The sequence below is a fragment of the Serinus canaria genome, chromosome 2 (genome assembly GCF_022539315.1).
Source record: "Serinus canaria isolate serCan28SL12 chromosome 2, serCan2020, whole genome shotgun sequence".
Lineage (NCBI taxonomy): Eukaryota > Metazoa > Chordata > Aves > Passeriformes > Fringillidae > Serinus > Serinus canaria.
In genome coordinates, this window is record NC_066315.1 from 93989210 (window position 1) to 94060987 (window position 71778).

The 71778-nt window shown below is 43.3% G+C and overlaps 2 protein-coding genes across 4 annotated transcripts; one reads left to right on the plus strand and one right to left on the minus strand.

Annotated features, from left to right (window-relative positions):
* Positions 1–2451: 2451 nt before the first annotated feature.
* On the minus strand, positions 2452–17830 carry CNDP2 (carnosine dipeptidase 2). 3 transcript variants are annotated; one of them, XM_009101656.4, is made up of 12 exons: positions 17707–17830; positions 15012–15108; positions 13907–14050; positions 11294–11456; positions 9663–9751; positions 8547–8747; positions 7704–7788; positions 7006–7166; positions 4946–5110; positions 4289–4430; positions 3559–3706; positions 2452–3137 (listed from the first exon to the last, which is right to left on the minus strand). In XM_009101656.4, the coding sequence occupies exons 2-12, from the start codon at positions 15069–15071 to the stop codon at positions 3068–3070; spliced, it is 1428 nt and encodes a 475-aa protein (XP_009099904.1). In that variant the 5' UTR covers positions 15072–15108; positions 17707–17830; the 3' UTR covers positions 2452–3067. The 3 variants fall into 3 exon arrangements, with proteins under 3 accessions (XP_009099904.1, XP_018763807.1, XP_050827367.1); XM_018908262.3 differs by having other exon boundaries at positions 15012–15128; positions 17707–17792; XM_050971410.1 differs by lacking the exon at positions 17707–17830 and adding an exon at positions 17167–17331.
* Positions 17831–30962: 13132 nt separating this feature from the next.
* Positions 30963–48356, plus strand: DIPK1C (divergent protein kinase domain 1C). Its single transcript, XM_030227213.2, has 4 exons — positions 30963–31145; positions 36025–36702; positions 40140–40304; positions 41940–48356. The coding sequence occupies exons 1-4, from the start codon at positions 30963–30965 to the stop codon at positions 42153–42155; spliced, it is 1242 nt and encodes a 413-aa protein (XP_030083073.1). The 3' UTR covers positions 42156–48356.
* Positions 48357–71778: the final 23422 nt, after the last annotated feature.

A 71778-nucleotide genomic window follows, 5' to 3' on the forward strand; every position in this document is an offset into this window, starting at 1 on the left:
CAGCATTCAGGGCCTGTCATAACCTAACCTGATGATGTAAAATGGTATGATCAAGCCAGCAAGGGACTAGAATCAAAATTACCTACTAAACTTTCCTGGGTAGCCTAAGCAGATTCTCTGAAAAGTGATTTAAAGGCCCTGCATAACTTTATTAATTATCAGGAAGGCAATTTATTCAGATGGACACCTCATAATGTAAATGCATATATAACATGTGAATCTATTATATTTTCATTGACTGAGACCAGATAACACTGAAAAAGTGGTAATGCTTTTCAGCTAATAGTTTAACATGAGCAAACTGGAATGCTTTATCTACATTAGCTCTATGTTATCTCCACTCTCCACACTGCTTCAAGGTCAAGATCACAGAGCTGAAGCTCTTCAAGTTTTGATTTAGTTAGTGCATACAAACTCATTATGGTAAACCAAAGTCTCTTTTGCAAGTTAAAAACAGTTTCAAATTAGGAAACATTGCACCGGGTGAGTTTAAAATGTATGGCATCATAGTTGAGAATCAGGGCTCTGTTTTAATGTTCATGCTCATGTTTCCCAGAAAAGAAAAATATAAAGAAAAATCCCATTTTCAATGGCACTTAGGACTTATTTAGGCGTAATAGCTTGTAATAACTCTAGCTGCTCTTTTAAGTGCATATTCCATATCAAGATACATTGCCATGGATTTTGCTAAAACACAAGCAATCTAGTGAGCAATGAGGGCACAAGTCCACACTCTCAGTTTTGCAGTAGATGCACCCTGAGAAAAATTAGCTGTAAAATCCATGTTGTAGATCTTTCTCTGTTCTTGGAGTGGGAGAACTGGAAGTGCCAGCAAACTAGACTTGCTGACAGCCACATGCCACTGATTAAGGGATGTCCCAGTTTCAAATTCAACAGGTAAAGCAATGTTCTGTGTGGGAAGTGCCAAGTGGCTCTGCACACACAGCAGACAGCGGCATCAGGCTCTGGGGTCACTGATGCATTTTGGTTTTCATCATCAGCTCACAATCTCTGTCATGTCAGATACTTCTGTGCTGTACAACAACTTGTGCTGAGCAAACTCTTAACACCATGCACAAGCATTCATGGATGCCAGGTCTGAAGCACACAGGCCACAGAAATAAGCTGGCACCACTAGTCCCCTTCTGCCTGCCTTGTTCATTGAGTACTACTGTTCACGTACTACTGCTTTTGTGGTCACCTTCTGCAGGGACAAGAGAAGTTACAGCTAAAGCAAGCCCCATTGTAGCAAGCTAACAAATACTGATGATTTCTGAATTTTAAATTATTCATCTAAACAAATCTTAAGTCCCATTCAATCTCAATAAGTACTGACTACTTTAGCAACCTACTCCTGTGGGCTTAAATAGGCCCCTGCAGGTTGCTCAGGCCAAAGACCCATTGTAATGTCTTTTTTTGGTTTGGGCCTCCTTCACAACTCTGCCATGCTGTACTTACTCAGCAAGTACAGGATCTGATAGTGTCTGCAGTGCAGAGCTTGAGCAATAAATTGATTCTCAAGAAACCTGTTACAAATGCAACAGGACAACTACACATGGTTTCTGAACATAGTTCACGATCAAATTAATTAACATTTACCCCCCACTGTTTGTGTTCAGTGCTCACAAGAACTGACACAGGATGGTCTGACCCTACTCCAGCTCCAAATGCAAGAGTAATGGTACCATATTATCTCCAGCCATCAATTTCACTGACAAACCAAAAAAACCAAAACAAGTCTTCAGTGACAACAGAAGACTCCCTAGCCCAAGAGCTCTCCACCATTAAGTCTCCAGATCAAGCAACAGTGAAAACCAGGTAGAGAAGATTTTCCCACCTTCTACCCCTCAAAGGGGGAATCATCCCATGCTGCTGACCTGTGTCAGGACACAGCACTGTACCATGTTTTCAGAGAAAACATGGTACAGTGAAACACTTACCTACTTTAGGCTGCCCACTGCTGATCAGGTCATTCAGAAACAGGGAGCCCAAACAAGTTCAGATAGCAATCATTTAAGAGGTTTGTTTTTTCCTGGAGTTTTTTTACATAATATCAGAAGTATTTGAGTTTAAGGTATCCCATAATACCTTTGAAGTTGGATGTCAGTAGTAGTTGCAACTAGTGATCTCTCTGTTTATGCCTACAAATTCCATTCACTCCCTTGCAGTATTATCAGTTATGCTACAGTGTGATGACCTGGTTTACAGAGCCAAAAAGAAACATTTTGAGCTCAGTTTCTCACAAGAGAGCTGGAGTTTGCAACATCAGCTTCAAGTCAACAAATTCTTAGAGCCAGAGCCCAGGAATAAAAATTTGGATTCCCACAAGGTATAGCCTGTGCAGCCATATTGCTCATCTGCCTTTATAGCCACAGAAGTGCCCCTCCCAAGCTCCCAAAGTTGCTTTTCCACCCAAGCCATTATTTAAACCTTAGAGACCAAGAGCCAAACTACAGCATGATTATTTATTATTCTTTTTTGGTAGTACAAAGGCAGCTTTACAAAAATGGCCAGTAGTCACTACCACAGTGAAATTTGTTACAACTTGATTCCCTGTAAATTGAAACCTGCAGGCAGGCATCAACTGTAAGAGACAAACTGCTCTTCCAAATCACTCAGCAAAGACAGATGTCTCAGTACAGCTTGAGCACATTCCAGTGTTGCCCCATGATCTTGATTACTTGTTTCCAGGACATACCCAGGAATAAGAACTTTAAATTGGCTGGAAGTTCTGCCACTGCACTACTTCAACTGCTGAGAGTAAATCACTCCTCTTCATTTACAGGAAAAGTGGATGAATACAGCAAACCGAAGTGATAGAGGGATGAAGATGCAGTTCAGGACTGCTGACCAGTTAAGGATTACTCTGTTCATATAAAGTAAGCATTTAGAGAAGTATTTTTGGTGTATCATGTTCTTTGTCAAGTGGAACTGCCCCTTTCCCTCTCCCCATCAAAGCAGTGGAGTGTTGGTAGAAAAGAGGAGCCACATAAGACTTGGTAATTGATGACATTCTGCAAGAAAATTCAGACTTCTGATCCATAAACCAGAAGGTGGTGTATCTAACTTAGTCCTTCAGCTGGGAAACTTCATAGAGGTATGCACCAAGCATCTTCACCCCCTGGATGTAGTTGTACCTGCAAAGAAGACAGTTTCCTTTAGCAGAGTCTTCACTGAGCCTTATTTCTAGCAGATGTCTATTTGCAAAGCCCACACATCAGTCCTATGCACATGACAGACTTTATGGGAATTGCTGCTGCAGGCAACAGGCACTACCTGCCCAAACCCCTACATCCTCCCTGGCAAGACAGAAACACCACCCCTTGGGGAGAGGGTAACCAAGCTTAGAGACCAAAATATAAAACCTACTTCTGGTTTCAAGAGTAACAATGTAAAAATCAAAATTCAGCTACAAACTAGTTATCCAACCAGTCTTTCTCTCCTGGGGAGGATGGCACTCTGCCATCCAGAGAATTAAACAAAAGCAAGAGCTCAATTCTTGGTGTTTTTCATAATACATGCCAAGACACTCCAGCACAGGAATAGATATTCTCTTACCTATTTAGTTTTTCATTTTGAGAGTGAGCACCATCATCTGCAGCTCCAACAGGAAGCAGCATGACATTCTTGCCTGTGGCTTCTTGAAAAGTAAGGGTAACAGGAATGCTTCCTCCCTCCCTTGTCAGGTCTGGTTCAACTCCAAACACTAGAAAAGCAACACTGTGGTCAGTTTGAAGTCTATTTTTTCCCACAAACCCTCACTTAAGCCATCATGTACCCATCTGTACCAGGTGCTGGCCAAATCAGCCAGACTACAAAAGCCACAAAACTGTGGATCTTCTCCCCACAGACGTAGCACTGGAATATTGTCACTGTAAGAGTTCAGTTACACACTAACAATTCATCTGAAGGCCTGTCTGTACTCCAACACAAGCTGCCCAATGCAGTCTGGCTAAACTGATTAAGAGGGGTGCTGTGACCAAACTTCATTGAATTTGGCTTAGCAGATGATCTGAACCAACAGTCTCATCCTTATGCAAAAGCAACACCACATCAACAAACTTGTCCCAGAACAGCATAAATGAATTCGATATGCAGTATCTTTCCTTCCTGTACCTCAGATTTCTGTTTAAAGTTGCACATGACATGCTCCCTCAGTGAGCCAAAGTTATTAAACATGAGGGCAGAACACTTTAAATTCAGCAAACATGACCTCCTCAGTGCTTCTTGAGGTGCTGGAACAAGAGACTTTTAATCCTACCAGTGCCAAGTGAAAAAACCCACTGACCTGTCTTCATGGCCCTCCTACCAGCCATGTAGTGGGGGTGGTTGAAGTCTGACACCCAGGGTTTTCCACCGTGGCCTAAGTACACTTTGAATTTGTTGGGACTCCGCAGCTCTGCAAACTTTTTGTTCAAGTAGTCTTCAACCTGCAAGAAAGATTGAATGATCTTATCTACTGCTGGCATTTGTATGAGCACTGGCAAAGTTCATATTCTAAAAGCATCTTAGGGACTTGCAGATCACTACAACTGTGCAGCAATACTTTTCCTATTGCTCTTACTTTGAAGTACTCCAATGATTCTCTGCTCTGAACCAGAATATATTTTTTAGGCAAATTAACAGCGTATTGTAGAACAATTAGGTAGTATGTCAAACACTGCTGCTCTTGATTATGCATTTCTGGCAGTCCAAGTGCCTTACAGTTAGGTTAGCATTTATTCCTAAGCCCTTTTGAGTTCAGAGAAACGGAGTAACCAGACCACTACAGTCCACTGAGGCACCACAAGATTCCCTCAGTTATATCGTGTTGAGGAGCAGTACGGAGAAGATAGTGGGAAATTAACAGAACTGCTTTAGAAAACAGAAAATCTCTTCTCCCAAGGCAAGGTGAACAGAAGTTTAGAGACACTTGTTTGGTTAGCAGCAATCCACCTCAACATACATTCTTTGTGACTTCTTCAGGAGTCATGTTTGGCACAAGCCTGATTGAGAACTTGCCAATCACTTTCCTAGGAATCACAGTCTTGGCACCAGAGGCTGAGAAGGCTCCTTCAATTCCATGGAGAGACAAGGATGGGTATCTCCACCTGTGCATAAGGATCTCTCTCTGCAGAAGCAAAGAGAAAGATACAAGGTTACATGAAGTTTGTCAGAGTTCCCTAAATGAATGATTTCTTCAACCTAATAAAGAACTGGCAAGAAACAGTGCTTTTTCCCATGCAGAAATGCAGTTCATTGAAGATCACTCAGAAGCTGTTACTCCCATTAAGCACACGTTTTGATAACACAGCTGGGTTCTTGGCACCTTAAGAGACTCAGCAGTTCTAGTCTAGCTCTCTCCTAGCTCTGTGGAACTTAGGGAACATGACCAGTCTGATTCTGATAAGAACACAAGCAGCATTTACAAGGTGCTGAAGCACAGTTTGTAAGGAACATTGAAAGCTTTAATTCCCACTGCCTCAGGACAGGCAGGTGCCTTCATTACCAAGACACTGCTTAAGTTCACATTTTCTAAAAGTCTCACCACTGCTCAAATTGAGGCTTACTGTATGTTTTTCTTTATATCATATGCTGTATTAAAAATCCTGAACTCCAGGTTGATTAAACTGACCACCACTGCCTTCCAGGCACACTTCCTGCATTTCCTCTCTGTTGAGCACAGCTGTTAAATACATTGGATCCTGAATTAGTGCAGTTGTTGAGTTGCCCTGAGCAGACACAGGTGCAGTGTCTCCAGCATGAGTTTCACTGCAAAAATGCAGGAGACTCTGAAATTTTGTGTCCTTTTATGTTAACAAGTTGGTTGCTCCCCAGGTACAACTTGCTTACAATCTTCTCTCAAAGCCAATGTAGCTGTCACAGTTCGAATCTCTCAAACACATTTGCTTCTCATCTGGAAATTACAGTCATCTCTCCCTAGCCCTAGAGCCCTTCTTCTTGCAGGTATGCAGCTTAGAAGTCCCTTAGCTGGAATTTCAGTTGAGCCAAGACCGCACAGCTTCAATTCAGTATCACAAAGAACATCTTGCCAGCTTCTCCTTATATCCAAGCTATAATTCATCCATTACTTTAAAGGACAAGACTAAGCAAGGAAGCCTGTGTGCTCCCTGATAAAAACCTGAGCATGTAAAGACAAGGTTGAGGATTGTTACTTACTCCTATTTGAGTTAAGTTTGAAGTCTCCTGACAGTACTAGGACAGAAGACAGACCTGCACATGTAAACTTGCCTTTTGCAACACCTATGTCTGCTTTTTATGACAGGAGATGTATTTACATCTAGGGTTTTAAAATTAGTATGTAATACCTTTATCTTGGAGGATTCAATGCTGTTAAAAGCATTCATCTGGAGAGCTCCCAGGATGAAGATTTAACTTTAGACATGAGTTTATTGAGCTTGAGATTGTTCAAAGATTTGGGCTGCCTAGTTCATGATTACAAAACAGTCCTGGTTTGCCAGGTCTAGGAACATGTTCAGCATGTCAGCCATGAATTCAGCAAAGCTGGGTTTCAAGTTCTTTTCTCACCTAAGGAGCAATCATCTCTGAGCAACTGCTTTATTTCTGATAACCCACTGAACTTCCTACAGATGTAGAAAATCAGATGTTTTGTGTAGATTGTCACCTGACCTCTGGAAAACTGCCAACATTCTTATCTAGCATTAAGAGAACAGCATTAAAGTTCAGTACAAGTTTCAAATACTATTTATACAGAGTAAGGAGCAAATTTAAAGTTGTCAAGACTACTTGAGTTAAACATGGGATAACCTAGAGTAAGTTTTCAAGCACCTAACACTATCAGTTCCTCTGCAACTTGGTAAGTATGCAGTCAACCATACAGTAAGCAAAATTATCTTCAAGGCATTCTCACCATTTTGAAGACATCAGATGAATCCTCTGCCTAATAAATTACTTAACACACACACATCCAAAGAAGCTTGTTTTTGGTCTTCTACTAATACAGACAGCTTGATCTAGACAGGGCAGAGGGGAAGTGCAGCACACCTTTGCATCATGCAGAAGTCTTGTTGCTCCTACATCTTTTGCATATTCTGTCAGGTCAAAATCAATCTTCTCATATAATGCCAGCTCCTCATCAGTAACAGGTGCCACCGCTTCATTAACACCTGGGATGAGGATTTTTCCCTTCTTGTCTACAAGAGAACCTGTAAACAAGAAGCACCTAACATCAGTATTCAACCAGAAGATACAAGATGTCATTGCTGGGAACACTTTCCTTGGGAAACTGAAGTCTGGGCCTTCTGAAAACTCTGTAAATGCAATGAAATTTAGACTTCTATTTTGCAGAGCATGCACCACTGAGCATGGAAGACACTTAAAAGAATTTGCCTGTATCCAAAATGTACACTTGCTTGCTACTCTATTTAATTCTACTGCTACATTTCACTGTCTGTCTGAAGGTAGGATTCCCAAAGAGTTCAATATCACACCCACAGCAGAATTTGAGAAGACAGCTGATCTAATTAACATGCAAATTTGCAGCAAGGTTTTAGGGAAAGCCAAGAGTAACCAGACAACTTCTTGGCAAGACCTTCACCATGTTTCTGCATCTAAGGCAGTAGCTTTGCATACCTGGCAAACACCATTTCACTGGTCACTGCTTTGCTACTGCAAACTCAGTCATGCTTGGATGGTTTTTGTTCCCATTTTAAATGCATTCAGTGAAACCTGTGTTTTCTTACCCATTAGAGCAATGAGATCTGTCATGGCCTCATGGACCGAACCACCATAAACTCCGGAGTGAAGGTCTTTGTCACAACATTCCACCTGATTGAAGTGAATGAAGATTCAGCACCAAGATTTTGCCATGTAGGGAGGAGACTAGAACAGCCAAAGCCCAGCTAGAACTTGATCTGGCCAAGGGTCAAGGAGTGTCCCCATCATTTGCTCAAAGCAGAGGGTAGTACAGTGTCAGGGGATGAGAAAAAGGCAGAGGTATTTAATGTCTTCTTTGCCTCAGTCTTCAATATCAAGATCAGTTGTCCTCAGGATGCCCTGCTTCCTGAGCTGGAAGTTGATCATGGGGAGATGAGGGAAGCCCATAATCCATGAGGAGATGGTTAATGACCTCCTGGTCAATTAGCCACCCAAAAGTCTATGGGCCCAGATGGGATCTACCCCACCCCAAAGTATTGAGGAACTGGTAAAAACTTGTCAAACCACTCTCAATCATCTACCAGCAGTTCTGGTTAATTGGAGATATTCCAGCTGACTGGAAAGCACAAATGTGACACCCATCTATAAGAAGGATGTATGTGGATGAAGATATCTATGCTATGAGACAATCTTTCAGTGGAAGGATTGCTGGTTTATCTTGCTTCACACATCTGAAAGTTATCCCACCCACCCATGTATCAGACAGAATAGCAAGAGAAGAATGTTCAATCAAGAAAAAACACTCCACATAAGTAGCCTGTTTCATCTTTTTTGAAAAGAGCTACTGGCATGAAAAGGTTTGCACTACCACTCTTCTCCTGTGGAAAATTCAGTTTAATAATAGATTTGCCGTGTATTTCAGCACTTACCTCTATGAAGTAGTAGCAGATACCTCTCAAACCATACGTAATACAAGGCTTCTTCTTGCCTAGCCAGTAGTTGTCAGAAATGCAAACATAATCCACATCTTTAAAGAAAGCATCTCGCTGGGCAAAAATCAGTTCATCAAGGCCTTCAGATCCTGATTCTTCCATACCCTCTAGGCAAAACCTAATATTTACTGGAAACTCCTTTGAAATGAAAAACAAGAACAGATTAGGCATGTGAAAACACTTGACTCCTTCAGTGATCTGTAATTTTCATCTGTCACATTCAAAGCAGAAAAATGGACACAGCTAAAATAACTCCAGTGGAATGACAGTGGAATTTGTTAATTATATACAAACTGGTTTAAAGTTTGGATTGTGCTTATGTTGAGGGCACTTACACCACCCTTCATTTGATGGAATTCAAACTCTTCAAAAAAGTATTAAAAACTTGTCCCCAGACCCTGTAAGCATGGGAACACAGCAGAAATCTGTTGCCAAAGTTAGCCACCAGGCTAGGAAAACTAACATAAACCACAGGAATTGCATGCCACAGTAGGAACAGAGCTACCCTGTCTATCCAGTCTAGCATATTCTATACACCTAGACAACAACTGAGAACTGGTTATACCTCTCAAAAGCAATAGGAACTTGTCTTGCAAGATTAAGCAAACACCCTGAGCTATTTGTGATTGCACATTTTCTTTAACAGAAATAAGCAAAGCTCCCAGTTTTAGTGTTACTAAGTTAACCTCCTCCTAGAGCTCAGCGGCAGTGAGACATTAAGCCTTGATAAAGGCCAAAGTAATTTGACACCGTTACATGATAGTCATCTCTTTTGATTATTCCTCCTGCTCCACATGCTTGCATATGTATTTTCCTTCCTACATATTTCATTTAAGGAAAATTGTTAGAAGGGCAACATAAGCATCTATAGGACTAACTCGTCAGCAAGTCAACTTAACCCTGCTAGGAAATCAGGAAATTTACAGGACTATTGCATCATTCCTCCAATCAGCTGAATAAGCAGGCTTCCCTCACAAGGGTTTGTGGCTTGGATAACATTTATTGCTAGACTCAGCTGTGTGTGAAAAAACAGAATATGTTTTGGGCACACACCTGGTTAGTTTGTTGATAAGCCTCCAAGGCATTCAGCCAGGCAAGCACTGGACCTTTGTCATCTGTTGATCCTCTCCCATACAACTTTCCTGTAGAAGCAAGATACAAAGTAACCGGTGAGAAAAAAAATAGTATGAAGTTCCATCTCTTGCCTAGATAAGAACATTTGGTTTTGGGTAACATTTTTAAGCCTGCTTATATTAAAAAATTTCATTTCTGATCCTTCAAAGTAGCAGTTTTACATCCTACTTCACATACCTTTTCAAGTGGGATAGATACAGGACTGCAATAGTTCTCCCACTTAGAGAGCTTCCCTACCTCTTCCCCAGCTACTCCCTCAATAGGAGTTTATTATAAGCCAGGAAAAGACATAGCTGCTCTATTCTTCACAATAATATAGTTTTCTACAAACACTTCAGTGTACAGAAGCAAGTTTTCTGCTTTTAACAGAAATCTATCAAGTCTTCAGTTCAATAATTTCTTGTTTGAAGAGTAAAAATTCAGTAGCTAGTGACAAATCACTTCTCTGGATTCTCCAGATAAAAGTGGATCTCCCTAGAAAGGAATTTAGTCAAAGATGAGTTTTACAGGCCACAGGGAATTCCAAGAAAATGTAGTACATGGGATCATAGCAGAGGCAGCTATCAGTGCAACTCAGAGCTGTGGCTACAATCCCTCAGCACTCCATGTAACCAGTGACAGAACAGGCCAGACAGCTTGCAAAGGTAAAGAGCCATTGGTGAATGTCTCCTGCATGGCCAGGCTCCACAGAGACAAGCCACAGCCACAGCAATTTTAGGTCTTCCTAGGAGATGAGATAACTCATTTCAGTAACTTGGACTCTGCTGCCTATGAATAAGTGCCCAAGCAGAAGTACTAGTTGCACAGATAGTTCTTTTTCTGGCAATCATTAATGCTTATGGAACAAGAGTGGTTAATGTCCTTCTATTGATATGACCTTAAACACTGAGAAAGTGAAACAAAGAAGAAGCTGTTGGTAGCACCAGCTTTTAATAGAAAAGGAAGGTTTAAGTCTTGACTGCTGGCAATGTTGTTTCAACAGGAGATACAGCACCACATCTTCATCCCCATTTATGGGAGAGGGACAAATTTTGGGGCACTACCTCTGCAAAAGAGGTTCTGTAGTACACATAGTAGAGCAGTTAAACACAAAGCAACCCAGAGAGGCTGCTGTGCCACTCCTGTCTCCAGGCATAAAGAAGTTGTGTTGTGTATTTTTTCTCAGTAATGGTTCAAAATTCCTATAGTCTGACATGACTTTACAGGCTTCAAGCTGTGAACAAGAAATTAGTTCTAAAAAGCTCTCTGGCAGCAAGCCGACACCATGGAAGGCAGCAGTTAAGATTGTGCTGTAGCTACAAGGAAGAAAACATGCAAATTACAGCCTAGACTATTAGAAAAGGAAACAACCTGAAGAGCAGGTGAGATTTTGCAGCTAGACTTTTTTACCATTTCCCCACCTGCACATTTTTACCTCAACAGTATTAAACACCCATACCAGTTCTTAATCTTCTTCCCTCTTTCAATCAATGGCCCAGCTTTGGAACAATTGAGGAATACCACACTTGTTACAGAAGTGTTCATCAGTTTGTGACGTCTACTGCTCTTACCATCTCTTTCTACCAGAGTGAAGGGCTCACTGTCCCAGCCATCCTCTAGTGCTGCTGGCTGAACATCCAGGTGACCATATACACACACAGTCTTTTTGCGTGGATCTGTGCCCAGTGTTCCCAGAACAATTGGCGGTAGGGGGATCTCTGATCCATCAGGCAGCTAGAAATAGGAAGGCAGAAGTTATTAAAATGTGGAATGTCAGAGTTTTAATCAGATACATGAATTACCTTAATATTATGGAGGTTATGAGAATAGAGGCACAGACAGCTAAACAAAACTAATCTACTTAAGCCAGTTGCCAGAAGCAGGGTGCCAAAGAAGGCCGGGTGGCATCATGCCAGTTAGTTTCCTGACAAGCCTCAGTAACAGTCAAAATGGTCCAAGCCACTAAGAACTGTTAGCTTTAACATCAGATTTTAGCAGAGCAAGCTGACTGCATGCCAAACTGCTACATCCAATGCTGACCTAAGCATAAGTGATAAACTCCATTCAATATTGCTTGTCACTGCACTTTCATCTTGTCCACAGCACAGTTCTCTGGACAAAAATTTCCTGACAGTGCTAAGGCTGGATGTAACATGTGCCTACACCCATATAAGATCAGCCTAACAGAGATATTTCTCTGTACCAGCCTACATTGTTACACTAAGGGCAGGGTAGTGCTGATGAACTCAGTTCAGGAGTTCAAGAGTTGAATTTAGCTTAATCCATTGGAATACCCCATAAGCAATTATCACAAGCTATTCCCAGTCAGCAAGTATTTCCCTTCCGGTGAACATGTACTTCTACCCACTGTTCAGCAGATGCAAGATCAGCTTTGACTTTTTGCTTATATGGGTCCCAAGGTCCAGATTTTTATCAACAGGTTACATGGTCCTTGGCCAGCTGCAGCTCTACATGATTAAAGCCCTAGTGCAAGAATTTACAGTAATCAACAAATTCCTCTGCAGCAGTAAAGCAACTTTGATCTGACAAGTTCTGTTGCTTTACATTGTCCCTCACAGATATAGCAGCAACATAATACATCAACTAGCTCTCTCTATACTTAATATAAAACAGAACACTGAAGGTAACTCTTGCAGATGGATTAAAGTTACCTAACAAAAATATTATGTACAAAACTCTAAAATCAGTTCTTGCTACCTAAAAGTTCCAGTGATGACAAGAACAACTTTGTCTCTGAATTAACTGAAATGCTTTTGATGGGGTTTTAGGCTGCAGGCAGTAGCAGAGCTAGAATTAACCTACAGATTCCCTCCCAAGTCAGCTGTTTTCCTGCTGGAACCTGTAGCTACAGACAAGTGTAATTCAGTTGCCCAAAGCAAAAACTTAGAAGGTGCCCATAAACACACCAAGATCTCACTCAGCAGATCTCACTCAGCAGTTTTTCACACCAATTAGAAGGACAATCTCCTAAAACTAGTAAACATTCCAGTACAAGGTTTTTAATACCACTATCCAAACCCTAGTCTAACAATTTTGGTATGGGTCTTGCTCTGAGGCAGGTAGTGACTAGGCACATCAGAGGAGGAGCATACCAAGTGGATATTTCCCTAGGATGAGATTATCATTATCGTTCTTATAGACACAGGGGAAGAAAAGCAGTCTGGACAGCTAAAAATGAGGAGAGAAGTCATTCTTTCAATGATACTTTTGTATCTAGTAAGGGAGCATTGCAATCCTGTGACAAATGTAACACTTCTGAAAGAGTCCACAAGTCCTTTGGCTGATTTACTGAAACTTCAGTCAGTATCTTTATAGTCTATGGGTCTAAGGACCAATAGCAGCCTGTTGTTTAAATGTCTAACATTTTTGTTTGCAGGTGCTCTACTCACGTTCAGTTCAAGAAGTATTTAAAACACATTTAATACAGTCCAAAATTTAATTCAATATCTTTAATTGGGTCCCAAGGGTTACTATAAACAAAGGTTTTTAACAGAACATTCAGACTGTGTGGCAGCAAAGACATTATCCTACACCCCAAAAGGCTACTGCTTTTCCAGGCCACTGCCCACAGGACCTTTGGTGATCCCGACCCAGAAGCCCACCAGGCACCAAGGAATTAGTGACCCACAAAGATAACACAAATAGCTCAAAGCCTATGCCATGCTATGCTGCACACACAGCTTCGCCTTCCTGCCTGTATTGTGCTGTGCATATCCCTGGACTGCAGGATAAACTGAGTCACTCACTGTAACCTGAAGGCAACTCCCACTGGGCACTGGGGATTACATCACCTGTATGTCCTTGACTTAATCTAAAAGTGCATCAAGACATTCTCACACAAAATCCCTTCTGTCAGTGGAACTGAACAGCTTGAATAAATAAAATTGAAAAAATCTCCATGCATGGGATCTGCAGAGTATGTTGGATGCTGGTTGGATGCCTGCTAGATGCTGCACAGCTTGGAGATTCCAGTATCTGCAGGGACATAAGAATGTCCATATTATCATCTTTCTTTACAGTGATAAGTCCAATAAACAGCCTTTCAATGGAGTCTAGGTGCCTTTCATACTGGGAACACAAGAAACCAGCACTTCCTCATGCAAAGCATCTTGTGTTCAAAAGAGATTGTTTCCTACTAAGCTGCCATGGAGATGCTCACATACCTTTTGTTTCCCAATATCCATAAGTTTGGTTGTGCCTCCCAGTCGCTCAATCTCCTTGGCAGCAACCTCCATCATGCGCTTGATTTCTCCCCTCTTCTCTGGCCATGCTGACACGCTCTGGATTGCCACCCACTCTGCCAGGCGCTGCAGAGATGGAAGAGTTACAGGATCTACTGCACAACAGGCACCATGCAAATACCACCACACTTCGCAGTTCAACAAACACTGGTTTAAGTCAAGCTCAAATTGAGGCAAATCAGCTCTGTCCTCCGCTCAAAGAAGAACTTTTAACCAATAATATTACTCTCAAAAAGCTCTCTAAAACCTCACTCGCCTACAGCTGTCCCTTCTGTTTAGCACGAAATCTATAGACACATCTTAAGAGTAAGCTTAAGAGTATAACATCTTGTGCCAATGGTGCCCTTTTAGCTGTTCTTAAAGTATTCAGAGGCAGCTAAAGTCTTTTGGACCTCTCAAAAAAGCCACTTTAGCTTTTTCTCCCTGCATGAGCTCAGCAACAACAACTGGCAGAAATCAAGCTGAACATTTGGCACAGCTCGTGCCTGAGTTCAGCCCGAGTGCTGTACCACTGATTCCTTCATGGATGAAAGGGATTACAATACAATCTATAACTAAACAGCAGGTCAAGCAGCAAAGTGCCTCTTTGGAGAGGGCAACCTCTCCCTCTTTACCCCAGCATAAATTGTTTTATACAAGAAAGATTTGTTCCAGCCTCATTTGTAATATATTTCATCTCCCATCTCCAAAGGGAAGAAACTATAAACCTAGTTTGGCATTCACAAACCAGTGTCAGCTCCCTGTACCTCTAAATAGGTCACCATTGCACTATACACTAATAGATCATTTCCTAATAAATTTACCATGGACATTAGGGTTTTTAAATGGAGCTATGCCTAAATTTAAGAAAGTTTTCTGGTCTGACTCAAACACCTCACACTTGCTGCCTTCTCTCCCCTCTCTCTCATTACTTGACATTATTACTAGGCATATCATATAGATGTAACAACAAGCTTGAAGCTGACCACCTAACTTCTAAGATCCCATAGCTACCCATGCTGCAGGGAAAAACTCAACAAAAACTTACCTGAACATAGAGGTCCTGGTGTTCATCAATGTATTTAAAGAGGGTTTCCAGAGCAGACATTTTTGGACTAGTTTTCAGAACAGTGTTGCTGAAGATTCTGTGACAAAAATAATTTAGCTTTTACAGGGTTAAGAAGTAACAGTTAGTATCAAGAGCCACAGGAGACTTTCACCTTTCAGCTTCTAATGCCATACACCAAGCTGTACTAATATAAAACTTGAGGCCTCCCCCTTTCCTGAAATCACCACAGTGAAGTGGCTAACAAAAGCATATTTAAATTTCAACACCACTCTTTATACCTCTCCCCTCAAAATAACTTTCAACATTGAACTGAGCAGTCTTGTTTCTAGAGATACTTCAATGAAATCATACACTTTATTTTACTGCAGACTTACAGGTAAAATGTTACCTAAGTAAAATGCAACTTCAAAGAGTAGATTTCATTATCAGCTCAACTAATAGCATGCCATAGGCTTGAATACTGGTAGCCAGGTCCAAGAAAGCACCACACTCTGTGCTCTGCAGAGGAGGTTAAAAACAAGCAGCTGGAAAACTGTGCTTTCTTCAGTCTTAAGTCTCAGCCTGCCACTCCGATTTCACAAAAAAAGGTCAGAATGAAGCCACAGACACAAAGGCCAGCCCCAGCAGGTCATGAGCAAGTTGTCAGCAACTACTTCAGTGCTATCACTTCCTTCTTTTGTTTTTATTTCAACTGAAGTTCACGTGAGAAAACCCAAGACTCCTTTTCAGTTTACTAGCTTCCTTACCTGAAATCAAAACTGAAAAGAAATACTGCCCACTAAAGCAACAAAGCAAACAAGTGTAAGCTTAACTCTCAAGTTAGAGCTAAAGATACTGCACCTCATCTAAACCAGGAAAACAATGAGCTTTACAAATCCCAGAATGGCTAAGGTTGAAAGGGACACTGGAGGTCAGCTGGTCTAAGATGTGGCCCTACAACACATTACTCAAGATAGTGTCCAGGAGCTTTTTGAGTAACTCCAGAGTAGGCTCCCTGAAATGAGCCTCTGGAATCCAAGTGCCTGGACTTGGAGGAAAACCTCCAGTGCCCATGTAATAGAAGCATGTCCAGCAGCTCCAGCCACTGTGATTCAGTATTTTGTTGAGTCAGCTCTATGCCAGATCCTTTAAGCCTTTCTTCTGCTTCTACACAGTAGTCACAAGACAGTTGTTAAAACATCTGACTGCTTGTCTTAGGATTTCTTGAGCAGCTGACTACTCTACATATCTGAAACAAGTCCTTTTCAGCTGCAAGTTGTCCCACACAACATACTGCAATACAAGCACCACCCCAAATTTTCTTTAAGCAAGGTTGTACTAGCACAGATACTGGTGTTTGACATCGAAAAATCCTTTTCCCTACCAGAGATAGCATCGATTTAATTTAGAGCATCCATCAGGTTTTAATTTGGATAATTACTTTTAAACACCAATTAGAACATCCCCAAATCACCAGACAGGTAAGCATTCCCTTTAATAGTCATGGAAGCTGAACACCTTCAGAAGGACTACATATTCATAACCAAGTTAAAGCAATGCTTCTCACTGAAGCTGGGGCTCTCTAATGAAGCTACCCTCCTCATACACAGAGCTCGGGCAGGATTCATGTGGAGTTTTTCAGGAAACCAGCACACAGGCATCAGTCCAGGGTATCTGACCCTCCCTTTCATTCAACTGGTTTCTAGAGCAATCAGAGGTCCAGCTCCACAGCACAGACAAAATACATGGAGGCTGACTTTCTGTCCAACACAAACAAGATCTGAACTACTTGTAAAGGCAGGAACTACTTTAAATATTACCTCAACCATAGTTAAATAGTTCTGAAATCACAAGGCCATTGAATCACACAAGTCACACTGAAGAGCTGCAAAGAAGCATGCTCCCGAAAGCTTCAAACTACAGAAACTAAGTATCGGCTACTACACAGCAAAAGGCTGGACCTTACTTCGCCCTTCATCTGCAAAACCAGGGTTTGAACTTCCTGTAAGTCCTTCAGAATGGAGAGCTAAACCCTTCCTACCCATGCAGAAGAGGCTCTACAGATTTATCTTTTCGCAGGACTACAGAAGTTGACCCTTGAAATAAAACAACCCAAGGGACTATCATTGCACCATTACAGCTTTGCCCTCCTTACCCACAAACAACATTAACATCCCAGAGGAGAGCACTGAACCAAGAGAGTTCTACAGCCACCATGGAGCACCCTGCTCACGTCGCAGGCCCAGCACTTCGGGCCGAGGCTGACTTGAAGGTTAAAAGCAGGTTTCTTTACAGCGTTTTGCAGCACCGGGACGAGCTCCCCGCAGCCCCCAGGTCGGTGACAGCCTCGGGACGGGAGGAAAGGAGGCAGGCGCACGGCAGGCTTCCTAAGGACTCCGCGGGGGAAAGGCTCACGGGGAGCGGGAGTGACAGAGAGGAAGCGGGCAGAAGCGGAGAGGTCGGAGCAGCTTCTCTCCGGGGACAGCCATGGTGCCGCCGCGCCCCAAGGCCGAACAGACGCTCCCCACAGCGGGACACGGAGCAAGGCCTGGCCCGCCGGCGGCGCCGCGCACCCGGCATTCCCGGCTCCTCCCCCCGGGCCGCTCAGGGGCTGGGAGAGACCCGGCCACGTACGCCGGTGCCGCCACACGACAAGACCAAGGGACGTGGTCCCCCCACCCCTCCCGACACTCACCCACTGCGCCCACGCAACCCCGGCTTTCACTTGGCGTAAAGAAAACACCTCCCCCTCCCACGGCGCTTTAAATACCCCCGTGATAGCCCCCGCCCCGCGACACGCGCCGCGCCGCGCCTGCCAATCCGCGGGCAATGGACTCCTTGGGGGCGGGGCTTCAGCCGAAAAGGGGCGGGGCCTCATCCCGGGGCCGCAGCCTGCCGGGGGCGGCCCTTTGGGGCGGGGCCGGAGTATAACAGGGGTGTAATAAAGGGGAGTATAATATATGGGCGAATATAGCATGGGGTCCGGGACAGCGACCAGTCTGGACAGCTGAATTATTCCAGCCGAAGCTGGGAGTATCCTTATGATCTTCCTACATTTGTGGTTTAGACAGATGTGGTTTAGACAGGTTCCTAGAATCAGAATTAATTATAGAATGTCTTGCATTGGAATGAATCCACAAGGATCGTCAAAGTCCAACTTCTGGCCCGGCACAGGACATTCCCAAAAATCACACCTATGCCTGAGAGCACTGTCAAAACGCTTCTTGAACCCTGTCAGGCTGGTGCTGGGACCACTTCCCTGCAAAGACTGTTCCAGTGTCCAATCCCAGGGTGAAGAACCTTTTCCTAATATCCAACCTAAACCTCCCCAACACAACTCCAAACCCTGAGGTTCTATCACTGGTCACCACAGAGAAGAGACCAGTGCCTGCCCCTCCTCTTCCCCTCACGAGGAAGTTGTAACAGCACTGATGTCTCCCTTCAGTCTCCTCTTCTCCAGGCTGAGCAGACCAAGTGACCTCAGCAGCTGTTCATACAAGGTTCATACAAGGTTCCACTCAAGGCCCTTCACCATCTTCATTGCCCTCCTCTGGACACTCTCTAAGGGCTTAATGTCATTTTTATATTGTGGCACCCAAAACTGCCCCCAGCACCCGAGGTGAGGCTGCCCCAGTGCAGAGCAGAGCAGGACAATCCCCTCCCTTGCCCGGCTGGCAATGCTGTCCCTGATGGCCCCAGGACACACCTGGCCCTCCTGGCTGCCAGGCACTGCTCAGTTTCAACTTGCCATCAACCAGAACCCCCAGGTCCCTTTCTGTGGCTCTGCTTTCCAGCATCTCACTCCCTGGCCTGTACGTACAACCGGGATGAAGTTACATAGCTGGGAGCTCAAGAGCTGGAAACAAGTGAGAAACAGTGGGGTGTTCTGGATGGTCTGTGAGCTGCCATGGGGGAGAGCTGCATAATTTGGGAACTTGGCTGGTGGTGCTGTGTGGGGTAAGCTAAGTGCTAGGGCCTTGCACGAGGCAGGGGCAGCTGTAGGCCGTGCTGAGCAGGAGATTCACAGGGTGATGCCAGCCTTGGTTTGTCCCCAGGGATTTATCTGGAGCTGGAGCTGGGGCTGCCCTGCTGCCCCCCAGATACCTGGCTCCTGGCTGGGGATGGGATGGGATGGGATGGGATGGGATGGGATGGGATGGGATGGGATGGGATGGGATGGGATGGGATGGGATGGGATGGGATGGGATGGGATGGGATGGGATGGGATGGGATGGGATGGGATGGGATGGGATGGGCCCTGGCTTCCAGGCTCTGCCCTGGCAGGCCCCCATGGGGAGCTCCTGCCACTCTTGGCATGCCAGACTCTAAGGAACCCCTGACACCAGGACGCCTGGCGCTGTTCTGTGTTGGTGAGAGAACAGATGGCAAAATGTACCCAAAATGGACAAATAGAACTTGGAGTAAAGGGAGTAAAGTTTCTATTTACACTTAATGTTAGGAAAAATCTTGCCTGGAAGCAATAGGGGAAAAAAGATAAAAAAATTTAAAAATTAACAAAAGGAAAGAGAAACTGCTTCTAAAAAGCAGTTTGTTGTATTTATGAAGGGCATTAAGTGACATGACACAGGATGATTTCTGGTGACCTATTTTATTCTCATGTTCCTATATGGAAGTAATCTTTGGTACTTTTTTCCCACATCCTTAAAAAAATTCACAAACCAAAATAAGAATCAAGGACACGAGCTGACAAAAGAAAGGCATTAAAGAAGCATTTGTTGTGTAGCAAGTATTGTGCACTGTACTATCACAGTTTTCTGCAAGCCTGTATTGATCTAAATCCACAAAGGATTATGTGAAGAACAAACACAAAACCCACTCAGTAAGTTACCTGAGGGAAAACAACAACTTTTTCTGAAAGATAACAGGCCCAATTACCAGCTTTGAGAGCCTTGTAAATTGTCTTTATGGAAACACAGTTTTGTTTTACAAGGCTGTTAATTTGGAGGTGAAAATAACATATACATACATAAAAACCCTTTGGGAATAGAGGAGAAAGGAGGGATGGGAAAAGACACATTTATCAGAAATGGTTTAGGGACAGGGGATGACAAAGCAAAGTATAAAGAAAATATAAGGATGCTCAGCATTCTCGGGTCCTGACATAGATGTCTAAACATCTAAGCTGCTCTATTTCTTTTTTTAATATGTTGTCTGTGAAATAGTTTGGTTCTAAAGAAATAATTTGTAGGTACTTGAGCCATTGCTTTTAATCACAGGGATGTAGCATGTATGAGTCATCTGAAGCAGCAGCAGCAGAGTAAGTGAGGAGCCTGAAACATAAGCACTGGTCTGGGAGAGGACAATTGTGTGAATCAGCTTTTTGGATGGCTGTGGACTGAGAGCTACAGGGCTGTGGGAGGCCAGCAGAAATGACATTAATAGTGTGGCTGTCCTTTCTGAAAAATTCCATGCAAAATGATGAAAAGGGACAAAAAGTTTCTATGGACACTACAGTACTCATGCAAAACTCACTCCCATTTCTTTTGAAATTAATTTCAGGTGGCAGTCATGTCCCTGTTTGCAGGTTTATGCCATCTAAAAATTTCACATTACTCTTTTTCTTTTTGTATTTTCTCTTGTATGAGATAAAGTCACAGCATCTACTTTAGTGCACTTCTGAGCATCATTGAAAGCTGAAATTAATTGTCTTCAGCCTCTTTATTGTATCTTGCTATTTCGTGCTCTGTCTTCCCCTTTCCCCTTTATTTTGTATGTTTCTGCTTAGATGATTGACAAGCCAAACTTTGTTAGCATTGGTTGCTATATAAACCATACAACCATACATTCATAAACTGCTAGACTGAAAGGAAAGATTGTAAATATGGATGTGCAGAACAGTGCAGCTTTGTTGGATTTCTTTGCTTTCCTGCAAACAATAGTTTTTGTGCTAGTGACAGCAAATTTAAAGAAGGATGTTTAAGGAAGTCCTCACTGGTTGCATTAATCCCTTCTAAACTGTGTCCTATTTACATCACATCCATGTGCACGTGCCTATGTGGACATTTTGACTCCATTAACATTGCTTACCTTAAGTAAACCCACTTCTGCTGGGTTAGGTTTTGTTGACTAAAGGCAAACAGAGCTGCTTATCCCTGGAAATTGCATTGCCACTGGCATTCCAGCAACATTAGCTTTGCCTGTTTTTACTCCTGGCTTTTCAAAACCAGGTGGCCTCAAAGCCCAGACTCATTTAGAGCATTATCACTAAACCAAAACAAATCAAAGTATCATTTACTGTTCACTCAGTACTTTGGCCTCAGAGGTAACCCTGCCCTGGCCTCCAAAAAAAGCAGGGCTGTTCATGTGACATACTGTAATTGCAGAGTGCTGAACACTTGGGTGTGTTCATGCCCTTCCTGATCTACATATGCATGTGTGCCATGCAGTAATTAATGAGCTTGAGCCTCACAAGCTTCTTCCAACCAAATAATTTTTTAATAGATGATTAATCAAAATATAGGGCAGATTACATTGAACCTAGCCTTAACTATGTAGAAAATGTGGATGTTTACATGGGAGAGCCCAGTGTGGGGTGTCTATGTACCCGAGTCCCTGGTCAGAACCCAGTTAGAATGCTCCATGGCACTTCATTGGACTCTGCACTCAGCTTTTGCTGTTGAGAAATGTGCACACAGAGGAATACTGCAGCTGAGACAAGAACTGAATCAAAATCTTGAATCCTGGTCCTGTGATCCTTCTTCCTATCCTTGCATAATGGAGCACTAATGTGAAATAAAACCTTTGTGGCCGAGAAGCCCAAGTAAGAATACATGCTCAAGGACCCCCATCCCTCCCTCTGCTCCTTCCCTTCCTCAACCATTTACTGACTGCTCCTTTTATCATTTTCTGTGTCCTCTTACTATGCTGAACCTGACAAGTGGAGGACTTCTGTTCCCTGTGGCTCCATCCAGTCCAGCTCAGAACAGAGACATCTGCACTGTCTTGCATGAGCCCCCACAGTGCTGTGCCACTGTGGAGCAGGCAGACACACAGGTGGCTGTGTGCTGCTGTGCTAGATTGACTCTCTGGCTCAGCTGCCACAAGCAGGAGGAGCTAATTTGCCCTGCAGTTGTGGGTTGGATACTCAGGAGGCCCAGCATGCTCACAGAACTTCTCCTTCCTCACCAATCCCTACAAACCTCTTCCTGTCCCCAGCCTCCTGGCTCAGTGGTTGACACATCAAACATTTCTGCATCTCTGGTAGCTCCTGTATCAATAAGGTTGTAACTTTTCTCATAAAAATCAGCTTGCTGCAATTATAGATCCTCCAGTGTCTTAACAAAGTACCAAAACATCCTGGATTACTCAGCCTTCAGCTGTCACTAGTTGCTTAACTAAGTCACTTCAGGACACCATAGATCTTGAAGTCTTTAATCCTAGGCACTAGATTTGTCTGCAAACCATGACAGCATAAAGTAGAATACAAGGGTCTTGCTGTGTACTGCTGGATTTGCTTCTTTTTTCCTGGCTTTATATAAGGTATTTTTGCCCTTCTCCAGAAGTGCTATTTTATTGAGTCTGTTCACTATATTGCAACCTGTGTTTTCCATGTCCTTTTCTCAGGATGCACCAGTGACATGTTGGCAATGTCACTGTCAGAAACATCAGAACTAACCTGTCTAGAGGGCTGGAGAGACTCCCTCAAAATTAGAGAGAGTGTCAGAGAGCCGAGCAAGGAAAAAACCCAACCCTCTCCCCTCTTCTAAATTCAATGTGCAAATTGCCCAGACATCAATGTGCTTTTGGCAGCACTCTCCCCACTACATTGCCCTAACATTGTCCAGGAACAGGCAGTCTATTATGGGAATCTTGTGCTCAGAGAGGGCAAGTACTGTTCCCACTTCTGGTTTTGAGGCACTGATTAATGAATGATGTGAGAGGCTGTCAGTAAATTGCTCTTTTCCAGCACCTCACAGGACTGGCTTGCAAACTGCAGATCCAACATATCTTAGAAATTATTGAATGTGCATGCCAAAGATTTCTTGTTTGCTGAAGTGTTAGTCCAGCAGTGCCAGTGCTCCAAAAGGAGTAAAAAACATACCTACATCCCTTTGTTCATTGTCTATTCCTCTGCCTGAGGGACTAAAGCACTCTGTGCTTCTCCCTGCTTCTGCTGGCACTCTGCATTGATATAACAAGTCAATGGCTCAAATGGGAATGGTGAGATGTGTGTCATGTAAAAGGCACGTGTAAAGGACAGGCAGGCAAGGAGTCAATAACCCAGCTAGATGTGCTCTGACTGCAAATGAGAACCACAGCCCTTGGGCACTGCTTCAGTCCAGCACTTTTCTTTGGAAAGACCAAAAAGCCCAAATGCAAAAACATTCACCCGTTTTCTGCTTAATCTCAGCTATCCTGGATTTTCATCCCAGTGTTTTATCCCAGCTCCATTCCCAGTTTATCCATGCTGAAAGTGCATGGAATGTGCCATATTTGTGAGTAAATGTCATTTTCAATTTCTCCTTGAATATATTTTGGAGTGTTGAGAGACTTTATTTCAATCTTTTTTAAGTGTTGATTTGTCAGTGTGAAAGAGAAATATTAAAGAGGTTTGGCCAGCAATGCATGCTCTTCACAATAAAATGGAGCCTAAGTGCTTCCTCAGCTGGAATATTACTCCAGAAATGCAGCTCTACAGGGCTGCTTTTGGTATCTCCTGTGGTTTCAGTGTGGTTCCATTCCCCCTCCTTTGGTGGATCTCCTCTCTTCAAGGACTGAGGATCACATCCAGAACATTGCAATCCCTGTTTTTCATTTTGGGAGACCTGCTATGAGTCCTTTTGCTAAGAACATGTGTGTGTATACCTGTACAGCATGGACTGAAAGCACAATTTTGTTCTGTGCAGGAAACAGGAGCTGCAAAACCAGTGAATTTTAAATGTTGTCCAATAATGGCATCTCTGCATATTCCTCCTTTTAAGTTCCTTTGTATAAATCAAAAGCAAAGCCACTGATTCTGGACCAGAATTAAGGACTCTATTGTTTTTGTTTTAGTTTTTTTTTTCTTCCCAAGAAGAATGCTGTTGCTAGAAGTGGGGGAGAGGGACTCCTTCTAAAACACACAAAGTCTTCTGAGGAGAGAGGTGACTGACAGATGATGCTGCTGGTAGACAACAGCTATGAAGGACTGAAAAGGTAAATCATTGAAGAATAAGGAGAAAAATAGGGGGAATAGAATGGGATTGTACTGAAGACAAGTGACTGAAAACAGAAGATAGTGCCTGTGGAAGAAGCTACAGAAATCTTTTTCTGAGGCTTCTCAGTCACCAAGTATTCTGCTCAAAGCAGGAGGCAGCCCCATGGCACTCCTTGATTGTAATATTGGCTGTTGATGCCTCGGTAGCAGTGAGGCCCCAGAAACAAGCCTGGCCACCAGAACCACTCAGGTTCTTGGAGGATGCTTGCATGTAACAGGAGGAACATTGTACAACAGTGGCACTGCTGCTGCTCAGGCAGCTGGGCAGGATCCCACACTCAGATTTCTTGCTTGGGAGTAACACAGGGGATTCACTTGTACTAAGGGATGCTTAACCTTGATAGAGTTGTGAGCTGTTTGTTTGTGGTAAGCAATACAGGAATTGAATAGTCTACTCTTTCCTAAACAAATGTCATACAACACTGGGTGCATGCAAACTAACAATTTATTGCCTAAAGAAAAGCTAATTACTTGGAAAGTCTGATAGAAAATTGGATTTCACTAATGGATCATTTTGCAGTTTGCTTCATGCCCAACTATTCATCATTTGCAAAGAAACTGCAGCAAACAGCTTAAGGAAATAATTGAAAGTAATTAAGTTTTACAGAATTGATACTGAAAATCATCCATGATCTTCCTAAGCCCTCATTTTTTTCCTACTTCAGATATGGATTTTTAGAAGACAAATCAAAATTAGACATACTCATATGTATATACATCATGATCTATTGTATGTGATGACCCCATTTAATTTGATTTTTAAACATGCAGTTAAGCCAAACAGCCCTTAAGCCAAACCAACAAAGCCAAAGAATCAGAAAAATGCTATAAATTAAGATTTGCTTATGTGAATGGAGAAAAGCAGTACAGATTCTCCCTGGAAAGTCTGTTTCCAGTTTACAAAACCTTTCACATGCAGTATCATAAGTATCCACTTGGTGGTTACTTGTGCCAACAATTAGATGCTTTTTTCCATCTCCAGTAATCAGTTTTCTTTCCATTTCTCTTCTAATAACAAACAGCATGCAGACCTCTAAATGCATTTTACAATTCATGGCATAACAAGACATAAACTTGTGGACTTTGGGTATCCTAGGTCACTCTTGTCAGTAGAAACTAATTTAAAATCAGGTGCAAATTCCTAATATAAACCCATTTCAGAGTCTGCAGCCATAGAACTGGATTGAATTTATCTGTATGACAACATGATATCCCTTCTGGTAGTATCAGCTGTCAAAATATCCTTTTAATGCGTTGAAATAGTAAGTCTGGTCATTTGACTAGAAAAGATGACACTTAACTTTTTCTCTTTTGAGCTACCACATATCTAAATGATCACAGCCCCATGAATGCCATCTGTTTATTATGTATAATATTCTGCCCATTTAAATTACTTTAAACCATTCATGTAAATAACAGCCCAATGCCAGACAGAATTAGCTTATTAGATGGTGGGGTGTTTCTTTCTATACAACCCTAGTGCAATTTCTAAGTATTTCTGGAATTGTTTCAGACACTCATAAAGAGAGGCTACAAAGAGCCAGATTCACTACTGGCATAGTGAGATCACTTGGCCTGAACTTGATGCAAAGCCTGGAAAACAATCTAAGCATTTTCCCTTCTTTGTTCACCCTTTCACACACTGTGCACGGACACACAACATATCACACAGCAGCAAATTCCACTGGAGAGCATCCTCTTAGGCTTGGAAAATTGCTCTCAAGCCACTGACTCCAATCCCAGGCAAAGAAAATTCCACTTATAATTCCTCTCTCAAATTTATTAGGCTTCATCTTACAGTTTATTTTCCTTTTGGTGACTGGTAGCATAAACAGGCAAAGAATGTAGCAGAGAAGCATCAGGCAATATTGTATCAGGCACTATTTGGGATATGTGGACAAAAATTCCAGAATATTTTTTACATCTTAACTTTCCCATCTCATTTGAAGAATTACAAGTAAGACACAATCTGCTACAGTGATTGCCAAGGTATCTTACTGGCTTCTTCAGGCAATACTGTTTCCAAATGAGAGGGAAAATTTGGCAAGTGGTTAATATAGAGATTAATTCAAAGAGGATATATGAGAAGAGCAAGACAATTAAACTCTGCTGTGCGAAATCTAGATAGTGATAAAAGGGAAAGAGAAAGTTGTTGCTTTCCTGGGCAACTGTGCCTAAGAAATATTTCAAAAATTAAAAAGCAAACAGGAGAAAATATATTATAATTATTTTATTCTATTTATACACGGGAAAGCTTTTTCTGTCTAAACACCCACCTTTGTTTAAATCAGTGAATTATACCAGGCTTTCCCCTTGCCCACAAAGCTGTACTCTGTATTTATACTATGCCATTTTTCTGCCTCTGGTTCTCAATGTGACCCAAAAAACTCACTGCTCACTGGTGCCATAAAACTTCTGTGAGTAGTTTGCTACATACTCTTCTTGATTAATGATATAAATGAGAAAATACATTTGGATTCCTCTGGTAGACTCAGTACTCTGCAGGGGAATTTCACTGCCTAAAGGGCATGTTCAAACCTATGTCTAACCTTGCAAGGTTTCTCAGCAGCAGCTTTGCCAAAGGAAATCAAAAAGAAATATTTGTGTGTTAAAATGTATTTTCAAAGTTGATTTGAACAGCCCTTAAAAGGTTTCTTGACCTCCAAGAAGGAAAATAGAAGATTTACATGCCTTGTGAAAGATTAGCAGACACGTACCCTATTCCATAGACAGCCAATGACAGAAGGTGATAAAATCAATCAAAGAGAACAATAAGTCCTAATGAACCAGTTTTACATTTCATCAACTTGAGTGCCAAGGTAGTTCTTAAGGACTGATTTAGTTTCTTTCTTCATGAAGAATTCAGTAATTAGGAAAAGAAGGTCTAACAGCATAATACAACTTGAGCCTGCAATGCAGTTTGTGTCTGAAGGTGGTGAGAAACATGAGGGCTCAGCAGTTCCTTGGGCTGAGCATTCCTCATGGCCCTGGTCTGAGGAGCTGCTGAGCCCCTGCAGAGGCACACAGCATGGGAAGATGCCATGCCAGGCTCCTATTTGGCTGTGCCAAGGCATCTCCTGGATACTAAAGCCTCTGATTATTCCACATCTGAACTGCCACAGTGATGTGCATTTTTGTGATGTGCCCAATACAGTGACAAAGAGGAGGCCAACTTGATGCTGACATCATGCTCTAAGCACTAATTCAAAGATTAATTGGGTAGGAACTAATTTAGTTAGTCCTGGATTATTTTTACTGCCCCTGATGTTGCTTGCTTTAATTCAACTTTTCCTAATTGATTTCCATCAAGTTTAATTCTCAGTCAAAATAAGAATAGGAATAGAGCTTCCTTTGGGAACACAGGAATGCAACGTGAAACCACAGTCTAATATATATGGAAAGCAAAGGTTCTCTAATGCAGAGGTTGTTTAAAAGAAAAATCGCTATAGTACATAGGGACACACACACACACACACATATATATATATAAAATTATGTTATTCTTAACCTTGAAGCTTAGGGAAATCTGAAATTAGACCTGAATTATACAGTTAGCAATAGGTTGTTATTAAAGGCTAAACCACTTGGTCCTGAACCACCTAGGCTTTCTGGGTCCATTCTTGACCTGTTCTGTAGCTCTCTATGTTCATGTATGCTAGAAGGTATGTGTACACACACACATACATATTTACCAGACTTGTGCAGCTTTTCCCACCCACTAAAGTCAGTGAGATATTTAAAAATTCAGAGCCTGAAGAACTAGATACAACCCCTTCCCCCACCTGAATGCTATACTGGAATCTTTTGGGAAGACAGTGCTTTATTCCCTGCAAATGTTTCCTGTGGGATTTACCATAAAATGAAACTGGTAAACTACCCAGTATAAGTGTCATACAACTTGCATTTGCTTCATTAAGCTCCGTTCATCTTGTACTTTTATTTTTTTATTAAAACTAATAAAGAAATATTAAAATTACATTAAAACCTGTTATTATTTTCTTTGTTTATTTCTTCATATTTGGTAATTTCAAAGCATCAGACACCTGCATGGTAAAGTTACAGTTGCTCTTACTACGTGTAGCAGCTGTTTCCAAACCAAAGAGGAGGATGTGGGCTCCTTACAGACCCTGAAATCCAGTGAATTTTAGCTGGTGTCTTGGGATGAAATGAAAAGTGCAGCCAGACACCCTACTGAGGCTGCCTGCCTGACCCAGCTGCTGATGGAGCAGTGGCAGCATATGGTTGGGGTGGAAACAGGGACAGGACTGCTTCTTCCAGCAACCATTTCCATTAAGATCACCTAATCTGTAACATCTCATTGCATCTTTAAGGTGCAGACATTTGATACAGTTCTGCCTCCAGCACCCTGGAGTGCCCAGTCCTGCAATGTGCATCCCTGCACCAGCCTGGAGGCAACTTCAGGGCTTGCTGACCTCTCTGAAAATAATCTCGGCAAGAAACTGCTTTACATTTCTCCGCCCTGTTAGCAAGTTGAGAAAGCTCTCCTGGGCAGCAAGGAGTGTCTTTCACTGGAAAAAGGGACTGGACTAGGCAGGCAAGACAAAGAGGAAAACAGGGAGGTGGCAGCGGAGGAGAAGGAAGGAAGGAACATCCTTTTATTTTTCAGCAGCAATTAGAGAAGGTCAGCTGTGACACCTGGTCTGAAATCTCCATATTTTGTTCCTGGCTTAAAGTCAGGTGTAATTGGATTTGTTTTCAGAGCTGTTGTTGAAACACCAACGACACGTATACAGAATTTCACAGACATTTAATAAAGCTGCATAATATCCTTTGGGGATTGCTGACACACAGAGAGGTCAGGATCCACACTTTAAAATACATGTGTGTTTGGTAGTGTCTAAACTATTACCCAGACAGCTTAGGACCAAGCAGTAGGATGTATGCTTGACTTTCCCCCACCACCTGCATCCCTCTACCATGTGGGATATATCTTGGGATTGTTCCAGACATCAGTATGGTGGATCTGCAGTTTTATCTCCTAGGTGGCAGCAGTTGCTGATGAAGGTTGGCTGTGTTCAAGCCTAGCTGGTACTCCTACAGAGGAATGGCTGAGCAAAATTCCTCCTTGTCCACTTATTGTCCTAGAAATTTCTGAAGAACACCCCAAGCTGGCCAGAGACAGCTTCTGAAAACATTTCCTATCAGACTGAGAAACAGGATTAAAATCTTTTAGTTCCTAGCTGCCTGCTTGGTCTTTGCTGCTTGCCACAGACAGACTGTATCACCAGTGCCTCAAAAGTAAGCCTCTCAGTAAAAGGAACAGGGGAAAGAAAAAAGAAAATTTGAAAAGGTAGCCTCAGCAGGTGAAGAAATGAGATGGTGGAGAAATCAGGCAAAACATACTGACAGAGGATGTGGCTAATGATAATGATTCTGCTTCTGAGACTTTGGAGATGAAAGCAATTTTGCTCTCCCTCCCCACTGACAGTCTCTAGGAAGGAAATCTGGAATATGTCCAGAAATATTTTTCTCTTTCTTTTTCTTTTCTGCCAAAGTCTGCCATCTACTTAGAAGCTCCGTTTCAAGCCCTGCTCTACTAGGTAGAGAACTGCACTGATCATGTAAAAGGTGTGGATAACAGCTGCACCTGTGTTCTTCCCTTGCTGTTCTGAGAAAAAATTTGATCATATCAATAGAGACATCTTTCTTTTTACAGACTTATCAAGGAAGCATTTCTCACTAAGTTAGACATGATGCTAAGAACATATATCACTGAACTGAGCTCTCTGAACAGAGACAGTGAACATCTGCACCTGGAGTGAGGAAAGGATGTCAGGACCTTCCTTGCCGCACGGGAACAAACATCTGAGTCTTTGACCTCTCAGAAAGGTTAACGAGGTCAAATAGAGGCTGTCCGGTGGAGCTGACCACACAATAACAAGGACACAGCTACAGGGCGACAACAAGAGGGCAGGGAGGCAATCTGTCGACCCCAGCATCCTGGCACCCAGTACACCCTGCCTCTTTTGGCAAAGTATCCCCAGTGGCCGCTCGGCTGGCGTTGTCCGCCGGCCGCCGAGGGAGGCAGGACCCGGGGACGCTGGCAGGGGCCAGCCTGCACCCCGCCACGGGGGCTGGGGGAGCTGCTGGGGAGCCAAGGGGCGACCCACCGGGGGGGCACTGGGGGCTGCGTTACTGAAAGGGCGTCTGAGTCTCTTCTCTCTCTTCCTCCGTGAGCTCCGGGAGGATAAAACGGAGAAGTTACTCCAGAATAAATGACAACTTTTTATTCCTTTTCCCATTTGTCGGGACACGAAGCTTTCACCAGAGAGACCTGTCCGTCTCCAGGCTGCCTCTTTTAAAGTACCGAGCAGCCGCCTGGATGGCAAAGGGTTCCCAGAGCAGCATTCATCACCCTTCAAACTCCTTTTATTCTCGGGTGAGAAACTCGCAGAGGAGAGGCGGGGGGCGCGGGCAGCAGCCGCCAAGTGGCTGCAGGGGCCGCTTGGCACAGGGGAGCGCAGACAAAAGCCGGCGGAACTACGTGGTTTAAATTCAAAAGGGGCGCTCCGGGCTCCGCCAGGGCAGCCCCGGCCCGGGCAGGGGGCGGGAGCGGGCCGGGGCAGCCCGGCGGGGGCGGCGGGCGCCGGGCGCCGGCGGGAGTGGGACGGGCGTGCGGGGGGCGCAGCGCGGCTCCCCCGGCCCCGCCGCCGCTCGCTCGCTCGGGGCCGCCGCGGCTGAAGCGGCCGCCCCAGCGCAGCCCCGGCGCGGCGATGAGGGGCATCCCGGGCTTAAAGCGACTGCGGCTCAAAATCTGGCGGCGATGCGCCCTGCTGCTGCTCCTCCTCTGGGCTGCCTGCTGGGTGGTGGTGAGCGCTGCGCTGTTCCTCCTCCACAGGAGCGTCTTCTCCGAGAGCTGCACGGACGAGAAAAGCCAGCGGATCCTGGCCAGGCTGGTACGTGCCCCGGCGGGACGCGGGGCATCTCCCCAGGGCTGCCCGGCGGGACGAGGGGCTGGCGGTCGGTCCGTCGGGGCTGCTCTCGGGGCGCCCTGCCCGGCTCCGGCCGCCGGAGGTGCCGCATCGCCGGCGCCCCCGGTGCGCACGGGCGGGCGGCTGCCTCCCTCCCTACCAGCCTCCCAACCTCCTTCCCTCCCTCTCTGCCTCTCTGCCTCCTTCCCTACCTCTCTGCCTCCCTACCTCCTTCCCTCCCTCCTTGCCTCCCTTCCCGGGGCTTGGTCAGGTGCAGGCGGCGGACCGGCTCCCGGGCGTGGGATGCGGGTGCGCTGCCTAAGCCGAACGCTCCGAAGAGGAGGAAAGCTTTCCTCCGTGTGGTGGGAGTTTTTGCTTGTTTTTAGCCGAGAAGCTGATATTCAAAAGTCGTCTTTCAGAAGTGTCAGGCAGCTTGTATCGCTTCCTTTATGGTCTCGCGGGGGCTGTGTAAGACGTGGTTAAAATTCAAGAAAGGATTTGCGAATATTCAATAAGGTTTCTCTTAAAAACAATAATGAACAGATTAAGGATTGTGTAGGAAACACTTTATGAAGAGGAGCAGCGTGGGTTAATGCTTTTAGTTCAATTTTGTTTCTTAGTCAGGGTATCTGTAGTGCCAGTGGTTAGGTGGGAAAGGAGGAATCCTAGTGGGAATTAAACAATCTATCACTGCAAGCAAGCAAAAACTGATCATAGATTTTCCTTAATTCTGTATAATAAAGGAATATCAAGTGTAGGCAGTGGTCCTGACAACATGTGTTTAATGGCAGGGAGTTCCAGTTTCAGTACCTCAGGAACCAGATGGAAGTAGGGCTGAGCTCAGGTTTGCAGCTGAAGGAATGATTCCTGCCTCATCCTTATGTGTTCGGGAAGAGCACTGAGATATGGAGGTGCACGGAGCTGCCAAGCTCAGGGAGGTCCAGGTCCTTGCCGTCGCAGTCACCAATAAACAGATGGACAGAGACTTGTTGCTGTTCTTCAGTTTGGAAAGCGTCAGACAAGGCTTCAAAAGCCCAGGGATCAGATTTCAGTCGCAGGCTTGGAGAGTTGTCTCTATCACTGAGACAGCTCAGGTTCAGACCCTCCTTCCAGAAGAACCGTAGCTGAGATCGCTGGGCTTGTCTGTGCGTAGGTGAATGAATCATCAGTAGTATCGTGAAGGTTTGTAAGCAACAGTTTTCCCAGATGAAGTTAGAAAGGGCTTGTTCTTCTAGTGGAATAATTAGGAAATGAGCTTGTCTTCATCTGCCCCAAAATAAGTTTTTCTACATCTTCTGAACAAAGCATGAGTTTCACAGTTACAGAAAGTGCAACTGATCCGTGAAACAAATAACCTGATAGCTTGAGTCTCACACCTTCCATTAAGCAAAAATCAACTTAGAAAAACTATTTTACTAGTTATCTCTCAGTAGGAGATTAGATATTTTAAGGAAGTGAGTGCAAATGCCCTTTCAGGTGGCATTTTTGAAGGTTTTATTTCCTTATTCTGAGTAAGATATACATCTATGCAGATGTGTACTGCACTGAGAAGGCTAAAATAGCACTGGGCAATTTGCAGAGACCAACTTTTACTCTCAGAAATAACTATCCCCTTGCTCTTTCCTAATGCCAGTCTCATCTTCATTCACACTGAACACACTAAGCCGTAGCAATCAATTTCTGTTCCCTCTGGAGAAATCAATTAATTTTGGTGCCTTCCAAACCTGGCTGTGTATTGCATTTACACAGAACTAGTAGCTAACTAGGCAAAACATCAGTTTCAGGGCACTGATGGTGGTACAGTGAGTTATTTAAATTTATTTAAATCCTTAGCAAGGTTTACATTAATTTAAGCTTTCACATTCATTTAAACTTGATAAGTCCACTGAAGACATTAAAAATTATGCAGCCAATTTTAATAAGATACATATGAATGAGTCCAAGCTGTGCTTGTGTGTGCATTTTTGTGTAGTACAGCTGCTTCTTTGTAAGGCTTTTGGCTTAGTAGCACTTTCATATTTTAGTTTTAAGTATTTGGCACTGAAAGAAGAATCCATGGCTTTCAAAGGTCAGTCACTAGGTCGATTTAAAACTGTCTCATCAAGAGATCTCAAACTTCAGTCATTAAGACAGGGATGGCAGTTAGGTTCGAGGACCATTCCTGAAATATTTCTCTGGGGAGCTGATTCTTCCTTTTATCAGCAGGATGATGGACAATCTTGTATAGTGAAGTTGGAAGTTAGTGGAAAGCTTCCTGTGTAAATAATAAATGGTCCATTGTGTCATGGCAGGGTAATCTGTATTACCTGGTTAAATGCTTTCAGTCCACCAAATTTGTGTTTTAATACTATAAATGACAAGCTAGTACACTGGGGAGCACAACAGTACAAGCCATGCCAATATGATGGAAGACTGTCCTGTAAAACTGTGTTTAGAATGGATGTAAGCATCAAATAATTGCTACAAGATGAACTACCAGTGCAAACTATGCCTAAAAGGCTGATGGGAAATGGTTCAATCTTCTTGATTGCTTCCTTGAGGAAGTCTTTTTGAAAGCCTTGCTTGCCTTTGTGACCAGCTGAGAATGCACTTCTGGAAGGCTGATCTGTGTTTCATCACTGTGAGACCATGAGCTCTTTGGTCAAGTCCTCTTTCAAAAATCCCAGTTTGCAAAACACTGCACAAGTTCATTGTAAGAAGAATATGATTCCAACACTGTTTGTCAGATACTAGGTTAATAATCAAATATTTATAGCATCTACTGAAAAAACAGCAGAAAAGTCCTAAATAGTAAGCAGGTTCCAAAAGGACCTGTCTCTTCTGCCTGTGAAATCTGAGTCTGCTTTTTCCACAATGACTTTTTTTCATTAATGCCATTAAGAATGATGTGGTGTCAACACAGGAAAATAAGCTGTGCCTTGACATGTTTGGCTACAGGTCATGGTCATGTGTTCTGTAAGTCCATGCATGTGAACCCTCTAAGAGTGAACCACAATAAAATTGTCCACAGGGGCAGGCATGCACCCATGTGAACCCAATTACATGACTAAGTCCTATCTTCTCTTATTGTACCAGAAGAGAATTAGATTGTGGCCCTTCAATAGAGTTTTAAATGTGCTTATACTTACAATCCAAAGAAACCCCAAAAAATGCCTTCTGTTTGTAATTTTCTTTCTAAAATTGCTTAGAGCTCCAGATGGTAAGAACCGCTAACCTACTTTTGTTGAGAAAACTACATTTCCTACTTAAAAAGGTGGAGTAAAATTGTTTTACAATAGTAGGAGTAAATTTTCAAAAGCAAGATCATTGATCTGCATGCTCTGTAGTCTGAAGATCTAAGTCTGAGTGAGTCTCAGAAGTCTGAGTGAGTCTCTTTAGTCATCCTGATGTGGATGAGGATGCAGATGTGTGTGTCCATGCATGGACTCAGTGTCCAGTCACTCATGCAAGAATTTGCCTACCTGACACTCCTTGCTGCCACCTAATGTTCCCACTTGGGCTGTGAGACATCAGAATATAAATAAATTTTATTTCTCACTGAACTGCCCTCAGTGAGCTGTTTCTGTCCACTGATCACCATTTTTGGATTTTGGACTTAATCCTCCACCCATTCCCCCGTGTGTTGTTTAAGGCTGCGCTCTAAATGTTGCTTGGCATCAGCACATATTCCTCTGATGTACACACCTCAGGGACTGTCCCAAGAAAATACATTGCTTGGATCCTATGATCATGTCCCTCTTGTAACAGCCAGTCACAAATGAGGTGGGGCTCAGGCAGCCACCACATCTTCTGCACGTGCAGGGGGGACCTGCCAGTTTGTTTAAATGAAGGTTCAAATGCCAGAAAGCAATGGAGGTGGATGACACTGTCAAGCTGCCTCACAGATGTTTGGCTTTCTACACCATCCCCTCTATTCCCCTTTCACCAGAGACTTCTGATCCTCTCCTCTACTGAGCAACCCAAAGCAGTCCCTACAGCTGCACTTCTGAATGACCACAGCAATACATCAACTGCCTCCACTTTTGGAAATGATATTATGGAAATTATTCTGGCTTGAGAGAAGAACTGGTGAGGGAATCCTTGCAGTTCTTGCACTAATTTGCATTGACCACTTAACTATTAAGCAGCAGTTCCCTTGTTTCCAAAGACTGATTTATTTCCAGTTAATAAAAGATTAAGTATTGAAGCAATTAATATTAAAATGTCACTTCTGATAGCTGCATATAAAACTGGAGAGTCATTGTGTTCTGCAGCATTTGCATACTCAAAAATTCTGAAATTTCTTGGTCCAAAACTCATCTAATGCAACCTCTGTGTTTCTTGGTGATACAGGAGGAGGTTACCACAGCTTCCTTCAGAGTATGTTGAGTGCAAGGCTGCAACATGCAGAGCTGTGGAATGTCCCAGAAAGGCAGCTACACATGGATTTTCCTTTAGTTTTAGTGGCAATGTCTAAGTTATGCTGCCCTGAACCTACCAGAGAAGTGCTGCATTACTGTGTGCCTAAAGCGTTACAACCCATAGTCATACACAGCACAGCCCAAGTGTTTAAAGTTTGTCCCACTGAACTCATGCGTGTAAAAAGTTTCAGATTAACAGGTCATCCAGTCCCTTTCCTTGCCCCTGAAAAGCCTGCCCTTTACCATCCCCATAATCCCTGTTTTGAAGGAAAACTCCCCTGGTAATAGATCCCTCTAGACTTCTGAAAACACACTGAATGACCCAATGATTGCAGGTGTGTGTTTGCAGTTTCATGACTGCTGCAATCCTCTCAAGCTTAGGACAGTTGCTCATTATTTGTCTTTCTTCTGCATGGTCCGTAGGGGTATGGTTCTGCTATGAATATTCTGCTCTTTCACTCCAGTGCCTCGACTACAGCAGTGGAGCCCTGACTGGGGACCTCTGTGAAGACCTGTGTGTGGCACAGAAGCTGGTGTACAAACACTGCCTTTACTATGACAGAGGTAAGAAGGTCATTCAGGCTGATTGGAGAGGCCAGCCCATCATACTGAAATCTAAAAAAGAAAGCTTTTCAAGCTACCAGCACCTCAGTATGCTAGAGGAGGTGGAAACACAGGATATCCCTGAAACAGAGCTTCTGCTTATGGTAGCTTTGGAGGTCAAAAATGCCCTGGGGCTAGAACTGTCTAACAATACCATGGGGCCCCTGTGGACAAGGAAGAAGGGACCACGTTGGAAAGCACAGGTGGCCAGCATGTGGTCCTTGCTCCAGCAGGAAGAATATATCTACTTCAGTTTGCTGCAGGACTTCAGCAAACATGTGCTACGAATTATTGGCTCTTGTGGACACTTTTATGCTGTGGAGTATCTCACAGCTGGACATGCCTGGCACAAAACTCTTTTTCCTTTGGAAAACGTGATGGGCCCCTCCCTTAGTGGACACAGAAGCAGGGTGAGAGCCATCATTGACATTGCACTCAGCTTTCTGGACATGGTGCAGCATTTTGATAACGATTTCTCTCACCGCCTTCACCTGTGCGACATCAAGCCAGAAAACTTCGCTATCAGGCACGATCTCACGGTAAGTTAGGCCTTTGGGGTGGCGTTCCAGGAACTTGAGGTCAAATTCTAGTCTGAAGGTGACTGTGTAAAAATGCCACTTCCCTCCTTGAACAGCCTTTGGATAAGTTTTTGCAAAGCCAATGAATTTACAAGCATCGAGGGAGATTCTCTGCTGCTTTTCCTCTTTGTAATGTGTACAGCCACATTTCTGGAGTGCTAAATCCTGCTGCTTATTTTGAAAACTCCTTGCTCGTTTCTGTTTTGTTTCGCTTCTTCAAAGGCACCGGTGCAAGGATGTGGTGGGGGATGCCTCTTGGAGACAAGGGGATTTCAAAAGCTCTAAATGAAGCTGCAATTTGAGTCATATTTCTGGTAGTGATGCTGAAATGGAAAAACTGTATGAATTTGAAAGCTAAGGCCGAATTCACGATCTGACACAAGGGGAACTCCCCACATCCAAACACACATATTTGTGCCTTGATGGTCAGCTTATCTGGTCTGGAAACTATGCAAGGACAGCAACGTGAAGCTCCCTACTACTGTCACTCTTTGACTTCTAATGGTGCAGCTGTAACTCGGACCTCATTGCTATCTATATTTCCTAAGTAGTAGTGCAGCTCACATTCGTTCTCTGGGCAGAAATTCCTCTGGTTTTGGTTGGAATTTTGTCTACAGATTGGAAGTACCAATCTGCAGTGAGTGTTTGAACTAGGTCCCCAATTTGCAGCGTCATCAGTGGAGTTTCTGCACTCTGAGTGAATATAAAGCATTTTCAGGGACTTTAGAGACTATTTTTAGTACTTACTGAGTGTTAATGTAACACTTGTATCTTCAGAGTACTAGACAAACACTACCTAAACATACAGCCATTAAGAGCAATTAGAGTGTTTCCCCTTCACCTTCCCTCCCCTCCCACTGTTTATTCAGGTGCAATGCAGCAGCTGAGCAGGGAATGGGTGAGGAGCTACAGCAAGAAACTGAAGCAAGCCGTACCACTGTTTAGGCAAAGCAGGAATTCCTCAAAGCAGGCTATGCCCATCTTCCTCAGTTACTCAGGGCTGTGGCTGTCTGTGGCTGAGCACAGACCAGAGCATCTGTTTCACAACCTACTTACAGGCAAATAGATTCCATTTAGGGAAAGGGGATGAATACCCAATGTGTCTTCTCTTATAAGTCCTGTTGGTTTGGTTTGCTTTGCCAGGATCTTCCAGTGACCAACCACTTCCAGAATGGAAACACAGCAATGCAGCCTCTTTTTTGTCTCTCCTGTTTGTTTCAAGCAACTTTTTCACTTACTGGTTTCTTGTATAGGATAATAAAAACCTCACAACTGTACCACTATTCCTCATTTAAATAATGAGGTTTCTAATGCCCAAAGAAATGTGCTTGGAATGCAATAGCTTTTCTTTGTGGATTATTTTCATGTGGTGGGGATAAGCCTCCAGTCTTCATGAGCTCTCCTGCAGCACAGAGAGGAGCTGTCTGGTAGATCATCCAGGAGAAATTTAAGCTGCCGTGGAGCCACATAAGGTACAGAGTTAGAAGGAGGTTTGGGTGAATGCACAGTGCTCTGGGAAAGCTTCCTCTTTTACCAATACTTCAGAGAAAACTGAAAAATTGCAGCACGTTAAGCATGACTTTAAATCAGGTCATGAGCCAAGTTGGGTCCTTCCTATATTTCCTTAGGTACTTTTTTCATCAGCTATGATCATAGCAAAGCCCACCAAAACATAGCTGTTTATGGGCAGAGTGTCAGCCAGATGTGTCTTCACAGGGTCTAGCTGGATGCCCACACATTTTTGTGAAAGAATTTCAGTGAAACCACTGAATCCTTTGGAGCCACATATTTGGGAACCAGGGCTGCTTTTCCTAGTGGAACAATGGATAGGATTGTCAAACATGCTGGCAAAGACCCTCCTGGGAGGTGGAACACTGATGCTGGGACTGGGGAAACCCTGCTCTACTCTCACTGTCACTTCTCCAGAGAACTGAACAGCAAAACCATAGAGAGCTTTAGGAAGTAAAGAACAAAAAAAAAATTGCCTTTCCAAACATGTAAAATTCCTTAGGCTACATCATCATTATAGAGCTCTCCAAAATGCTTAAAAATACTTATGTTTTTAAGATATGCCCCTCATCTCTGTAAGATTTTTCCCTATGGAAAAAGGAGTAGAACAAAATGAAGATTAGACTATGTTCTTTATTTTGCCTGTGGAAGGTTTATTTGGCCTTCTACCAAACCAGACATCTTTAGTTCCTGGGGTTGATCCAGTTGCTGTTCCAGTCACACAGTTCATCTTCTCCTGTTACTTGGGAGGTCGAATCTGAAAAATAAAACTACCATTTGAGCCCGAGTAACTCTGCTTTGCCCAGGTCCCAGACATTTTCCTCTAGGAAAACGTGTGTCATATGCTGAGAGAGAACATCCCTGATCCTGACTGTCAAGTGTGAAATGCAGCTGTGAACATTTGCTGGCTGCACATCCATGATGTTGGAGACTGGCTTCCTTCCCTCTGGTTACCCACAGCTTGGCTCACATCAGGCAGCTGCCATCCCTGTATTGGATTTCTTTCTTTCCCTCTTTATTGCTGTGATTTCTTTAAGTGAAGCATTCAGGGGTGGAGTGGCACTGGCAGAAACTGAGCCCACAGCCCTTGGCTTGCAGAGAGGTCTCACCCCCAGCACGGGGGAGTGGTTTTGCCAACACTTTGTGCTGTGTATGCACTGCTCTGAGAGCCTCCTGCCAGGGGAGGAAAGGGACTGACCCCTTGCACTCAGGTGTTTTCTGCTGTGACCAGCTGCTGGCTGGACTCTGTTACAGAACGTATTTCTGGACTATAAGAACAAGAACTGTGCACAATAAATGTGTCAAACCATAGCAAAGAAGACTGCACAAAGTCAGACCCAGCTTTCAGCAACGTCAGGGATCTCCTCCTACAGCTGAACAGAATCAAACTCACAGAATGCAAGGACAGGTTTGCAGGAGCTGTACCAGGTGCAGCTATCCTTGCACATCCCACTGCTCCTCTCCACACTGGCAAAGTCAGAATGCTGAGTTCTAAATGACACTGTCTGGCCCATGGGTAATTGGGCACCATCATGTAATTGAGGGGTTGAGGTGCCATCTGCATGTGCTGCACCAGCAAGTAAATCCATCTTCAGACTGGATAGGTCCACTTTAAGGTGAATCAGTCCAATTCACCCCAGGGATGCGTATTGTTCACAAATAATTTTTCCATTCCTGGTGTCATGAACATTGGCTGTTTTTGTTTAAAAAGTGGTGTTTATAAGGTTAGTGTGGCTCAGTTAAGTGAAATAAAGCCCCTGTGATCCCAGTTCCCCTGCAGCAGATGCTCTCAGCACATCATTTCCCAAAGCCGGCATCAAAGAATGCCTGCTCAGCCCTGTCCCGGAGGCTGTGCCATGCCAGATCTGATGGGATGTTTTGATTCACAGGTGGTAGCCATTGATGTGGATATGGCCTTTTTTGAACCCAAAATGAAGGACATCCTGGAACAGAAGTGCACAGGAGACGAAGATTGCAATTTCTTTGATTGCTTTTCAAAATGCAATCTGAAAATCAGAAAATGTGGAGCACAGAGAGCCAATAACAACTTGCAAGTGAGTAGACACAGCTGTTTTATGCATCCATTCCTTTTAAAAGCACACTGACTATAAAATGCACTGTATGTACAAGGAGAATCTGAAATGAAGAAAATCAGGTTTTTAAGTATGTCCACATAAATGTCCTGTTCAGAAATCTTGTCTTGGGGCACATAAACAGATCTTTATATTCTCTCTATATAGTGTTTATTTGCCATGATTTTCTGTAGGTGTTAGTTTAGTGTCACAGACAGGACAGCTGAGTAAGCAGGGGATTAGTGCTCCTCTCTCCACTGATGGTAAAGTCACATTCTTGAGTTGCACTTCAAATCCTGTGTTCATTTCTGGGCCCCTCACTTCAACAGAGACATTGAGGTGCTGGACAATGTCCAGAGAAGGGCAATGCAGTGATGAAGGGTCTGGAGCACAAGTCTTGCAAGGAGTGGCTGAGGGAGCTGGAGATGTTTAGGCTTGATAAAAGGCAGCTCAGAGACATCTTATTGCTCTTGGTAACTACCTGAAAGGAGGATGCAGGATGCAGTTGGCCTCTTCTCCCAAGGAATAGGTGGTAGGAAACACAAAATGACACCAAGTTGAACCAGGAAGGGTTTAGGTTGAATATGAGGAAAAATTCCTGAAAGAATGGTCAAGCATTGGAACAGGGAAATGGTGAAATCACTGTCCCTGGAAGTGTTCAAAAAACTTGTAGATGTGGCACCTGGGACATGATTTAGTGATAGACTTGGCAGTGCTGCATTGACACTTGGACTCAATGATCTTAAAAGTCTTTTCCAACCTTAGTGATGCTGTGATTCTGTGGAAGCTGAGGCTGTCCAGGTGTAAGCAGTGGTTGTGATTCTCCACTCTACAGATGCAGTGTGTGGATGTACTGGACAGGGGTGTCCATGGGGTTCTTGGCTTTGGATGAGGTGTCTTACAGCTCACCCAGTTTGTGTTGGCGGGAGGCACTGGTGAAACAGAAAGGCTTGGGGGGCGTAGCTTGTTGGCCTTTTGCCTGCTTCTCCCACCCCTTCACCACTCATTATGCAGCATCATAGGATTATTTAGGTTGGAAAACACCTTTAAGATCATCAACACCTTTAAGATCATCATCATCATTAACCCAACACTGCCAGGTCCACCAACAGATCATAACTCTAGTGCCACATGTACACATCTTTTAAATATTCCAGGGACAGTGACTCATCTAATTCCCCGGGCAGCTTGTTCCAGTGCTTGACAACCATTTCAGTAAAGAAATTTTGCCTAATATCCAATCTAAACCTCCCCTAGCACAGCTTGAGGCCATTTCCCCTTATACTGCTTGTTACCTGGGGGCAGAGGCTGATCCTCACCTGGCTCCAACCTCCTTTCAGGTACTTATAGAGGGCTATAAGGTCCTCCCTCAGCATCCTCTTTCCTAGACTAAACAACCCCAGCTCCCCCAGCCACCCATAAGATGTGTGAAGTTCAGGAGAAGCCTGAGAAGGGCTAGAGTATGGATTTTATGGATGCTCCTTTCCTATACCTCCCTCTTTGAATGGCTAAAGGCACTTTGGGTTCAGATGACATTTTGCTACAGTCCCAGGGAAGCAGCAGGGCATTAGTCCTAGCTCCTGAGACACAATGATCTGCTCTTTTTCCTTTCCCCAGGTCATTTGTGACAAAATATTCCGTCGCTGGTTTTCCCCAAATCTCAGAGGAGCGCTGGTTTCCCTGCCCCTGCAGCTGCAGCTGCAGAAAGCCGTGCAGGAGTGTGCTCAGCCGGGGCACACGGGTGCCACGGGGCACCAGAGGGCTCTGAAATCCCTCTCCGAGCTGTACCACCTGCTGCGGGTCACCCAGCGAGAGCTGCAAGGGCCAGAGTAGACACACAGGGCAGAACTGCAAAGGCCACCCCCCTGTCTCTCTGCCATCCCTCCAAACCCTGGATTTTACAGCACAGAGATTGCTCTTCTGCTATACAAATGAAGTTCATAGCTGCAGGTGCAGCACATCCTGGTAATATCCTCTAAAATGTAACACTGCTTTGCAATGCTTGGATTCTGTTCTGGCTTATGCTCCTGAGGGAGCACTACCCCTCTCCATCAGCATACAGCACATCCTTCTGAGCTGCAGTCACTGCTCAGATAGCATCTGTCTGGGTGTGGTGCTCAGAGGATGCACTGACAGAAGAAAAGTGTAAGTGCAGCAAAACTTGATCAATAATTAAAAGAATGGGGGGGGTGAATAAGTACGTGGTGTTTGTTTTAGTTTCTCTGTCAAATGAGGTGGGTTTTTACAGTAGACACAGAGCATTTTGTGTGAGGAAAAAAAAGGAGGGGCTCACAAGCAGGGAAAAAAAGCAGCTCTTTCCTGTCACACAGGGAAAGAGCTGCTTTTGTGCAAAGCAATCCTTTCTGATGTCCCCAAATGCATTTCCTCTGGGCCATCACATTACCTGGGCCACTGCTAACTCTTTTGGGGAAAAATTATATAAAGGTACTTTTGACTTTTCTAGAGCAAAATAATTATACCCCTGCTGAGTTCCCATGTGGGTACTCATATTCTGTAGTGAAGAGGTATGAATAATGCTACTGGATTTTCCCATGTGAACAAGCCCTCAGGCACTTGTACATCAGAGCATTTGTTAAGAAGCTCTCCTTTGCCAGAGAGCAGAATTGCCCAGGAATGTCAACAATCTGTCCTTTGCACAGAACAATATCCAGATGCAGAGTTTTCTTCTGCAGTATTTTTTTAATGAAGAAAAGGAATTTTTTTGGTACAAATTCATTATCTTGCAATTAGTTATGTAAATAAAAATCTCTATATTAACTTAAAAAGATTAACTTTGCCTTTCAATTGTGCAGAGCTGTGGCTGGAGAAACAAAATTGGGTTAAGGAGACACTACAAGTGCATAAGTCCAATACCAGCAACATCCCCATGATCTGGTTTTGGCATGAGGACATTACAAACCCCACAAACAGGAATCCCAGCACCTATGGCAGCCCTCAGTTGGAGGAATCAATTTTCACACTGATGATACTGGTTTGTGGATGTAACACCACTTAATCTGCTCCATCTTTATGTCACTTAGCCTTATGACAGCTGTGAAGCCTGTGAGCACTAATTAGACATAAACTTTCCATTTCTGGTGTGGTTCTTTAAAGTAAAGCTAAAAACTGCCTGTGACCAGAAAAATGGGAGCTCTTAAGGAGACCTAGACCCCTTAAAACCTAGCTCAAATTTTCAGCCTGGTGCTAGTGTGTTTTTATATACATTTCTTTCAATAAGCTATCATATTTTTAAAAATCATGCACGCCCTCAAGAAACTCATAGGAAGAACAAGGTCAGATGCCTTGCCTGGGGCTGGACAAGCTGCTGGCTAAGCTGGAGCTCCAGCTTAGCAGATCCTGAATGGTAAAGTTGCTCTCAGTCAACACTTCTCCTTTAACCAGGAAAGCAAAGAATGCTTCAATACTTAAGGATCATTCTTTGCAAAAGCAGGAAGGCAAAGCAGAATAAGAAGAAACACGAATTCCAGAACAAACCCTGTTACAGAATCATGAAATAGATGGAGAAAATAATTAAGGACAGAATCAGATTGTGGCAAAGGAGTGAGGACAGGTAAAGTATCAGTTAGAGAGAAGACAAGAAAAGATAGATGGAGGGAAAATGGAAAAAAAAAGAAGTGAAAATATGTCAGCCTTTGTACAAAGATGATTTATGATGCAAGATTCAATAAAGTGACATTTAGTCTGAGGAAGAAGATGCTGTAGATAAACATGATAACTTTCTTCAAAAACTGAAAGAAGTTGATAAAAAGAGAAGAGGAGAGACCTGCCCTGTCCAGATTGCCTTGGTGGATATGACCAGCAATGAGCTTAAACTGTAGCAAGGAAGAAAACAGGTAAGACATTTGCTACAGGCTTCCTGATAGAAAGAGGCTGAAGATATGACACAAATCATCTGGGAAATCTTAATATTTCACAAATTGTGGTTTTTAACTACAGGCAAGAGTGAGTGCCAGTCAGGAATTATGTACAAGAAGTTAAGTTGGTGATGCTACCTTGAGGTAACCTTTACCTCCAAGTCATGTGATTATGTTATCACCCATTTGTGCTTTTGTGAAACAAGTCAATTTTTGTGCTCCTTCACAACAAATCCCTCCTTCTTGATCCTTGCTAGGTCAGGAGGGACTCAGTATAAATCCCAAATGCTGATACATCTTCACACATGAAGATGCTCCTGTTTCCCTGGTCCCATTCTTTCCTCCTTCCCAAGCTCAGAGGGCACCTTCAGGGAAAAGCAGGCATCACACAGACCCTTGGTGCTTTTCAGCAGAGTCAGGCTCCCCCCATGGCAGGGATCCCCTTTCCTATTTCCAGATTTGCATTTCAGACAGGGTGGGATATTTCAGTTGGGTGGGATATTCCACTTTAAAAACAGGTAGAAAAAACATAGTGAAATGAAAACTGGTGGCAGCCAAACACTGGTGGAATGTGACTCTGCTCAGAAAATCCTTTTTCCTTGGCAGGATATAGGAAGGGAAGCTGCCTTTGACAGATTTCTCCAAACCCTTCAGGGCCTGGCTGCAGCCACCTCCACCTGGCAGGGACCTCCTTCCCCCACACCACACTTTCCCAGGACATTAGGTTTCACTTCTTTTCAGGATACAGAGAAACCTCAGAAACCTCTTAAGATCAACACAATTAGGTTATTTGTCCTTGGCTGGGCTGTGAGATTACATATCACTGATGCAGCCAGCTCCAGGCAGGCTTTGGTGCACACCTTCAAGGAGACAAGGAGAATCTGACAGGCTCTGTGAACACAGGGCTTGATTCTTCACAGCCCCCTACGTGCTTTGCAAACTCACTAAATCCTGGGAAATAGGAGAAAAAGCACTACCAGTGAAGCAAATGAAATATTGTAATTTAATTAGTACAGGTAGCAATGACCAAAACAGGAATAAAACAGTAGTTGTGCCTTTATGTCCCTGGGACAGAAAGAAAAAGTTAAGGCACTGGTTTAGTTCCCATTTACTTTAAGGAGACAAGTGCAAACTGCTGTAATTTGAGCCTGTATGGTTTTGCAACCACATTTTTGGTGAAAATATAATTTTTTTTTTTTTTGGATGGAAAAATCTATACAGGTGTTTGGCATGAAGACCCAGGACTGGTGCTGCTTTCTGACAAAGCCCCTTTCATGCTGCCCTGGCAGCACTGCCCACCACTCTCTGGTAGTTAGTGCACCATAGCTTTACAAAGACTCTGTAAGATTCTCCCCACTGCTCATCCCCTCCCTATAAAAGATGACTTACACAGGTTCACTGACAGCAATGGTTGCACTGGCAACAGCCACTTTAGCCCAAGATGTCTGTTCCCATTCAATTGATCTCAGCCTCATCCCTTTGCTCTGTGAGTCTGTTCCCATATCCTTTTTGCCCTATAAAAGTGGCATTACCTCCTGATTAATTTCTACCACTTGCTGAATTAGTGCCTTAGTCAGCAACTTCTACCCCATATTTATGGCTCCCTGTGAAACAGGAATGGCATTAAGTCATTGTTTATTCATTCTTTGCATCTCAGTTAGCAGCATGTGCTTCAACTCTGCAATAATCCAAATACACTGTCTGCTCCCACATTTTACAAGAGGTGAGTCCAGTTGGAAATCTGCTTCATCTTTAGGAAATCTTTAGAAAAGATAAATTCAACCCAATGCTCAAGATTTTCACAGAACTACTTCTGATTTTCTCCAACTGGCATTTTATGCTCTGCAAAAGACATCTGCAAACAATAGTCCTGCACTAGGATGATACAAAACAGAGCAGAACTCCTTGCTCCTAAGGGTTTATGTGGTCCCCCTTGTGTTTCTAGGTTGGCTCAATGGTGACTAGCCCAGAAAAGCAGGTCATTGCTGTAGCCAGAGTCATTCTTACAGATACTACTGCTCCCTAATGTGACTTCCCAGGCTCCCCTTTCACTGAGAGCATTCAGATGCATTGCTCACCACAAGAGATAGCAACAGATATTTGGGACTGGGAGAGAAGAAAGAAAAGGGTTTGATTTTTTTTTCTTTTAATTAGAAACATTGGCTGAGCAGCACATTTCCTAAAGGTGAAAAATGGGATCACATACTTGAAGAGGTTAGGGACTCCTCACTGATAATCTTTTTCCTTTGTTATAAAATGAGACCCAAGCTGGCCTATTTATTTTGGTGAAGATAAAAACAAAACAAAACAAACCTGCAAAACAAAACAAGACAAAACAAACCCCAAAACCAAACAAAAAAAAAAACCCAAACTAAACAAAAAAATTAAAGAAGCCATGTACCAGATTGCCTGTCTTTCAGCAAATCATATTGTCATGTGTAATGGTCAGGAAGGTGATAAATTGCAGCTTTTAATGAGTTTCTGGCTGTAACATGGGAGCCTTGTAGTTATCATGCCAGTCTACGCATCTGGACAGCCAACTATAAAACAACCAAGAATCCACTGTATCAGCAGCTGTGAACAGCCAGATTGGCTGATTTGGCAGATGCCCTCTGCAGCCTAGTACAAATGAAAAATGAAATCCCTTTGTCTAGGCCACCTGTAATCAGTCCACACAATAAGCAGAGTCACTCTGCAGGAGCCTCAGTCGCTGCCGCTTTCTTGGATCCTCAGTGAAATCAGGAGAAAGGCTACTGGGCTTTCAGTAGCAAAAAAGACAGCAATGCAGAGCAAGGGAAAGAGTGAGATGCTTGGAAAAATTAAAATCCAGGACAATTGAACTCAGAACCAAAGAGATAAGCGACTCCTTACCGAAAAATCATAGAAAGTCAATGAATTGATTGTGAAAAAAATCCCAACATTTCCATTGTTACTTTCCATTACTTTAAAATAAAAAAGTGCAGTAGCACAGGAGATATAGTCCAGCCATGACCAAAGCCATTTGTTGTATGTGTCTAAGGATCTGTCAAATAGACTGTGAAGTTGTGTAATGACATCTGCAGCCTAAAGGCTAGACAGACGAAGATCACTTGGAAAAAGCTTTTAGAACTACTATTTACATAAATGCATAAAACTGCCCTACTTAGCAATAAACAATGTCAGCCAAAAAAAGGGAAAGGAGTGTTTTCTCACTTGAAGTGTCATTATGTCTATAAATTAAAATATGGCAAAATGCTGAAATCCCTGAAAGGCTGCAATTCATAATCCTGTGGGTAAAGTTTTGATCCTGCAATCTTGGGCTCCAGAGCAGCAGAGTGACTGCTGAGCTCCTTTAAACACCGCAATTCTTGGTGCCTTCTGCAGTGTGCTCTGAGCTCCTTCTCCTGTAAACTGGAGGGGTTTTTTCCTACACTACAAAATGTGCCTAAGTGATGTTGGCAGCCAGAAGGATGTGTGTATGATCCAGTGCATAATCACTTCCACAAGCATCTGCTGCTAGTGCTTTCAAGTTACATGTAATCCAAGCTGGAGACTATTGTGAATACCTCTCATTTTCCCTTGCTGGTTCCTTAGCAGTTTGCTTCTAGCTAGTTAGAAACAGAATCCCCCATCCTGCTTAAATTGGTTATAATCTCTCCAAGATTCATGCTAGAGCGGGAAAAGAACCAACTGCCTTGAGTTCAGGATGGGTTCATTCTCTTAAAGGTGCGACATGCAAAGCTGCAGGAAAGAGCAGAGGTCAGTTTTATTTCCAAAGAGGAAGTTAAATAAGAGGAGCTGAAAACAATAGATCTTTCAACCAATTTCCCATGTACATTAATGAGCTAACATTCCTCTCCATTTGCATAATTCAAAGCCCTCTGCTCCTTTCCAATTCAAAAGAAAATTTAAAAAGCACAATGTGTTTACTACTCCGAATTTCACAGATATGGTAATTACTTCTTTCTCATTTCTGTCAGAGATTTTAGGTTGTATCTTTGCCCTTAGAAAATTTATTTTTTTTCCCTTATCCCAAGAAAGGGGATAGCTGGGAAAAGGCAAGGGGGTGGGGTTTTTTGGTTTGTTTTTTTTTTTTTCCTCTTGTACAAGGGTTATTAAAAACCAATCTAATTTTGCAGGGAGTTAATCTGTGACTAAATATTTATTATATGAATCAGGGCCTATTTAATGGAATCAAATGTCTAACAATAGCTAAATAAATATCCAAGTGATTACTCCTGTGTTCAGAATTTCTTTTTAATGTAATGATACCAGTATTTGTCTATCTGATTCTAGATTATATATGCTCATGTAAGTGCTTTGCCAAACGTCTGTCCAGATGTGCACACACACGGATTCAGCCTGCATCTGACTCTTGGCAAAACTGTGGCCAGAGCATGGAAGAACAAACCCATCCCTTGGAATGTTATAGCCCTGGTCTTTCTTTTAGTCTTTGTATTCTATTTCTTGTGGAGTAAAGGCAGTGTGCACACAGATACTCAGGCATTCTTTTGTTGAGCTATAACTTCATGTCACAAATGCTCAGTGGGCAGACCACAGATGCCTGGGGTTTTATTTTTCATATTATATTTTATATAAATTGGAGAAATGCAAGGGTAATTAGCATGAATGAGCATCATACAGTGCACAGAAATAATGAAAAATTAATAGAATGCCTAATCAAATTCTGTGGTTTTACCCATTGATTTCACTGAGCTTTTTTAAGTAATTAAAGAGTTACATTTTTTGGATCAGATTCCAGTCTCCAACTCTTAGAAAATATTGGATAAACAGTGTTATATTAGCCAAAGCAATATCACTGGAGAAGCATTAGATAATGCAAGTATACTGCCTGAACTTCCATTGCCATTTCAATAGATATGTTTCACAAGTGAAAAAATGAAGCCAAGAGCTGGACAGGACAGTGATAAGCTCCACTGAAAAGCCTGGAAATGGACTATGCAGGGACAGTTCTTCAGTTCCACCTCATTCATTTTGCATCCATCTTCCCCCAAATATGAAGTCACGTGTGATACTGGCATGTTTGGAGGCTCAGGCTGGATTTACACCAGCATAATTCCGTGGCATTTAAGTGTGTGCTCCTGATTCATGTCAGCTGGAGAGCGAGGGCTCCTTGCACTTTAAATGGGCAGAGGTAGGAGTAAAATGAGCAATAAACTCATTTAATTACAGTGAGAATGTAGATGTTTAACCACAGCCCAGTGCTTTTTTGCTTTCCATAGTGGGAATCTCTGTGGAAACACCCACACATGGCTACATGCACTCAGACACAATCCAGGGATCTCCCTCAAGAATTGTGGCACAGCCCATTGGTATCCCTCCATACACACTGGCTCACCCATGATGGCTGGCTCTGAGCCTGGGCTCTGCTCTCACTGCAGGCTCCTCTCTGAGTGCTCAGGCAGGGCAAGGATCTTGGGGATGCAGCTCAGGAGAATTCTTCTCTCCTGCACCTGGAAAATGAGCAGATAGATCAGATTGCCCTGCTGGCTGAAGGCTGAATCTCAGCCCCTCTCTGACAGCCCTGACCATTAGGCAATGAGGTGCAAGTGTTCACTCTCCCAGTCCTTGAGGGAAAGCTCACTGGGAAATGAAACTACTTCTTGTCCGATCGGCTGTGTGTCTCTGTCGGACATGCGTGGGGTGGCTCGCGTGGGACGGTTCGCAGGCAGCCCGCGATGAACAGACGAGTCTGGACTCCTCTATAGTTCGGTCTTCAGGTTGTTTATTAAAGCTTATCTCTAAGGTTTTTGTTCTGCCCAGCCGAGATCTGACCAGCAAAGCAGCCACAAGCACTCTCTGCCCCTTTTGGGCGGTCGTACATTCTTATACTGATAATTGCGTAGGTGATATTTACAATTTTTCCCCAATGCCCATCACCTTTATTAAACAGTGCACCTTTAGTATGAACCAATCTAAAATGCACACATCACAGAGAAGATGGATGACAAGAAGAAGGAGAAAAGCCACGAGGTCGGGCCTGAATCCTCCATCTTGCCTCCATTAGACCCCCCTGTACCAAAATCTTAAAACCTATATTCTATTCTATAAAAACACCTGCCCTACACCATTCAAACCTCTGAAACTTCCATATCCTCATGCTTTGATAGCACGACCCTTGAAGGGTCAAAATCAAGCCACCAGGTGCCTCTTGGCTACATTCCAGGACTTCTGAGCCCCCCAAGGGGTCTCCCTGGGACTCAGAGCATCCGAGGTGATGCGCTGAGTTCCCACATCTCCCCCCTCTCTTTGCACAAAAAGCACTTGTCTGGTAACTTGACTCATTGCACGTCGTACACACAGAAGAACACATGGCATAATGAACAAGAGAACTAAAAGCCTTACAAAAGTATAACAAGCTATCATCTAACAACAATTTTACAACACCACTGATTCCCACACCCATGAAGTGACCCAAAGTCCACAGCCTTCTATGGGCAAAGCACAAGGGTTGGAATCTCTGTGCAGTCCACATCTGTACATCTTCTTTTCTGCTTATGGAATGGCCAGCGTTTTCTTGCCTGCGCTTCTTGTCAACATTGTCTTGCACTGGATGGAGTTTCACATTCTTCACTGGGGTTCACCTGGACTTTTGTACCTGCTAAAACACAAACAAATCCACGTCCCCGAAGAGACTGGAGGATTTTCTCAAAATCTTGGAGGTGAAGAATGGGTCCTGATATGAAAATAAAACATTGATCAACTCCGTTTCAGTCTCTATGCAATTGCATAGGGAAATGTAAAATGACAGCAATTAGAGATTAATTAGATAATACACATAACCAATAACACATCTGCAATCATACAATTGTCAAACACTACAACACTGAACTGTCATCCCAGAGTCTGCGACAGCTGATGAACCTTACAACAGCAGAGAACTGGAGAATCCATGTCCGGATTCATGTTTCTCCAAACTCTCTCTGAAAACAGGTTCAGCTATCATAGACGGTCAAATTGCCAAGCCAAAAGGACTTGAATACTTTTTGATGCAGAAAACATCTGGGCTGATTGTCAATCACTCCATTCAAGTAGAGCTAGGACTTGGCCAGAGCCCGAACTCTAATTGATGGATATCACTTAGCACATTCTTAAAATGAGACTCTTAAAAACAGCAATTATGAATAAGAAACCTTAGGATTAAAGATCTATCAAACCATTTAATAATTGGATCCCTCTGAAACTTCTGTTGGGATGGAAATTCTTCAAACACAGTAGACTTCTTGAAATCTTGGCTGAGGTACCTCTGTAATAACTGAAGAAACAATAAATGAAGAAAACCACAAGAGAGGCAATCTGGATTTAAAAGAAATCCAAAAACCTGTGAGTAGTTAGGAAATAAGGACAAGATTCTGAAGAGACATGTGGCTTCACCCAAAAGAGATAGTAAAACACTGACTGGCTATAAACACTACAATACCCTGATAATAATTCTTATCACAAATTCTGAGAATTCTCATTATATAATCAACTTATCAACAGGAAGTATTAGAAGGAGTTAAGACAACCTTTTTAAAGTATTCATATAACATTAACAGCAATCCTTATTTATCAGTCTTACCTATAAAATCTAACAAAGGTTACAAACTCAATGACAACAATCCCTAAAACTCTGAACCATTGGAGAATCAGCTGATGACCCCACAGATAGGATCTGAATAATGTTTCTCAAATGCTCTGTCTTCAGAGAACTTCAAGTAATTGAATCCTTACTAATGCTTCTATCTTTATATGGTACCATCTCTCTCTCTCCTGAGAGGCATTTTTCAAAACAGAAGATTTCCATCTACATCATATTTAGAACAACACTGATTTGCATTGATTTTCCCTTCCTTTTTCCTGTATCTTGGGCAAAAGCCTGGTGCTTTCTCACTTTTCTCTGATTTTGGACAACTTTTTTTTTTTTTTTTTTTTTTTCTCACGTTTTGCATCTGAAACGAGGGTTTTGGCTTTGCCCCTATATGTAAAAAGGAGATTTGAGATCTTCGTGATTGTTTTTTTTGCTGTGTTGAGTGAATGCACAAAGCTTTTCGCTGCCTCTGCTGCTGAAAACATCCATGCAGGAATGCCCTGCGATGCTGTGATTTGTATCACATCATCCCCCTTTTGATCCGCCCCATATGGCGTATTTTCAAACCCTCGAAACTCCGAGGTCGATGGGTAATCCATCTGCTCTGGTAACATTGCTTTTTTCTCTGCACCTTTCCCTTTATATATTGTAGGAAAGAATTGCTGCATTGCTGCAGACCTGCTACGAGATTGGGTTCGCACGGTTTTTTCTTGGGCTGCCAATGTAGGCTGAATACCTGCACGTCCCCCTGGGGGGGGTGAAGCCTGCCTTTCAGGGATTGGAGCCATGGGGATCGGGACCGGGGAAGGGGTGGAGCCCCGGGAACTGGAGCTGTGGCCACACCCCCTCCTCGTCCGAGATGCCGCCGGGGGCGGGACCCTCCCCCTGCCGCGCTCCGCCCGCACCCTCCGTGCTCGCGCGGCCCCGGGAACGCCCCCCGTCTCCCCTGAGCTGACGTCACTGTCTCCGCCCCGCTCTGTCTCCGATGCCTCCCCCTCGGTCTCCGCCTCCGACTCTCCTTCCCCCTCTGACGTCGTATTCACGCCCCGCCTCCTCGCGACAAGCTCGCCCCGCGCTTTGGCCCGCGTGCGCGCTGCGATCCGGGCAGAACGCCGCATCCCTGTTTCCGGGTGCTGTGATGTCATTGTCATGCGTTTCTTGCGTCTCCCGCCGGACCCCGCCTGGGTCTCGGAGGCTCCGCCCGCTTCACTGCCCGTATCTGAGATGGACGCAGTGAAGCTTCCGCCCTTCCCGGAAATCCCGCGCGTCCCCGGTCCCGCGCACGCTTCCCGCCCCGCGCGTATCATCTGAGCCGCCGCTTCCGGCACGGCACCCGTACCACCCGTGCTATGCCCCCCTGCCCTCACAGATCCTCCTTCCCCTCCCGGAACCGTTGCCGCCGCCGCCCCCGACGCCGCCCCTATTGCGCAATCACGGTCGCCGCGGCTCAGTGCCTCCGTGCCGGTCCCGCTCCCCTCCACCCCCGTCCGCGATTCCACACCCCCTCCTGTCTTTTCCGCCCTCGGCTCCTGTAACTCGGGAATTTCCCCCCCAACAGGATCGCCTGGCTCTGAGACAGGACTCGTGTCTGACTCGGTGTCTGAGTCTCCTAGATTCTCTGGGGTCTCAGGACGCTTTGGGGTTTTCTTGGGTTTTCGGGGAATTGGAAGTGAAGGCAGTTCTAATTTTCCCTGTCCCTCCTCTTCTTCGGGGACAGTTTTTCCCGGGCTATCTGAGACCAGAGTTAGTCTCTGTCCCGTGCCCTGACCCCCCCTTTTCTTTCCGGGGTTTTTATCACCTAACTGCCCGGCTGCGCTTCTAGCTTCAGCCGAAATTGCCTCCAACATAATCCTTGCTGGAGATAATAACTTCAAGGCTGCCTCATCCTTTTCTGTTGCTAGCAAATATATGTGCCTGTTGACCTCCTGCCAGAAACCCACTTCAAATAACAACCGGGTCTCTGAATGCGGGTAATTAAGTCTGACCCACAGTAATAAATCTTTAAGATGTTTCTTGGGAATTCCCTTTGTGTGCATCTGTGCCAAGCCTTGTAAGGCCGCTAAGATTTCTAATTGCTCCTTAGTGTATGTGCCTCCCATAGTGATTGATGTTTTAAATCTGAACCTTCTCACCGAATTTGTGTCGTCGGGGCAGTCCGAAGGCTCCTGGTCCTGTCCAGCAGTCCGCAGGAGATGGGATCAGAGGCGCCTTTCTGATTCCGGTCCGGGCTGTCCTGGTACGAGTCTCCTTCGGTGGAAGAGGAGTGCGATGGTTGTTGATGGTCTCAGTGGCTGCTGCTGTTCAGTGGCTGCTGCTTTCTCCGTCTGCAGACGCTGCTTTCTCCGGGAGATATCAGCGTGCTCCCGGGAACGAGTCCAGCCGTGGGAGCTGCCCGCCTGGCTCAGGCTGTGTTCCTCCTGTGCTCTTCTTGAGCCCGTCTCGAGCCCACCTGAGCCCTCTCGAGCCCACCTGAGCCCACCTGAGCCCACCCAGGGACGCCAGATGTCTGATCGGCTGTGTGTCTCTGTCGGACATGCGTGGGGTGGCTCGCGTGGGACGGTTCGTAGGCAGCTCGCGATGAACAGACGAGTCTGGACTCTTCTATAGTTCGGTCTTCAGGTTGTTTATTAAAGCTTATCTCTAAGGTTTTTGTTCTGCCCAGCCGAGATTTGACTAGTAAGGCAGCCACAAGCACTCTCTGCCCCTTTAGGGCGGTCGTACATTCTTATACTGATAATTGCGTATGTGATATTTACAATTTTTCTCCAATGCTCATCACCTTTATTAAACAGTGCACTTTTAGTATGAACCAATCTAAAATGCACACATCACAGAGAAGATGGATGACAAGAAGAAGGAGAAAAGCCACGAGGTCGGGCCTGAATCCTCCATCTTGCCTCCATTAGACCCCCCTGTACCAAAATCTTAAAACCTATATTCTATTCTATAAAAACACCTGCCCTACACCATTCAAACCTCTGAAATTTCCATATCCTCATGCTTTGATAGCACGACCCTTGAAGGGTCAAAATCAAGCCACCAGGTGCTCTTGGCTACATTCCAGGACTTCTGAGCCCCCCCAAGGGGTCTCCCTGGGACTCAGAGCATCCGAGGTGATGCGCTGAGTTCCCACAACTTCTCTAATGGATCTCCACCGGGTGCTGGAGGGCGAATCTCTAGCACCATTCCCAGTACTGAAGTGTCCCACACAGAAAAGTCTCTTTCATAGCTGGGACCCTTCCAGTCCCAGCACAATGGTCAGGAGCTCACCCCTGCCATCCTGCTCTTCTGACTGCAAAAGAGAATGAAATGATGAGAGCTTCTGTGATGAGAGTGGCACTTCAGAGGAACACCACACTCATGCCAAGAGCGGCAGTGAAAGAACACAAAACAAATGTGGCGCCATGAATGTTCCTCATCTGTTGCTATCACCCCATCCCAGAGCCTTTACACAAACTTGGCTGAGAAAGATCTATTCTCTTAGTGTAGACTGCTACAAAAAAAAAAAAAAAAAAAAAAAAAAAAAAAAAAGTGGGGGTGTATTTAATGCTATCTGCTTTTCCACGTGGGAAACTGAGAAGGATTGTCTGAATAATCAGTACAAAATACAGCAGTCTTTTTTCAAGTGTAAAGGAAGAGAAAGAATTTGTTGTGCTCCATCCTTTTATGTTACAGATGACAAAGCACAGCAAGGGTGTTTCTAGTTTTTATTCCAGGAGTTCACAAAACTGTCAGCCAGATCAGATGCCATCTCTGTGAGCAACAGGGATTTAAATGCAGGCACACACACCTGTCTGGGCATTTGGATAAAAGTCTGGTAGCTAGAGTGTGCAACTACACAGCTATAAATATTTAAACTGGCTGCTCTGAGTGCATGCTCTCAAGCTGCAAAGATGCTGGAAAGCAGAGCACAGCTGGAGCAATGCCAAATCAATAGGTATGGGCTTTTAAAGAGTGCTTGTGTGGATCTCTGCAGACACTTCTGGTACTGTGAAGAGCTTGCTGTTAAAAGCAGAAGATAACTGTGGCTTTTCATTATGAGAAGCAAGCCCTACAAAAAACCTCACAGCCTCTCTCTTGCATAGGACCAGGGAAGATTGTTATGAGGAGAGGCTGAGAGGACTGGGCTTGTTTAGCCTTAAGCAGTGACTCCTGTGTACAGCTCATGGAGGTATGTACAGGAGATGGAGCCAAACTCTCCTGGGAAGTGCACAATGGCAGGACAAGAGACAACAGGCACAAGCAGGAACACAGGAAATTCCAGCTTGGTATTAAGAAAAGGTTTTATACAACTGAAAAGTATCCAGAACTGGAGCTGCATTCCAAAGAGGTTGTAGAGTCTATGTCCTTGGAGATATCCAAGCTTGACAGGACAACAGCCCAAGAAATCCAGTCTCACTGGTCCACCTTTGAGCAAGAGCTTGGACTGGGTGGCTTTTATGCCTCAGTGCCAGCATGGAGCTTTTAAAAAGGTTAACCACAGTTTGAAAATCAGAGAAACAAATCAGGCCTTTGCAAACTATTGTTACTCAAAATACCTAAATGTTTCTTTTAACTGTGGCTCTCATTCATGTGAAGAAGACAAAAGCATGTATTTGGTCTCCATCTAACAGGTGGCCCATCCAGTTTGCAGCATCTTCTACTCTCAGCTGAAGAACAGATTTCACACCCTGGCCTAGCCAAAGCCAACATAGGCTAGCTGAGGAAGCTGAGGAATGGGAAGAACAAGGGCTTTGTGAATGCCAAGGAACAGCAGAGTTGCATTGCTAATAGGATGAATCCTCTGCAAAATTCTTGGATCCCAAAACAATCTCCATCTGAACTTCGAGGAAAATATGATCATGGTTTAAATATTTTGGTATCTGTCCCAGGCCAAGTGGATAAGAGGCTCACTGTGCCAGGGGCTGGACAGGACCAGGGTAATAAACAATGCCTGAGTTGGCATTCATGTTTCGGCTTCTCTGGCCCTTCAGAGCTGCAAATTGATATCATCATAATCTTGCCCACTGCAAGACCTGAGCATGAGGGAAAATCAGAATCATGCCAAATAGTTTGGTGTATTCTTTTATGTGGCTTAGATTCTCTACCAAACAGAACCTCAGTCCTGAGAAAAAGCCAGTACTTCTGCTTTATCCCAAGAACAATTGCAAGATTATGAGCAAAAAAATAAAAGAGCCAGCCAAGCACTGGAAGTACAAAAATTTTAAAAAGTAGCTTTCACATTACTACCAGAGAATTATAGAATCAATTCTGTAGGAATATGAAAATAAATGTCCTTTAGCTGTTCAGATGAATAAGACATAGCACAATTCTAAATAATGTATCACTGCAGTTATGAGCTTGAATGACATTGCCTTTTTCCCCCAAAGAAGCAGTATATGTTGCAGATACAAAAGGGTTGTTGTTTTGTATTTAGTGTTGGTTTTTTTAAAAACATCATGCCAAGTTTCTGTTTTCAAACACATGTCCATGCTGGGAAGAAATGGGCATGTATCCATCTTGCCTCCGGGCCAAACCATTTAACCAGAACTGGGAATACTGACAAACTTTCTCAACCCTTCTCTCTCTCTCCAGTGCAATTGTATGAAGTAGCCCTTTTCAGAGCTCTCTATGAAAATGACCAGTATAAATATCACACACTGTGTTTCCGTTTATCAAGTGGAAAATTATTTTTAACACACTTTTAATGCAGAGAAAGGTAACAGGTAAGTAGCCAATGCTCTTATAGCTATTTTAAAGGGGAATGTGTCAGTCTATAAATCAACAGCTGGCTCTGTGCCATTTGCTTCTGAATGGAAACCAACTATTTTTGCAGAGCTCTGCTCACAGCAGCTGAACATCAATGCTAAGTAATGTGTAGCTATTAGGGGAAAACTGAGCATGACAACACAAATCACGGAGCCCCTGATGAAGATCTCTGCACATGGCTGCTTCTTCTAATCACCAGCAGAATTTAATGAGACACCTGCAGTTTATAGACACTCTTGTTCCAACATAAATTGCCCTGAAAGCACAAAGTCTTCTTTTAAAAAATATTCTTCAGTAAACCGTAAACCACAAAGAGTTCATTGTCACTAATAACATACTCCTCATTAATTTATAATGGCATGAAACAATAGTCCCTCATACATAACCTATAACAGATCTGAAGATTAACTTGAAGGGTGTTAAGATCTCCTAATTAGCAGTTTTTTACCATTTAGATTTTCATTAATAAAACAGTGCTGGAGACTGAAATTGACTACTTGGAAGGCTGAAAACCCAGTAATTCTTCATAAATCTGACCCATAAGAGATGAGGGAGAGGTCTGAATGTATCCCATGGGTTTCTAAGTAGGAACAAGCTCAGGCAGCCTGGGATTCCTCCTCTGCTTCGAGCTGCAGGGGCATTCAGCTGTAGGCACAGATGCTCCAGCCTTGCCTTCATCCTTCCATTGTAGTGAGAGGGCAGCTTGGATTGCCAAAAAACCATGGAGGCAGTTCATTAGAATGCCAGAAAGGATAAGTGTATCCTGTCAGAACTGATCAGATCTGTAGAGAGGGGGCAATAAACCCCCTTGTTTTCTAACCAGCAGTGTGTTCTTTGCTGCTTGGTGAAGGAAACAGAGAATGGTGTCTGCTAAAAGCAAAACCAAATCCGACTCCTCTGAATCAGTGGGCTCAGAGAGAGAGCAAAGGCTTGTAGCTGAGAATTAGGGATATTGTCATCCACCCAGCCAGCAGCTGGAAGTTGCTGGCAGGAATGCTGAATCTCTGGGGCACCCTGGGGTTTTATTGTCTTGAGCCAGAACTCAAAGTGGCCACAGCACAGAAGCCTATCAAAATCTCTTCAGCAGGTGCACAGGCTTCCCAGGAATTGTCATCCAAGCTGTTTTGTGACCATTGACAACAGCATTTTGGCTTTTTAGCGTGCAGGATGAATACCTGAGGATCTTTGGTGCAATTTTATTGCAAATATCTGAGAGTTACTTCAAGGACTTTCCTTGGAAGGCCCCTCAGAAATTATAAATTACACATTATAAATTGTGATGCAAGCCAGCTGCTTGCAGGAGGAAAAAAAAGATTTGTGGCATTAGTTAGTGAATCAGCATTTAATAGCAGTATTGGAATAAAGGGAAGGGAATTTCATTCTGCCCCTCTTCTGTTGTCAGAAATATTCTGTCAGTGGAGGCCCATCCAGCATTTCCTATCCCCTTCCTTCCTTGGACAATAGCTGCATCCCCCACTGTGCCAGCTGATATAAATAGACACATCTCCAGTGAAGTTAATGGAGCTGGGGCTTACCACATGGTCCAAGGACCTGGTGCTGAACATTTTAAAGTGGCTGTGCAGCTGCATCAGTTATCAAGTGAGATATGCCAGCAACTCTTCACTCAGACAGAGTAGTTGTCTAACAGCCCTGCTATCAGGAAAGCCACAAATGCTGTCACAAAAACAGTTCTGGTGAAACTGGTAAGTATCTTTTACAATATGTTACTTATGAAATAAAAAAAGGCAGTGCATTTTTATTCTTCTCACGTTATCCAGAGATTTTCTCATCGCCAGAACAAGAAAGTGTCAGAATAAATGCATTTGAAAAACCATTTCTTAATAAAGCAAATTAAGCCTTTTTTGGTAATGGGAGTGAACGAGAATAATGTTAATGGAATTTTCATTAAAGAAAACTTATTTGCAAAATAGTCTATGCCATTGGGAGAGAAAAATTAGCAGTCAGATCCTCGCTGGTTGCAATCTGGCGGGGTTCTAGTGACAGACTAACATCCCGTCTAGTGTTGCAAGCGAAATTACACAGTCAAGTTGTGCTCTGAGACATGCATTTGTTATGAACAACCTCATATTTGTTACTGCTTACCTCAGGGCAGAGGAATAAATTCATTTTTATTAATGAGTAATGTGCAGGTGACACCTGAGAGTAAACTCCTCAAGGGTTTGGCCTTCCCTAAAAATAAAAACAAAAGCAGCCTAGAAAAACTACAGGAAGAAAAGTAACCCTGACCTTGGGGACAGCATCTTCACCCCGAAGCTGCCAGCATTGCCGTGCCTTGCCTTGCCACCCTGGGCTGGCATCCTGCCTGCCCAGCAAAGCCCACAGAAGCCCAAGGTGGTGCTGGCATGGACAGCTCTAAAGCCCCAACCATCTCCAAGGTCTGCAGCACTGGAAAGGAATCAGGAGGTGGGGATCTCCGTGGAGATGTCTGCGCCTCTCTCCTTCACTCTCTTTGGAAGGGGGAAGAGGAGTCACAGCAAAGGCTCCACTGGAGCTGCAAGGACTGGAGATGAGCTAGGGTGGCTCAGCCTCCTGGGGTCAGGAGCAGGCTCACTGCCAGCTCATTCCCTTCCCTCTGCAGGCTGGAAAGGTGAGGTGGCATCTGGCAGTGTTCCAGAGGGAAGCAGGTGATGAAATGTGTTGAAACATAGATGCAACAAACGGAGAAACAGGTGAATAAACATCAAATGCAAAATACAGAGAACAGAAACCCTTTCTCCTATCAGCTGGGGGGCACAGACTAGTTCCTTTAGGAAACCCAGAATGCCTGAGAGACATGGGAAAAATCTGAAACAGAGCAGAAAATCTATTCAGGGTGAAGCCACTGAGAGAGCTGATGACAGAAATTACTCCAAGGTGTGGAGCAGAGCCAGGGAAAACAGAAAGCAGTTGATCAAACCCTACAGAAGACTTTGGAATAAATTACTCTGGAGAAGTGCATTGCTCATGAGGATTGGATTCAAGGGTGCTTCAGTATCATTTCTAGTGTAAAGCCTCCTCAGCCAGCTGCTTGGGAGTGTTTTAGCATCTTTTTTAAATAATGGGAAATACAAATTAATCAAAGCAAATATTTTGAAAAAAAAAGTATCTGCTTTGAAAAATATCCACAAGAATACAAAAATGGCATGGAACTAGTGCATTTTTTTTCCCAAGTTACCTATTGTGCTTAATGTCTAGAATCTGTTGATCTGTGGCTTCTCAGCAAAAGGAGCAGTGCTGAAAATACCTAAATTTTGATACATAAGAGCAGCCCCAATTTGTGAGCTGCCTCAAAGCATATTTCCCCACAGTTTCAAAAATCCTTTTGCAAACTGGCACTGTAGAAGTCCCAACCCAAACAATGATTTTCACAGAACAGACTCACCATTTGGGAGCTGAAAATTTTGAGCAAAGGGGGCTTTGAGACAAACTCTCCACAACATTTGGGATTCCTCTGTTGCTGTGAATTACATCACCACTCTGCATAAAACAAACTCCTAATTTTAGTGTCACTTTAAGGCATTTACAAATACTTGCATGGTCTACATTAACAGAGTTTTATAGCTTTAAAATATTTTTATTAAACAAAATCTTCAAATCTTTCAGTACTGAGATCAAAGCATAAGCAATTCCTCTAAACATTTTATTTGAATCAGCATTAGAAATTTGGCATTTGTTGTACCATTTGGCATTTGTTGGTGCCTCATTCTTATGTAGAAGCCTCCTATTCTGTTTTGTATATAATTTTATTTATTACTGTAATTTTGGTTGCAACTAATCACACACATTAAAAATCATCTAGCTTTGAATAAGTCTTTATAAAAATTTTGATGCTCTGTGCTGCTCATTCTTGATAACTGGTGTATTAATGTGCACCTGATTTAAAATGCATGGTGCAAATTCAAAGTGCTAATTACAGCAATCCAAACTGCAATCAAGGTTTTCATGGCTCTGCAGTGAGTGACATGGCATTCACCAGCTGTAGCCTAGGCTACATATAAGCCCTTGTTCCCTGATGTATTCCCAGGGAACAGCTTCCTTGGGAGCAGGGCAGGAGGCTTACTACATTCCCTGGGAATAAATGGCACTGCAAGACCATATGAACTCAAACTCTGATGTCTACTTTCTCATCAACCTGAGTCTTAAACAACCCCTCAAGACATGTATACCCTCCCCTCCAAAAATAATACACCAGGCCATCCTATTGCTGAATGATAATAAATTTTTCTAGAATTATATATATATATATATTTATATATTTATATATATTTATATTTATAGATTTCATTTTATATACATATATATATGTATGTTTCATTGTATATATATTTATATACTTATATACATTTATATATAGTTTTTTTATATATAGTTTTAGATACACAATTAGATATGGCCCACAATTGCAAATTCAGAGCCTTTTTATTCCTCTGAGATGCCTGATCCCCTGTGTATTTGGGAAGTGCCCTCCAGGCTTTGAATTGAGCCTGGGATTTCCCCAGCACAGCCAGCACAGCTCTGTAAGGCTATGCTCAGAAGCAATTGTTAATTTGTACTTGACAATGCTCAACTCATATGTACAGTAGGTGGGTGGGGGAGTTTGAGGGCTTTGAAATTGTGTGAAGAAAAGGAAAAAAATAGACTTTGTTCTGTATTTAGTATTTGAAAATGATAAATCTCTTTTATATTCTCTAAGTTGCAACGAGGATGTGGAGCGAGAGAGATTTAGATTTTAATCGTTTTACTGAAGTAAAATAATTAAAAGGGTTTCACAAACTCATTTATTTCCACATGAAATATTCTATTTCAGGAATGCTTGAGAAAGTGTTTCAGAAGTTAGTGATTTAAAGCAAGCAGCTGCATACTGATAACAGGCACTGCAGCTTTAGATCACAGGAATCTACTCAGCAAAGGAACCAATTTTTCTAATTTTGAAAAACAACAAAACCCCACTGGCTAGAGTGCTTGCCTGAAATTCAAGCATGTATCTCCTTAATTTGCAAGAGAAATAGTTTAAAAAATGGGCTAAAAAACATGAAGCTCTTTTAATATCTTGCAGATTACAATTTAGTGCTAAGGCAAGAGCCACTGAATTCTTCCTCCTCTAGTTGCTATTAATTTGTGAGCTATGGTCAGAAGATGTGCCACTGTTCATATGGATATTTGAAATACTGACATTTTGCTTACTGTCCCAGCTGTTCCCACAGAGGGGTGGTTGGACTGCTTGTGCTCCCCATCCTCGCTGCAGCACTCCCAGGGCAGTCCTGAGGGGTGTCTGGGGATGGGCTCAGAGCACAGCCTCCACCACCACAAACATCTGATGAAATTAGTGTGTGGAATTAATTCTTTGCCATGTGGTAACCTGTTCTTGCACTTTAAACCCTGACAGCTCAGTTTTATCAAATGATAAAAGGCTTCTATCACACGAGTCAATGCTTAGATGGAAAATGTGATTGGGAGAACTGGTGATAGCTTACCAGGCAGTTTGCTCAATCCATTTTTCTGTCCTTAGACTTGTCAAGCATGAAAACAATCAAATCCTGACAGCATTTGCATTTGATGTCCATCCAGACCAACTTACTGAGTAATAGCATTATCTTGGTCTGACATTTGAGGTCACCAAAAGGGTTTCTGGGCCAAAGATGCCACCATAAAATATCTCAGTAGAGCTGGTTCCTTAATGGCCCATCAGGATATACAAAAACAGCTTCTTTCTGCTGTGAGGAGTTTTCACCTACAGATGTCTATTAAAACACGTGGGCCTATGATTTTCTTGGCAACTTTTCAAAAGTGCCCTTTTTGAAAATTATTTCCATACTCACTGAACAGTTGGATGTTTGGAGTTCGGCAGACTTGAAGAAAAAAGATCTGTGGAAGGGAATTCAGGTTTCAGAAAGCCACACTCGTGTTATCAGTACTTTAATTTGCCCCAAACTCAGGCTTAAATCCAGAAGGAATTGTTAAATACTGTAATCTTCTGTAGATCACAGGCTTTCATACAGTCACCCTTTGTTGAGCCTCAAAACTGTCTGTTTGATTAGTCATTTCTTCCATGTGAGATTTGATTGTTGATTTGAAGACATCCAGACGTGGGAAGCCCTTCACTTCTCTTCCCAGTTTGTTCCAGTGGCTAATCAGCCTTACTTGTTTCTCAATTAAGTCTGCCTGGTGCTGGCTTCCAGCCACCTATTCTTCCAGTGCCTTTCTCATGAAGTAAGACAGCTTTGGGTGAGGCAGGGTCAGGCACTGGCACGCTACGTCCACCCAAGCAAAATGCTCTGCAAGAATGCTTGTTGGCATTTTAAATTGAAAAACTCTTTGCATATTTATTTATTTAAATGAATTGAAATAAAAAACCCAGAAAAACAAACCACAGCAGATCAGTGTTTTATACAGAATTTTAAAAGGCATTGTGCTCTATAAACATGTGGTTTTATTTTAATGTTTCTCTAGGCAGATATTACTGAGAACTGACAAAATTTAAAAAAACTATGTATTTGATCCTTTGCTTTGTATAATGAACATCTGCATTCTCTTCTACCTCAAGTGTCTGTTTATGAAATTAGAGAAATTCTCTACATAAGGAGTGGGCCAGAACAGTACTGAAAACTCCAAAGAAACTCCAGATGACAGTCTGACTAAAGAGAAAGAATGAAATAAACTCAAAGCTTTACCTATCTCTAACAAAACTCCTACCAAAAAACCCTGAAAGACCCAGCCATAGCATTCAATGACTATATTTTCATTAGAAAAATGTTTCTTCTCTGCAAAATATACTCTGACATCAGGATGGACAGAGAAATTTAGTCCTCAGATACCCAGAAAAAATAGGAATTACTCAGAAATGCTAAACATACAGTAGATAGAAGAATTTAAAAAATCTGTGTCTGCATCAGCTGGATCAGATGCAGTTTTTCTCCCAGTGCTAAGACATGCTTTACTACCTTGATTGAAATATTTCTGTTTCAGAGTCCCCTGAGATTCAAGGACTGCTAGTGTCATGCCCTGTCAACACCACTGCTGTGGGGTGGATCCATTGGCTCTGTGTTTGCAGGATGGGTTGGGAAGGATGGCAAGATAAGGCCATGCCAACAATCTAAGACAATCCACCAACCTCAGAGCCCAAGAGGTGTTAAATCAGGCAGAACCCTGGGGCAAGGGCAGGAAAAGTAAAAATATTTAAAAACCCTCCAAACAGCCTCCCCAGGAACTACACTTGAAAGTTATTGCCATCTTTCTAACTCAAGTTTCAAAGACCCCTACAAATCAAACTGGCCAATATTTATTTCAATAACTGATTAAATGATCTAACTTCTTGTTTTTGTTCTCCACCATGGAAGAACAACAGTGCACCCAAGTAATTGTTAATGGATCAATTACACAATTACCATTAGTGCAGTTGTCCAATTAAGCCTTTTCACAGAGCTAAAGAAAATCAAAGACAATCCATGCACATTAATGTGCTGTACCTTTTCTGCAGGATGCTCTGGCATTGCATTAAGTGCTATTTCTAAAGACTGCCTGCAGCAGATTTAAACTCTGGTTGGGTTAAATAAAGAAAAGATAATGTTACTTCAACCTCTTACAGTTGTCTGGGTTTTGTTTTCATCTTATTTCAGAAACATTCACATGCTTTCCATACATTCTTTAAGGGTATTTTGTAACATAAAGTTCTCCTTTCCAAGGTCATTTATTTTAGTTTTGATGCAGCCATGCTGATGAATGGGAGACAAAGGGGCATGAGAACTTACTTGCCCATTTAATCACAAACTATAAGCAATAAAATGTACTCCCCAAGTACTAGGAATAGTTTGGGTCCAAATCTTCTGTATGGAAAACTAGCTGCTTGCAGGGTTACTGATGAGTGTCAGGCATGGATCCAGCTCCTCTGGGATTTCTAAGCCTTTAATGCCCTCTATGCACCTGCTCACAGGATGGGTCTGGTACTGCCTAAAGCTGTGCAGGCAGCCCAGCCACCACCAACATTCCTGTCAGTTGGGTTCTGTGCCAGCTCTAGCTCTGGCAGGGATGGAGATGTTGTGCTGGCATGTCACCTCATCTTGGGATGCTAGAGGATCAGTTTCCAGATATCCACATACACAACTGGAGGAACATACATTTTGGCAGTGATCACAGATCATTGGGCATAAAAGGCTGTAGGAGCTGGAGGAAAGGTAGTGGTGCAGCCAGGAGAAGAACATCATCTGTCTGAAATCAGCAGCACATTCCCTTAATCTTGCCTGCTGGAAAAACCACCACCCTAAAAGACATGTCTCGAACTCCCTCTCTCAAAGCTTTCTTCAAAGTAAATACTGAAAGAGTAAAAAACTGGAAAACTTCTTGGTCCTCCCTGGATCTTTGTTTGGACAAATACAATTGTGGAAGTCAAGACAGAGGTAAGAAAACACTGATTAGTGGCAGAGATTTCTGTCTGGGAAATTAAGAAAACATCAGGCTGGAGTAAGACTGTGGGAGAGACCAAGCCTTGTGGGAGAAGCTGGTGCTGTCTGGTTTTCTGGGACACACTGGGCTGCTCATAAATAGATTTCTGGCATGTACTCACAGACAGAATTAGCTGGTCCTGGACCCTCCCTGGCCTGGGAGGGAATCATCTCCATGCAACTCATGTAGCACCATCAACCAAACTGCATAATCACTTCAAGCCTGTGATGGGGAAATGGAGGGATGGGCATCAGAACATTATGGGAGGCATCCAGCTGGCCAGAGCCTGAGTACCAAGTGGGATCAGCACTTTAAAGAAAAGAGTTTGCATTCAAACAAAGACCATTTGTGTTAAGATCTTTTCTCGTGCTGTATACAAGGGGAGTCTGAGGCACAGAAGGCAGAGTCCTGCTGTCTGGCCAGGGCTGCAGCTGTGCCACACTGTCTGAGAGCCCTGCCATCCCAGGGATGTCTGCCCACAGGTGATGGTGGTGTTGGTGCTGCATAGCTGGGCTGACACTCCTGGCCAGAGAGATGCTGGCAGGCACAAGGATACCCTGGAGCAGGCACAGGGACACCTTGGGCAGGGACACCCCAAGGAGCTGCAGTTGTGGGTGACCCACTTGGGAACAGAGCAGGAGGAAAAGCAGAGAGCAGCAAAGCATCATCACAAGTGGGAGCTGGCAGCTTTGTGACACAACACACTGTCAGCACAAGCAAGAAGCAATAGAAGTTGTTGCAAAAAGACCAAGGATAAAAAAGATATGAACAAAGACTGGAGAAAATACATGAGCTAAATACTTATACTCACTGTTTTAATTAAAAATATTTATTTTCCCTCCAAGAAGAAATGTTAGAATGAGAAGATAAAAGAAATCTAATGTGTTTGGTGATGAACAAACAACCTCAATCTCAAAAGACCAAAATGGGAAAAGTAAAGCTTATTTCAATTCTTGTTAAATTTCCTTTGCAAAAGACACCTGGCTCAGATGCTCTGAATGCTTTTAATCACAACTGTCTTATTAAGCAAGATTGAACAACCTAAACCATATGAAAATTGTTACTGGCCCAAACATGACTCACTAGGAATGACAGCCAGTCCCATTAATTATGTTCTGTAGAGCATTCCCAAATGTGCATTATTCACACTGGAGTTCTAAGCACATTGTAGCTCATGAGGCAGAGGTGGGAAGACCCTCATTTGCATGGAGGTAGAGAACTGCACCTTTGGACTGAGCAAGCATAAACTTGTGGGAGAGAGGAGTGACAAAAATTACACAGAATTCAGTATGATTGATTAATTGCCTTTAATGCAAGTACCACCAAAATCATAAAGGGAGACTTGATTAAATGTGCAAAGAGCTTGATGGGAACTGTGACATAGAACCAGTTGTAACCACCAGCTCCCTGTTCCTGTCCATAGCCTGTGCCTCTAAAAATGTGTCTGTCCAGCTTGAGTATAAGCTCATCAGAACTGCAAGTACCACATCCATTGATGAGTCAATGAATCTTAAATTTTTACAGACTTTCTGAGCTTATGTGACTGTTACATCTGAAAAAGAATATTATTCTAAAATACTTGTCCTGATTATGCAGTAGCAGGCATGTGCAGTTGATCCAAAGAAGCTAAATTTTGCATCAAATTTCCCCTGGGTACTGTGTGAAACTGCACAATAAGTGAGTGTTGCTGTAACTTAAACAGATACTGACTCTTCAGAGACATGAAAATAAAAATGTTCTGGAGTTAAAACGTGGCCCTGACAGGTCTATTACACTCTTCACAAAGTCTGATCACTTTCTTCTAACAGTAGCTCTCTTAAAAATTAATGATGCATGCTTTCCATGCTATCTCATTGCCAATGCACAACTCAGTAGGTTCAGATGAGATTCCAGCTAGGTAGGCACTCAGTCAGGGGACTGTATTCCCCCTCGGCAGGGAATGGGCATAATTCACCAAAAAAATTTACTTCTCCCTACCTTTTTCTATTTAATCTACAGAGACTTTCTGTGAGATCTCTTTTCTCTTTTCCAGTTGTCAATATGACTGCATTAGATCTGCATCTTGGGTTTAAAATTCCATACAATAGCATAAAAATATTTTTTTAAAGCTGAAGTTTGGAAAAAACCCCAAATATTTCAAAAGAAATCTTTTTCTATACCACATGTTAAAATTCCCATTAATATTTAAAAAGATCCCAGTAGATGAGAACTCTTCTCCATAAAGCTGCAAAAGTTAAGGCATTCAGAGTATTGAAAATCCCAACATAATTGTTACAACAAATTCTCTCAGGCTTATGATCACTAACTAAGCAAATAAGTAGCTTTTAGCCTTTTAATTTAAGTAATTTAGAATAAATTGATCTCTATAGTCATATATCAAACATGTAAATCAGCTTTTTAAAGCAGTGTCTGTGATTTAACTCAGCTTCTTGCCCATTCCCACCCAGCCGGCTCCTTCCAGCCCATAAAAGGCCTGGGGAAACATATAAAATAGGGAAAATAGGTAAAATGGTCAGTCTGGTACAAAGGACAGCAGATCTGGCTGTGCCAGGGGAGTGCAGGGCACAAGGGAGTGTGGTTCAGCACCCCTCAATCAGCTGCAGCCTCAGACTTCAGTAGATGCAGGCATGCCAGTGGCCAAGGGTTGTGTGCTTATCCAGTATTCCCAGTGCACATGAAATCCCCAAACTGGTGTTGTTTTCCCTCCACATCTGAATGGTGGCTCATACTGTATGCACCTATACTGCTAACATCAATTGACTCATCTCTAAATGGGAATTAATGAATATGTATGATTAATGCCAAGCTGGGCTGGCTGGGTGCCCAGGTGTTGGAAGCTTTGAGTTTTCCGTTACTGGAATGCATTTACTTTCACTGGATGGGCAGATTTTGGATTTTATTGTTATTCTTTCTAAATAAAAAAAAACAACTGCAGAGGCAGAGTATTCAACTAGTAGTATGAGACTGAAAAGTAATAACCTAGGACAATGGGATCACTTTGAGTGGCATTTTACTTAGGGCATTCCTACAGGAGCTGCAAAATCTGATACACAGTGAAAAGATTTTGTCAGTCTTCAAAGCATCCAAACTCCCAGAAAATACAAATTTATGGAACTGAGCCTTACTTAAGTCTCTCTTGCAATACAAGGAGAGCTACAGAATTTTCCTGCTTAACAAATGTTTGAATTTACACATACCTCAGTACTGTACAGTGCTGGCCACACACACTAAAAGCTGCACAGTAAGCTGCAGAATGTTATCTGCTTTACCAGAGTTCCATTTAAATCTTCACATATTATTTTCCATTGTATAAATGGAAAATAAATGAAGTAAATGCTCTGATTTTTTTATTTTGAAGACTAAGAACTACATGTTATGATCTTGAATTATGATTTACCACCTCTTTTTTCCCTCTTCAGCAGAGGTTTAATTTAGTTTCATTTACCTCATGTGCTTTGAAATATCCCAGAGACGTGAAGCTTCAGTTGCAATAAAAATATTTCTGCTGCATAATGTAATAAAAAAGGTGACAAAAAATTTAATGGGTACCTTTCTTTTTTGGATGTGTGGATATAGGGGTTTCTTGCTTGCACCTCCCAGGAGAATAACCTTCTTATTTTTCTTCCGGAAAACGCTTTGGCACTGAGCAGTTTTAGCTGATTTCAGAGAACACAGAATGTTTTATAAGGGGCCATAAAGATCATTCCAACCCCCTCTCCCATGGGCAGGGACACCTTCCACTAGACCAGGTTGCTCAGGGCCCCATCCAACCTGGTTTTGAACACTTCCAGGGATGGGGCACCCTCAGCTTTTCTAGGCAGCCCACTCCAGCTCCTCACCATGCTCACAGCGAAGAATTTCCTCATAACATCTGATATAAACCTGCCTCTTTCAGTTTAATGCCATTGCTCTGTGTCCTACCACTCTGTGCCCCTGCAAACAGCCCCTCTCCCTCTCTCTTGTATCCTTTGGCTGGAAGGCTGCTGTGAGGAAGCCCCAGAGCCCTCTCTCCTCCAGTCTGACTAACCATAGCTCTCTCAGCCTGTCCCTATAGCAGAGATGTTCCAGTGCTCTGATTATCCTCAGGGCCCTACTCTGAACCTGTTTCAAAAGGTCCACTTGTTTCTTGTGCTGGTAGGCCCAGAGCTGGATGCAGCACTCCAGGTGGGGTCTCATGAGAGCAGAGCAGAGGGGGAAAATCCCCTCCCTCAACCTGCTGGTCACCATCCCCTGGTATTCACTGGCTGCGCTGAGACAGGTGGCCAACCACTTTGCAAGACAAGTGTTCCTTCTTGCCAAAATCTGTGCTGTGATACTATGCATAATTAAGGGAAATGCATTTTATTGGACTGTGGAAGCTGACAACATGCTCTGTGTTTATTTATGTTAAAGTTCAGCTTTGGGTCACCCAGCCAGGTGACCACATTCAACTCCCAGGCCCCTGCAGTGCACAGACCAGCGATGGAACAGGTAGGTCCTGGCACACAGAGAAGAGTCAAAGTTTTACTTTCACTACTGAGTTGGCATCACCCAAGATTTCAAGCCATAACCATTCTGCAATCTGCAGCTACCAGCACACCTCTCTTAGTGTTGATTTATTTAGATAGCAGCTGATGGTTTAATAGCATTTAATTAAGCTCAGTACAGTTAAAATCAGATAGGCTTTGGCAGCCACTCCTGTCATTGCAAATCGAATTTTGTATTGTGGACAGGAGAATCAGGGAAAGAAGATGAAAATTATACCTTTTGCATCACCCCTTGGTACCTGGCAACAGGGAACTTCCCAGTGCTGCTGCCCAATCTGAACTGTCTGTACTAGAATAACATTTTTCACATGACACACACTCAGCACATTTTTTAAACATCTCTCATGAAGCACAGCCATATGTATGTATGTGCCTGTTCACACATGTGCTGTAATACATAAAGATATTTGTGTGCATGTTTATATATAAAGATACACATATATTAAGCTGTTAACACCATGGAACAGAAGTGTCTTTCTGAAAGTGATTATTTAATCCCAGGAAAAGAGCTTCCTGCAAGAAGATCAGACATATTAGCCTTCAATACTTTTGAACTTCTCCCACTGGAAAAGACTTAAATCCCTTTTACATATTGGGTTAAATAAGAAATTGGTTGTCACTGTTTTGAACAATAAAAAATGGTTGCAAGAAGCCATGTGTGTTCCTGGTGGATCTGTGAGCTCTTTGAAAACAGTTCTCACATATTTTCCAGCAAAGCTGGACTGCCTTGTTCCAGATTCTAACAATACCCTGGGGGGATAAGATGGACAGCGCTTGCATCGAGTTCTGCACAGATCTGAGGGAAAACAGACTTGTTCATCGTGGCTGCAAATTTTTAAGTGAGAGGTTGAGCTGCTTCTCTGTGCTGTATATGGGTCAACAGAATCACACAGATATGCCAAGAGACAGAAGAATACTGTATGGTTTTCAGGGCTGGGATAAGATGTTTTTCTGAACTAGTTCAGGAGATTCCACAATTCTTCAGTACCTGGCTCTCCATGAGGGTAGGATGAGCATGTTGGTGCAACAAAACACGCAGCCCAAAGTTCTTAAAGTGATACAATGACATAATACTTCCAGGGATCTTAATATGACTATTTTTAAACCATCTGGTTTGAGCCACAAGCTGGTATGAAGCTGACATGAATCTGGCACCAAAGGAACTAAACAGCAAGCTTCCCTGGAGTTGTAAGCACCTATAAAATAATCTGTAAACTTTTAAACTGAGATTTGACAGAGGGCTTGAGCGTACGCCAATTTAAAGTACATAAAAATTCCCTCTGGCTTACATCTGTGAA

Coding starts and splice junctions, on each gene's coding strand:
- CNDP2 (XM_050971410.1), bottom strand. CDS start 17,228: ATGGTGGCTGTAGAACTCTCTTGGTTCAGTGCTCTCCTCTGGGATGTT. Junction 11,457..13,906: donor TGGATATTGGGAAACAAAAG/GTATGTGAGCAT, acceptor TCCTATTTCTAG/CTGCCTGATGGATCAGAGAT. Junction 3,138..3,558: donor CAAAATGAAAAACTAAATAG/GTAAGAGAATAT, acceptor TCTTCTTTGCAG/GTACAACTACATCCAGGGGG.
- DIPK1C (XM_030227213.2), top strand. CDS start 30,963: ATGAGGGGCATCCCGGGCTTAAAGCGACTGCGGCTCAAAATCTGGCGG. Junction 31,146..36,024: donor AGCGGATCCTGGCCAGGCTG/GTACGTGCCCCG, acceptor CTTTCACTCCAG/TGCCTCGACTACAGCAGTGG. Junction 40,305..41,939: donor GAGCCAATAACAACTTGCAA/GTGAGTAGACAC, acceptor TCCTTTCCCCAG/GTCATTTGTGACAAAATATT.